At 42.5% G+C, this 71,267-nt stretch overlaps 1 protein-coding gene and 1 gene segment (V, D, J or C); both read left to right on the top strand.

Moving 5' to 3' along the window:
* Positions 1–10,746: 10,746 nt before the first annotated feature.
* LOC142217149 (uncharacterized) lies at positions 10,747–42,738 on the top strand. Its single transcript, XM_075285339.1, has 16 exons — positions 10,747–10,795; positions 13,926–14,255; positions 16,225–16,524; positions 18,863–19,147; positions 20,524–20,631; positions 23,394–23,711; positions 24,755–25,096; positions 25,718–26,023; positions 28,754–29,047; positions 30,932–31,258; positions 34,266–34,568; positions 36,070–36,420; positions 37,232–37,528; positions 39,678–40,016; positions 40,731–40,795; positions 42,627–42,738. Exons 1-15 carry the CDS (start codon positions 10,747–10,749, stop codon positions 40,751–40,753), a joined length of 3,972 nt encoding a protein of 1,323 aa, XP_075141440.1. The 3' UTR covers positions 40,754–40,795; positions 42,627–42,738.
* Positions 41,204–58,217, top strand: LOC142217148 (Ig mu chain C region secreted form-like). The segment is given in 9 exon segments: positions 41,204–41,306; positions 48,848–49,177; positions 49,703–50,002; positions 52,054–52,338; positions 53,888–53,995; positions 55,901–56,053; positions 57,027–57,368; positions 57,701–58,012; positions 58,123–58,217. Coding segments are annotated over 9 exon segments (2,028 nt in total).
* Positions 58,218–71,267: the final 13,050 nt, after the last annotated feature.

Raw genomic sequence — 71,267 nt, 5'->3', positions numbered from 1 at the left:
GGGAAACAGCTGGATATTAGGTGAAATCTAATAAATATAAATATACCTACATACATGGAAGACCTACCAGACCAAGACCAATGTTGTAAAGTATATATGCAAAAAACCGTGGTATAGTGATAAAAATGCATATTGGCAATACATATATGATCATAATACACAAGATGTAAAAAACACATCAATATTACCGTACTTTTCGGACTATAAGACGCACTTTTTTTCCCCCAAATTTCGGAGGAAAATGAGGGTGCGTCTTATAGTCTGAATGTGGGTTTGCAGCATGGCCGCGCTACTGCCAGCGCTGGTTTTCTTCAGCGGCAGTAGCGCGGCAATCCGCAGGCCCCGGCAGCTAAGACAGTCCCCAGCATCTGCTGTAATAGACCGGCGGATGCCGGGGAGTGTCTTAGCTGCCGGGGCCTGTAGATTGCCGCGCTACTGCCACCGCTGGTTTTCTTCAGCGGCAGGAGTGTGACAATACTGCAGGCCCCGGCAGCTAAGACACTCCCCGGCATCCACCGGTCTATTACAGCAGATGCCGGGGACTGTCTTAGCTGCCGAGGCCTGCGGATTGCCGCGCTACTGCCGCTGAAGAAAACCAGCGGTGGCAGTAGCACGGCCATGCTGCAAACCCACTGCTCCTCCACAGGTCCCGACAGTTAGTTAGACCCCCCCCCCCCCCCCCGGCCTCATACCTTTAGTGATGCAGGCCGGCTCCTGCACGGCGAGGCCGCAGGAGCCGGCCTGTTCCGATGACAGCCGGGAGCCTAATGAAGGCTCTGAGGCCTGTCATAGATATATATTACTATCGTGGCTGGTCTATGACCCTCCGCGATAGTAATGTATAGAATCTCCCATAGACGGCAATACACTTGTATTGCCGTCTATGGGACTTGCAATCAAATGATTGCAGGTTCAAGCCCCCTAGGCGGGGGATAATAAAATAGTAAAAAAAATAAAAAAAAAAACACTTAAAAAAAATATAATAAAAAATAAAATAAATAAAAGTTCACCTCCTTTCCCTAGAATACATATAAAAGTATAACATTACTGTGAAACATATACATTAGGTATCCCTGTGTCTGAAAATGCCCGGTCTACACCTGGCCCCACAAAAAAAAACGCCCTATACATCCCCGTACAGCTGCAGGGTCACCTGTCAATGTGGCCTTGCAGCTGTTCCAAAACTACAACTCCCATATATTAAATATTTTACCATTTTTTGCCTGAAAATTTTTTTTCCCTATTTTTCTCCTCTAAAACCTTATAGTCCGGTGCGTCTTATAGTCCGAAAAATACGGTAATATAGACATCAATGGAATAGTGAAGAAAATATAAATATAAAAGAAATGTGCGTGCAACAAAAAGTGCGCAGTGCGAGTGAAAGTGACATATATATACATATATAAATGTGTATTAAAAAAGATTTTTTTTCTTTTGTAAGTAGGTCAAATGATATACTAAGGTTAATGTCCATGTATGAATATAAGACACCAAGGGACAGAAGCAGAGCCAGCGCATTCCTAAAAAGGCAAGAACAACGAGACAGTAAAAAATACCAAAACAACAGACAAAACCATATTAACTCTATTAAAACCCTAAAATGAAAAACTGTAATAGACCAATAAAGTGGAGAGACATAACCTGATATACTACTAACAAAATTACAAAAAAGGGGCAAAACTAATATTTTCATTTAAGGTGGACAGTTTTAAGGTGGTAGATCCAACGACTTTCTTTTTGGGCTAATACCTTCTTCCAATTTCCCATTCGTGGTCCGTGAAGGACTTGTTCAATAGCCCTAATACGCAATAAAGATGCATCTGAGTTGTGAAATAATTTAAAGTGCTTTGGGATAGTGGTCAGGGAGTTTGTGTCCTGTACCTCTTTCGAATTGATAATTCCTAAGGCATGCTCTCTAACACAGCGACAGAACTCGCGGGTAGTCATGCCCACGTAAATAAAATTACATGGACATAGGGCGAAATAAACAACCCCAACTGATAAACAGTTGAGGGAAGACCGGATACGATAAATCTGATTTTTCTCCAAATCCCAAAATGTATCTGCCGTATCTACATTGGCACAAGCCACACAATGTCCGCATGGTCTGCAGCCGGGTTTGGGTCCATGTAGGCTAATCGTTTTTTGAATAGGGCCCCCCTCAAAATGACTTTTAACTAAGGAATCTCTTAAATTTCGAGAGCGTCTATGCTAAGACTAAGCCACTAAGATACGAAACAGCTAACTAAGGCCTAGTTCACATTTGTGCTGTATTTTCCATTTTTCTGATTCATCGTAAAATGAAATGTTGTTTGTATCTGTCTTCCATTAAGCTTATTGTAAAAAAAAAAAAAAAAAAAAGGAAAAAATAGTGCGACTTTAAAAAACCACTAAAATAAGCTTGTTGTCAAGAAAACTTTACAGCTGAAAAACGTGTAATAAGCTGATTAACCACCGGAAGGCTTTACCAGGCCAATTGTTTCGTTTTTGTCACAGGCACATCCAAAACGGTATTGATATTAGTTATTTATATAGCACCAACATATTTTTAGGGGTGACACAAGAGGTAAAGGTCAGACAGTTTGATGCAGGGACCCAGCCAGTATTTGTGTGTGTACAGTATATGTGGATGTGAAAAGCATTAGGTTGTAAGGAGTATAAGGGACATTGCTGAAAGGAAGGATGAGGTCCTGAGAAATAACTGTTAAAAACAACAATGTATTCCAGACGTCTGATCGCAGGTACCCATCAGATGCCGTGGGCAGAACGGGAACCTTTGACCGACTCCCGTGCTTCAAGATCATCTGGTTCAAGCCTCCTAGGTGGCGCAAGAAAAAAAAAATTTTTTTTTTTTTTTAAAAAAGAAAGTTTCTAAATATATATATATATATATATATATATATATATATATATATATATATATATATATATAAGAAATACAAAAATGTGAAAAGTCAAATCACCTTTCCCCATTTATTATAATGCATAAAAACTCAATGAAAATAAATAAAAACACATTAGGCCCGAGCTAGAAGAATATAAGCTGATTTATCTGCTCAATGGGTGCAGGCTGCCCATTCCTCCAGAGATCAGAAGAATGAGACACTAATGCTGAGTTCACACAGAGTTTTTTGATCTGGATTATGACACAGAATCCGCCTCAGAATCCAGCTTGGAGTGGAGGCCATTCACTTCTTTTTTGCAGTAGCTTTTTTCTCACTTGCGGAAAAAAGAAGCGAGCAGCCCTATCTTGCCGCGGATTCCACGATGCGACACTCCCTCCTGACTAGGCCCATTCATTTGGGCCTAATCTGCAGCAGAATGCCGCTGCACTACATCGGCATTCAATCGCGGCTAGCCGTGGGAGGCGTTTTTTGGAGACGGATTCTGAGGTGGATTCTGTGTCAAAATCCATACCAAAAAACATAATGAGAACTCTTATAAGTCCCCCTAAAGTCTCCTTGTGAATAGAGTGCCATTGTGCACTTGTGTGACTGTTGCTCCATTCATGTCTATGGAACTGTAATCTCCAGCAGCCCCCTGAGCCTCATAGAAGTGAATGTAGTGCTGATCACACAAGTGCACTGGCACTACATTCACAAGGAGGCTTTAGGGGGACTTTCGGCCTCCTGATCACTGGGGATCCTGAGGATAGGGCAATAAGGGTCCTTAAAGCACAACCACTTTAAGTCCCGCCGAGCACCCGCCATCAGAGCGGTAGCGCACAGCCCATTTAGCCAGCAGTCTATTCCATGTAGGCTTTCTTCTCTAGCCACCGGCTATGATCAATAGTGGGCAGTAGTTTGGTGATAGGACAAGCAAGGCACATCAGATAGCTTCTTGCCCACTTCACTTTAGCTTTTTTCCCCGTTTTTTTTTAAAGAAAATCAAGTTAAAAAAAATCAAAAATTGCCATAAACTTTAAAAAAAAACAAAAAACGAGATTTTAAATTTTATTTTTTGTTATCTCCCAGCTCTAGTGTGCCCTCATAATTACTAATAGCAATAACAGATTCCCCCATTTTCAGTAGTGCCAGCAGAGTGCCCCCATATTAGCAAAGAACCTACTATTAATCATTGTCCCAGCACAGTGCCCTCACTATCAGAAGTAGCAATAGACTAATGTGATTAGTAATAGTACCAGCAGAGCTCACACATAGTTATTTGCACTTGCAGAGTACTTCCTTTTATTAATTGTACCAGCAGAGTGCCCCTATAGTCCAACAAAGTGGACTATAGACGTGTGTATCTAATCCTCCAGCTTGTGGTACTGTGTGCAGCTGTACGTATCTAATCCTCCGGAGTGTAGTACTGTGTATATCTAATTCTCTGGCGTGTGATACTGTGTGCTGACCTGTGTCCTGTGGCATGAGATACTGTGTGCTGACCTGTGTATCTAATCCTCCAGCGTGTGGTACTTTGTGTAGACGTGTGCATCTAAGCCTATGGCGTGTGGAACTATGTGGAGATGCGCGTATCTAATCCTTTGGGTTGTGGAACTGTGTGCAGACATGCATATTTAATCCTCTGGCGTGTGGAACTGTGTGCAGACGTACGTGTCTAATCCTCTGGCATGTGGAACTGTGTACAGACGCGCGTATCTAATCCTTTAGCATGTGCAACTGTGTGTAGATGCGCATATCTAATACTGCGGTGTGTGTAACGATGTGCATTGGTGCGTATCCAATCCTATGGCTTGTGGTATTGTCTGCAGTGGTGTATATGTAATCCTGCGGCGTGTGGAACTGTGTGCAGACGCGTGTATCTAATCCTCTGGCGTGAGATACTGTGTGCTGATCTGTGTATCTAATCCTCCAGCGTGTGGTACTTTGTGCAGACGTGTGTATCTAAGCCTCTGGCGTGTGGAACTAAGTTAACTTACCTTCTGTATACCAGGTGATGCATTCTCTCTACTTGTTTATGATTTTGGTCAGCTTCCATCTGATACTTACCTTAACTATGCCACAGTTATCCTTACAATTATTCATAACACCTTTTCCTTGTCACGTCCATTGCTAAACATGTTTGGAACTCCAGTATTAGTACCTACTGTAGACCCTAGTTTATATCATGGCTATATTGTATTATATGTATATAATTAATCACCACCCACATGTATTGGAACATGATTTGTACTATTTTGTCACTCTTCACATGCATATATAATGATATTGTTATTTTGTGACTTTTTGTATCTCATATGTAGAGTCTGATGAAGGTCTTAGGGACCGAAAACGTTCACTTGGCTTTACAAATAAACGGTGACTGATTAAACACTTTAATAGCGTGGAGTTCATCTTTATATTCTAAGACGGGTTGGGACACTAACTCCACAGAACAACAGCTGTATCCCTCTGTACATAGAACAAAGGAAAACACGGACAGAAAAAAAGAGGGGAGGGAGGGGAGATCAGAGACCTTGCAGTGCACAATAGGTATTCCATGGGGACCAAATCAATTCGAAGGCAGCAATCGTATTTTTTAGGCTAGCTGTCAAATATTCCAGGTTCCGGACAGGAACATCCTTGACATGGGCAAGAAGCTCAGTATTGGATGAATATGTGGAACTGACAAATCTACAACCCCTGTTCCCGCTAGCATCACGGATCATCACGGTGGTCAGAGAGAGGGATCACTACTGGGAGAATATAAAAGAAGTATTAAAGTTCAGACTGAGTTTTTTGGACCGGAACCTGAAGCGGAGGCCGCCTCAGGTTCTTGTCCGAAAGACTGGCTGGCACGACTGAAAGCCGGTGCACTGCACCGGATCCAGCCGCGCGCTCCACTCCGGATTAGGCCCAATGAATAGGTCTAATCCGGAGGAGGGTGTGTCTTCAGGCCGTAAATAGCTCCTGAGCGGCTCCCATTGGTTTCAGTGGGAGCCATCTTTTTGGTCAGGATTTTGAGGAGAATACGGCCTCAAAATCCTGACCAAAAAACCCCGTGTGAACTTAGAGATCTGACCTACAAGGGAGATCTGCAAAGGGCGCCACTTATTTAAGAGAGTCTTAAGTTCACGGAACAATAGAAGCACCTGATCAAGATAGCAGTGCAGACCAGGATGGATGAAAAATGAACCAGCGCTAGAGATGAGCGAAATGAATGGAAGCGGCCGGCACGCAGACTTTGCTGGCAGCTTAACCCCCCGTGTGCTGACTACGTCCATTAATGTCTATGGGAGCGTGCTATTCGAAACGGCTCATCTCTAACCAGCGCTAGTCAAATCATATTGATGCAGATGGATTCATTTATTGATTCATTAAAACCCAATATATCACCATGTGTTCCAGAGGGCTATGCTCCATTCTGAAGTGTACAGATTTGTATGTGTGTATCTGTTTAAAATTTATGCATTTCCTGCTGTATATCCCACCCAGTGGCATAACTACCGCCATAGCAGCAGAGGCAGCTGCCACAGGGCCCGGGACATTAGGGGCCCGGTGACAGCCGCTACCGCTGCTATCATTATACTCGATCATTATACACCCCCCCCCCCCCCGAGTATAATGATCGGCGGACCGGGAGAGGTAAGAAACATAAAAGACACTGTTACTTACCTCTCCACGATCCTGCCAGGCCTGAAAAGACCCCAGAGCCCAGAGTATAATAATTGTTTATGGGTGTCCACAGTGGAACATAATACTGTGTGCAGGGACCACTATGGGGGATAATACTGTGTGCAGGAGCCACTATGGGGCATAATACTGTGTGCAGGGGCCACTATGGGGGATAATACTGTGTGCAGGGGCCACTATTGGGGATAATACTGTGTGTAGGGGACACTATTGGGGGATAATACTGTGTGAAGGGGACACTATGGGGCATAATAGGACGCTCAGGAATGCATAGGAGGGGGTCGGTCGAGGTCTTCGGTTTCTGGCGGGGAGGTGGGGGAGGGCCCATGTGAAAAGTTCGCCACGGGGCCCCACCATTCCTTGTTACGCCACTGATCCCACCAGCATATTTTGCAGAGGTGTATCTAGATTGTACTTGTGCACATTTAACCCATGTTACAACCTTGTTAATGATTACTGACAAGAGCACTTGCAACCTTTGGATTTTGCTTTTATGGGAATGCTGTTTATTTATTTACAGTGTGTACTGAAGAAGGGGGGGGTTAGGTCATACTGAGAGGAAAGAAGTCGGCTTACATGTAGTAATAAGGGTATTTTCATATGGCGGAAAATGGATTCTGCGTGTGAACAAACCACCTGGCTAGCCGCGACATAATGCCAATGCAGTGGACCAGCATCCCGTCGCGCCATTCCACTCCGGATTAAGCTGAATGAATGGGCTTAATTGGGAGGGAGTCTCGTGCCGCGGAATCCACAGGAAGAAGGGGCATGTTGCTGCTTTTTACCGCAACTGGCGGAAAAAAAGAAGCGAGCGGTTCCAATTTTGGCAGTGGATTTTGAGATGGATTCCACTTCAAAATCCACTGCCAAAAAACTCCATGTGAACTAGCCCTAAGGCTTCTGCTTTGTCAATAATATTTATTGGCGCGTCTAAAGCCACAAAGCAATAAACACAATAGTATCATAAATGATTATCAAAGCTAAGCCAGTGCCATGAGGAGCAGGGGTCAGCTGTAACATGCACCTCACACCCTGCTACTTTACTCATGAGTGGTGCTACCTCTAATCTCAGAAACTCAACCCCTCAGATACGACAGTCAATAGCAACCCTGGTATCTAAGGAATTCCCGACAATATAATTCCCTGCATTTGCTCCCATGTACTTTAATTAGAGGGCGTCAATATTTTGGCGAGGCTGCTGGGTGACGGATAAAAAAAAAGACAACAGAAAAAACACAGGTAAAGGTTAGGTTCACATCTGCATCGGAGTCGGAATCTGCTAAAAATTGCTCAGATAGGAATAGTTTGATTGTTATGGCTTCTACCATTATTTAGAATAAGACTGGGGTCACATCAGTGTTGGTGTCTCTGTATGGGATCAGTCTAAAGATCATAAAGACTGATTAGAACGAGTCGTTGATTTCAATGGGTTTATAAAACAGTCCCTCGCTTTGTGTATCCGCTCTTTTGGACAGAGGAAAAAAAAAGTCAGACTCACAGCACTTTTCCTCCTTCCAAAAAAATAGCCATATGCAATTGACAGTAAAAAAAAATTAAAAATCTGTTTTTTAATATAGATGTCTATGGAAACAGAAATAAACAGATTACCAATGGATAATAATCTGTTCATGTCCGTTTTGCAATCCGCTTTTCCATCTTCTTTTGTCTCTGCGAATGCTCAGAATGAAGATGGAGAGAAAAAAAAAAAAAACAGATCTGCAAAAGGACAGGTTTTTTTTCATTTTTTTTTAAAGACACCGACTGACAGATCCATCAAAAAAGATTATGGTATGCGATGTGTAATCATTTTTTGACGAATCCATTGTTTTGTTTTTATTAAGACACAGCATGGTGGAACGCAGCTAAAAAAAACAGCTCCTTCTTATCCTCAGCATTTTCCATTGCATTTTTTTTTTCTTTGCAATATGTGGATGGGATTAGCCAAAAATCTCACATTGCTTTAATGCATAACGCTGCATTTTTTATGCTGCATTACCACAATGTGGGGATTTTGATGGATTCGCAACAGGGGCAGATACAAGGCATAGAGGTGAACGTAGAGTAAATGAAACGTTAAACAATATTTTCCACAAAACAATCCCTAAAATGTCTACAACTGGACTGCTGAAAACAAGCTAAAAAAATAAGAACAAAATCTGTTTGTTAGAATTCACGAGGACAAAAAAAAGTCCTAGATCTATCCTGCTCTCCATGTCCTCTTCTCTGTAAAATCTCCATATAAACACGTATGTACAGTGTTGGCCAAAAGTATTGGCACCCCTGCAATTCTGTCAGATAATACTCAGTGTCTTCCAGAAAATGATTGCAAGCACAAACTCTTTGGTAATATCTTCATTTATTTTGCTTGAAATGAAAAAACACAAAAGAGAATGAAAAAAAAAAGTGAAATCATTGATCATTTTACACAAAACTCCAAAAATGGGCCAGACAAAAGTATTGGCCCCCTCAGCCTAATACTTGGTAGCACAACCTTTTGACAAAATAACTACGAACAACCGCTTCCGGTAACCAGCAATGAGTTTCTTACAAGGCTTTGCTGGAATTTTAGACCATTCTTCTTTGTAAACTGCTCCAGGTCCCACCTGAGATGTGAAGGGGGTCTTCTCCAAACTGCCATCAAGAGATCTCTCCACAGGTGTTCTATGGGATTCAGGGCTGGACTCATTGCTGCCACTTTACAAGTCTCCAGGGCTTTCTCTCAAACCATTTTCTAGTGCTGACCTGAAGTGTGTTTTGGGTCATTGTCCTGCTGGAAGACCCCTGACCTGTGAGGGAGACCCAGCTTTCTTACACTGGGCCCTACATTATGCTGCAAAATTTGTTGGTCGTCTTCAGACTTCATAATACCATGCACATGGTCAAGCAGTCCAGTGCCAGAGGCAGCAAAGCAACCCCAAACCATCAGGGACCCTCCGCCATGTTTGACTGTAAGGACCATGTTCTTTTCTTTGAAGGCCTCTTATTTTTCCCTGTAAACTCTATGTTATTATTATTATTGTTTATTTATATATCACCATTAATCCCATGGTGCTTTACATTTGGGGGTTTACATACAATACACAAAATATACAGGTAGATATAATACTAACAGTGACCGACTGGCACAGTGGGGCAGAGGACACTGCCCGCGAGGGCTTACAATCTATGGGTTGATGCCTTTTCCCAAAAAGCTCTACTTTTGTTTCATCTGAGCAGAGAACATTCTTCCAAAACATTTTTGGCTTTATCGGGTAAGTTTTGGCAAACTCCAGCCTGGCTTTTTTATGTCTCTGGGTAAGAAGTGGGGTCTTCCTGGGTCTCCTACCATACAGTCCCTTTTCATTCAGATGCCGACAGATAGTACGGGTTGACACTGTTGTGCCCTCGGACTGCAGGGCAGCTTGAACTTGTTTGGATGTTAGTCGAGGTTCTTTATCCACTATCTTCACAATCTTGCATTGAAATCTCTCGTCAATTTTTCTTCTCCGTCCACATCTAGGGAGGTTAGCCACAGTGCCATGGGCTTTAAACATCTTGATGACACTGTGCACAGTAGACACAGGAACATTCAGGTCTTTGGAGATGGACTTGTAGCCTTGAGATTGCTCATGCTTCCTCACAATTTTGCTTCTCAAGTCCTCATTTTGGTCTTCTTTCTTTTCTCCATGCTCAATGTGGTCACACAAGGACACACAGGACAGAGGTTGAGTCAACTTTAATCTATTTCAACTGGCTGCAAGTGTGATTTAGTTATTGCCACCATCTGTTAGGTGCCTCAGGTAAGTAACAGGTGCTGTTAATTACACAAATTAGAGAAGCATCACATGATTTTTCAAACAGTGCCAATACTTTTGTCCACCCCTTTTTTATGTTTGGTGTTGAATTATATCCAATTTGGGTTTTTGACAATTCTTTTTGTGGTTTTCCATTGAAGACAAATTAAATGAAGATAATAATACCAAAGAATTTGTGATTGAAATCATTTTCTGGAAGAAAATGATAATTATATGACAGAATTTCAGGGGTGCCAATACTTTTGGCCAACACAGTACATACAGGCAGATTTGATGTGGATTTTCCAAGTTTCCACTGGAGACCACAACATGTGATTTCCAAAGAGACCTTCAGACTCTCATATGAAAGTGAAAGTATGAGATGAGAGCAGATGAAAATGGAGGCTGCACACGTTGTTGTTCTCCTGCTTCTCCTCTTACAGACAGGTAAGTTTTACTTCCCTGTTTTATTTGCAGAGACAAATAATTGAGGAAATATACAAAGATGAGGTGAATGTGGTAGAGCTTCTGTAGTACAGGCAGCAGCACAGTGCTCAAGATAACACGAGACTGAATGTGACCCGTGTACTATACACATACTGTATGCTACATGGATGTAGTCTTAGTGATGAGAAGTACGATATGACACGAGAAGGTATCATGTGTTTAGGGCAGAGAACGCAGGATCTAGCTGTGCTTTTGTAGCTTTCATGCATGAAGATGACCATTAATAGTCTCCCTGTATTAACCCTGTGTGCAAACTGAAAGTGTGAGGCTTTTCTACAATACAAGAGGCAACCTCTGAAAAACAATTTTTTCTGTTTCTGATTATACAGTCTCCATCAATGTCTCTAACACTTGGAGATTGATATAGGCGGCAGGAGCTCTGAAATAAACTAACACAGCAAACTAATAGTGTGAACAAGGTGCAGAACAGAGCTAAAAGAAACCTCTGACATATCAGGCCACAAGGATGCCCTGGGACACCATGTATACCCATCCCGTATATAAGGAGAGATCTCAGTCTATTTAAGGCTTAGGCCCTACATCATGAAACACAGCTAAAAAAAAATGCACCGAAAAGGCGCTGCATTTTTTTTTCTCTGGCATTTTTCATTGAGTTTTTGCTGCATTTTTCTTCGCGTTTTCTTCCCCTATTAAACATATAGAGAAAATTCTGCAGCTAAAACTAACATACTACATTTTTCACAAAACATATCTGCCTTTCCTCAGCTCTTTTTTCCCCACAATGTGTGGGTGAGATTAAACAAACTCTCATTCACTTTATTGGTAATGTACAACACTGTGGGTTTTTTTCCACTGCTTTTCAACAGCAGCAAAAACATTGCTTTAGACAACTAAAATGGTTCTTCCAGGCATACTCAGGGTGACTGGGTTGGGGGAGGGGGACAAAAAAGAAGGGAGTAGTGACCTATAGCCAGTCCTCGGTTCTGCGGTTGGTCCCCTGTTCCATCCAGTGTCAGCGCTGGTCAGACTTGAAGCTCAGGTGACCGCTGCAGTCTATCGCTGGCCCCAGGAGTCAAATGCTAATACGTTACCGGTATCAAACATGTGACCACTGAGCATTTAGTGATCTGCTTTACAGCATAGTCATGACCATAGGCAGCAACAGTGTGGAGCTGACTGAATGAGGTCTGAGGGGGAGTTTTCTATATATGCTGTGTCCAGGGCGAGGACGAGATAGGCTGTGATATCTATTGTCAGTAAATGATGTGACTGCTGCAAAGAAAATCGCTACAGAATTGGCAAGTGTCAATCTATTATTAGGCTTAAGGGTGGAAAGTGTAACAATTGATAAAGGACTTACTTTACAATATAGATATGGACGTGGAAAATTAAAACTAAAAATCATCAAAAATTGTTAAAAAAAATGTTTCACGTAAAAGCGGTTTATATAGGCCATTTTGGAGAAACATTTGCTTTAAATACTTTAGGGATAGAGATTTCAGATGTTACAGACTGTACATTATGTTACTTGTGCTACAATACTTGTTTCTGTAGTGTTTTAAAGCAAAACTATCACTGCCCCCAACTACTTTAAGCCCCATGGATGCGTAGAAAAAGCACTTTTATTCTTAATTCAAAAGAGGATCTTGGAGCACAGGGGGAGTTTTCTCCTATTACTGAGCACTGCTGCATCATCACTAAACATGCCCATCCTGCATTTAGCTCCTCCCCCTGGGCAGTGGGAGGATCAACTCACACTGGATCATCACTGCTTAGGGGGAGGAGCTGAGTGCAGGATGGGCGTGTTTAGTGATGATGCAGCAGTGCTTCTTCTTTTGAATGAAAAATAAAAGTGCATTTACTACACATCCCTGGGGCTCTGAAACTTATGAAAGGTATCATTTTTATTCTGCTAACAACATCTACAGCATTATGAGAGCAGTTTCAAGTAGTAGGGGCAGTGATCAAAATTCTTTTAAAAGTGAATGATTTAGAGCAGAGCACTATATAAATAGTGGGGCACATTTATGAAAAGTGGTTTTCATTCACACCAGTCTTCATAGCCTTGGAGCCAGCGCCAGGCGAGCCTCATATATGACGTGATGCATTCCTCCTCATAAATGAGGCATGCCCTCTGCCGGGCTGTGTGCCTAAGGGGAAAAAAAAAAAATGTACAAAAGCCCTCAGGGAAAAGCATACCAGCCCCTACACCAGCTGGTATACATCATCTCCCCCCCCCCCCCCCCATCATTTACACCAGATTTTGGGCATATTGATGATCATTCTGACGGTTCTAATGCCCCACCGCCTTCACGCCATGATCACGTCCTCTTGTCAGGAAATTTTTAGTTGCACTTTTTAGCTCAAACATCCCAACTTTATATACCTTGTAATTCAGGAATGAAAAAGAACAGAAGTGAAGCCGGGAATGGATCTGTTAGGGCAGGTTCACACCTGCGCCTGGTCTCCACTTTGCAGGTTTCCGTTTTCTGCCCGAGAAACTGGACAGGAGACGGAAATCAGCAGTCACTTTTCAAACCCAGTCATTTGAATAATTCTTTTAAATCTGTTTGCAAAGTGACCTCCCGTGAGCACCTTCTGGTCTCCACGGTGGAACCTTTTTTTTTAACCGGACACAAAGCTGAACATGCGGGACTTTGTGTCTGGTTAAAAAAACAAACAAAAAAAAAAAAAAACGGTTTCGCCGCGGAGACCAGAAAACGCTCACGAGCGGACACTTACTGCTGGTTTTGTCAGGGTTTCTCAGGCAGAAGACGGAAACCCACAAAGCAGAGACCGGGCACAGGTGTGAACCCGCCCTTACATGACCCCTTACATGACTGACTTATAATGGAGTCTATGGAGTTTCCCTCAGGGTAGATCCTTCCAATGCAGATGTAAACAGCCTTTTCTCCCTTCCCAGTGTTAAGGACTGCATTGCATGTAAGATAGAAGGAAATGTTACATACATTGAAGTTAATAGCTGAGAGACTCTAGTAAGCTACACAAATCTCTGGATTGCATTGAATATAGCTATACAAATTATCATAAATATTTTGATAGATTGTATGTTTGGCCATTACCTGCGTGCTCTTTTTTCTGTCTCTAGTTTCAGCTTTGAAGTTGTTTGTCCCACCAAGTCATAAAGCCGTTTTGGGAAAAAATGTGCAGATCCCGTGCTCATTCTCAGTGGACAAACCTCCAGTCCAACGTTCACTACTTGAAATTATTTGGTATTTCCAAGGACAACAAGTCTTAAGAGTTGACGACAAATCAGAGAAAATCCCAAACCCCAGATTGTCCTATGTAGACAAAGCCTGGGATAGGGGCGCTGATCTGATTATTTCAAACACAATACTGTCTGATGGCGGCCTGTACAAGTGTGCTGTAATATACGGCTCACAGAGGAAGGAGGGGGAGGTCAGGCTGGACATACAAGGTAAGGATTTACAGATTTTCTGACAAATGCTGTAAATATATTTTTGAAGGTTACCTGTCACGGTTGTGCCTATGTCCAAACAAGGGGATACTGAATACAGTGTGCACCTCTAAGGGAATGGGGTAGGAGACTTTCCCTGACGCTACGGTGGCTGACTAGGCCCTGCCTGCGGGTGTTAGTCAGCTGTTCCCAGGCTAGTCCTGGCCCCAACAACTCCAGGCTCTCTAAACAAGCAGACCTAATGGATAGGTAGGGGAAGAGCTACAAGAGGTTAGGGACTGGGAAGCGAAAGGTGGTCACCCCTGCTGAAACAAAGGTGCAAAACAAAACTAGGATGGGATGTGCTGGGAACAAACAAGAAGCACAACAAAAACACACAACAGGAGAATAAGGAGAGGATCAGTGAGGAAAGGGTTAACAGGACAGGGGCAACATAAACCTGAACCCTAAACGAAACCTCACTAATACACAGACAGTGTCAGGCAACCAGACTATGTAGGACAGGGAAAGTGTAGAGGGGAAAACAGACTCTCACACAAGGTAACACTCTCACCACTTCCAAGTCAGTTCCTTAACTGCGCAACTTCCAAGTAACTCCTTCTAACTGGGCCACAAATTCTGGTTGGTAACAAGAAAAACCGGCAGAATGAAGTCAGCCCTCAGCCTTATACAGGCCCGGAACAATCCAATAGGTTGATGAGTATTACAAATACCTGAGGCTCAAATCAAAGAAACCTCAAGTGTACACTAAAGGCAGATACTCAACACCGAAACAAATAGCTCAGTGGCAAGAAAACCACCAGAGAGCCACAGAACACTGGCCCAAATCTCCAGCCACAGACCACCAGAAAACACACAAATTTTAAAGTACTCGGGTCATGACATTACCATCCCTTTTTGTACACAGAGATGATCTTGGCATTACAGATGATGGATCCTCGTACATCATCAGATGTACCAACTACATAACTGTTCTGACTACTTCAAAGCAAAAGCCTCTGTCTGACACTTTTCTTTGAGTAGCTGGCTAATTGCAATGACATTCATAAGCCGGAACAAAGCATATTGATATTTTATAAGCTTTATTTGCGTGATCTAAATTGATGATTTATCCATTAATATCTCAGATCATAAAGAAGTGGTAGGTCCCATGAAGCAGGCCCCGCTTCATATGCTCGATTAGTGCCAGAGGGGGAAAGTCAGCGTAGCTCCATCCGTGGACCAGAATGAAGATTTACTGTATAAGGGCTAGTTCACATGGGGGGCGGTAGGGTGGATTTTGGCACCAAGAGTGACGTGGGGAGCTGTGCACTCTCTGGTCAAAACCTGCCTGTCACCACTGTCGCGGTCACGGCTTCCCCCTCTGGAGTCGGCTCAAATGAATGGGCCGACTCTGGAGATTGCTGCCGCCAGACGGACACCGCGGCTTGACGAGCCGTGGAATCTGCCTGAAGAAAGGGCAGCTCGCTTCTTTTTTTCCGCTAGCGGCATTATGACGGATTATGACCTGGATTACGTTCCATATTCCACCCCCTGTGTGCTCGTGTGAACGGGCCCTAAAACGCCATACGTTCCTCAGATGGCCATTCACTTAAATGGATCCCGTGTAATTCTACATTTCTCAGGTAGACCAGAGGAGATTGACCTGCAGGTCTTCACAAAGTTGACCTCTTTACAAGACTTGTTTAATTCTTGCTTTCTCAACCTTTTCTGTGAACACTGATGGGTTAGCGTTTTCCCCATAAAGTGTTCTTATTTGTAACATTTGCAGAATGTATTGATATTGAAGAATTAAAACCTTGAAAGAAATTCCTTTATATGCCCTTTAATGTGTATGTCTGGTAAATCTCTGATATGTCATAGTCATGTCAGAAATCTTCATTGGAGGCATGAGCTCTAAAACTGGATTAGTTGGACAAATTTGTTATTTTCTTTACATGTAACACTTTAAAATATTTCTTAAATTCAGCTCCTCCGCAGGCGACCATCACAGATAAGACAGTTTTAATGAATACGACGAGTGTCCTGCGCTGCTCCATCACTGGATTCTACCCTGTGGACATTGATGTGAAATGGTTCAGGGGCGCAGAGAGACTGAATGATGTGACTGTGGAGACTCCTAGGAGAAACCAAGATGGATTATATAATGTGAACAGCTCAGTGATGATCATACCCAGTGAGGAGGACAGAGAACAGAACTTCTCGTGTACAGTCCAACATGAATCTCTACAGCAACCGCTCCAGGAGATGTTTCAGCTTTCTTATGGAGGTAAATAAAGAGGATAAAAAGGCTACACTGGAGATGAGACAAGTTTAATACTGTTCAACGCAGGGGTCTCAAACACACAACTCACAGGCTGCATGTGGCTGAAATCTGCAGCCCACGGCCTTCTCTCCAGTTCCACGGAGAACCCCCAACTTTTAATATAATTCTCAAAACAACCTAGGAGCCTAGAAATCATTCTGGGCATTGCCAAACCTCCCCAAAATGGCAATGCGCAGTAAAAATGGCACCTCGGTTAGCAGAGGCCCGGCTATGGAAACCGGTGAGCTCCATATTATCCGACATCCACCGTAAAAATATGGCAGATGGAGTCCAGCACCAAAATTTCTTTATTAGTTAAAAATGTACTTTTAATTCTAAATCCCTAAAATACATACTTGGAGTGAATAGTAGATTACATTGCTTATGCGTTTCGGCGGTTTAGTACCTCTTACTCATAGCATGAATAGCTAAAAACGCCATAAAAACCATATCCATCAATAATTAGTAATGACATCAAATGCACAAAGAAAGCGAAGGAAAGAGAGAACACATCAATAACAACAAATAGAGCAGTATCAATATACTATTCACCAATGTGAATCTACTCCTAAAAAGACACATCAGGAACATATTACATATTAGTATATACAGTCCTATGAAAAAGTTTGGGCACCCCTATTAATCTTAATCATTTTTAGTTCTAAATATTTTGGTATTTGCAACAGCCATTTCAGTTTGATATATCTAATAACTGATGGACACAGTAATATTTCAGGATTGAAATGAGGTTTATTGTACTAACAGAAAATGCGCAATATGCATTAAACCAAAATTTGACCGGTGCAAAAATATGGGCACCTCAACAGAAAAGTGACATTAATATTTAGTACATCCTCCTTTTGCAAAGATAACAGCCTCTAGTCGCTTCCTGTAGCTTTTAATCAGTTCCTGGATCCTGGATGAAGGTATTTTGGACCATTTCTTTCTACAAAACAATTCAAGTTCAGTTAAGTTTGATGGTCGCCGAACATGGACAGCCCGCTCTCAAATGATCTGAAAACAAAGATTGTTCAACATAGTTGTTCAGGGGAAGGATACAAAACGTTGTCTCAGAGATTTAACCTGTCAGTTTCCACTGTGAGGAACATAGTAAGGAAATGGAAGACCACAGGGACAGTTCTTGTTAAGCCCAGAAGTGGCAGGCCAAGAAAAATATCAGAAAGGCAGAGAAGAAGAATGGTGAGAACAGTCAAGGACAATCCACAGACCACCTCCAAAGAGCTGCAGCATCATCTTGCTGCAGATGGTGTCACTGTGCATCGGTCAACTATACAGCGCACTTTGCACAAATAGAAGCTGTATGGGAGAGTGATGAGAAAGAAGCCGTTTCTGCACGTACGCCACAAATAGAGTTGCCTGAGGTATGAAAAAGCACATTTGGACAAGGCAGCTTCATTTTGGAAACAAAAATTGAGTTGTTTGGTTATAAAAAAAGGCGTTATGCATGGTGTCCAAAAAGAAACAGCATTCCAAGAAAAACACATGCTACCCACTGTAAAATTTGGTGGAGGTTCCATCATGCTTTGGGGCTGTGTGGCCAATGCCGGCATCGGGAATCTTGTTAAAGTTGAGAGTCGCATGGATTCCACTCAGTATCAACAGATTCTTGAGAATAATGTTCAAGAATCAGTGACGAAGTTGAAGTTACGCCGGGGATGGATATTTCAGCAAGACAATGATCCAAAACACCGCTCCAAATCCTCAGGCATTCATGCAGAGGAACAATTACAATGTTCTGGAATGGCCATCCCAGTCCCCAGACCTGAATATCATTGAACATCTGTGGGATGATTTGAAGCGGGCTGTCCATGCTCGGCGACCATCTAACTTAACTGAACTTGAATTGTTTGTCCAAAATACCTTTATCCAGGATCCAGGAACTGATTAAAAGCTACAGGAAGCGACTAGAGGCTGTTATCTTTGCAAAAGGAGGATCTACTAAATATTAATGTCACTTTTCTGTTGAGGTGCCCATACTTTTGCACCGGTCAAATTTTGGTTTAATGCATATTGCACATTTTCTGTTAGTACAATAAACCTCATTTCAATCCTGAAATAGTACTGTGTCCATCAGTTATTAGATATATCAAACTGAAATGGCTGTTGCAAATACCAAAATATTTAGAACTAAAAATGATTAAGATTAATAGGGGTGCCCAAACTTTTTCATAGGACTGTACATATACTATACAGGGGGTAGAAGTTACATCTTCTAAAAATGTCTTGTTCTTGAAATGCTATATCAGATTGAGAAATCATTTCTTTTCTATTTTATTTACAGCCGTCCCAACTATTCACATCCTTCCTCACACATTTATAAAGAATGTAGAACAGATATTGGTTTGCCAGGTATCGGGGTTTTACCCAGAATCCATTGTGGTGAACTGGTTTATGAACGGGATACCTATGGAGAAGACTGCAATGAAAAGAATTAACAGCTCAGCCTTGGAAGCCGTCCTTCACTTTATGCCAACCGAAGAGAACTGGGGCATGGAGGTCTCGTGTGTGGTGGAACATGAAACCCTGCTCCGTCCACAGGTTAAGAGCCTGGAAGTACTGGGAAAAGGTGAATATATGATAAAAATGTGCACAGTATGACATAACTAAACCAGAACTGAACAACTTGCGGGAATGGAATGGAACAGGTCACATTACTTATCAGAATTATTACCTCGTGAGAAAAATGCAGCAATTCTGGCAGATTGTAGTGCTCGAAAACATCTTATGGAGAAATCTGCCTTTAAGATTATAGGAAATGAATTACTTTAAGGGCTAGTTCACACGTGAACTGCCCGCGCGGGTTTTGACACCGAGAGAGACGTGGCGAGCTGCGTCTCTCTCTGGTCAAAACCCGCCTGCCGCGACCATCGCGGTCGTGGCTTTCCCCTCCGCTGTCGGCTTTGGACATGGTGCACACCTGCAGAGGAGTCTCTGTTAGAGACTGTGTCACAAGGTCTTCCTGAAAAAGTTGGGAGATGAAAAAGTTCTGCACAGAGAATTTTTTCTTCCGTCACTTCAAGTTTTAAAATGACAGACATCCATTACAGTCAATGGGGTTTGCTGTACTCCGTGTGTAACCGCTATTACAGCCGCCTATTGGTTTTTCTGGACCTCCGACTGATCAGAACAACAGAAAGGCGACGCTAGTGTGAGGTAAAAATCTGGACCAAAACCACGCTAGTGTGAACCTAGTGTCAATGAATAAATTACAGTTCTAAGCCTGTGTTCACACTACTGTTGGATATCCACTTTGATAATGTCCGTTAAAAAATAAAAAGGAAACCGATCATAACTGACATTAAGGGACACTAACTGATTTTAATGTGTCGGTTTAATGGACACATTAGCATCAGTTACTGTCTGTTTTTGTTTTTTTTTTTGCTATTTTTCTGTTTCTGCTTTCTGAGGGTCAGTGCACACAGAATTTTTTGGCGCTGATTTTGACGCGGAATCCGCCTCAAAATCAGCCTCCAAAAAAAGCTTCCCAAAGTTTCCCTGAGACTGCACAGAAAAAAAAAAGGACAGAAATAAAACAGTATAGCAGATGCCTGTCTGTTACTGTCCATTACCCATAGACACAAATGTTAAAAAGTAACAGATTCTTGATATCTGTTATGACCCCATTATTTATTGCAGACACAAAAGTCCTGCACCCCAGATTTTTCTGTCTGCAAAAAATAACGGACATGTGATGAGTTTGGTGCAAACGGACACCGGTAACAGACAAAATCCTATAAAATCAATGGGATTTTTAATGAATTTGTGATGGGTCTGCTGGCGTCCGTGGTTAAAATCTTGTAACAGACACTAACAGCAGACACTACTGACTGTCACCAATGGTAGTGTGAGCGCTTCATTACAGAACAGTTATTAGAACATTTGTTTGAATTTTATCACATTATGAACAATCTCTTCTTATTTGTTTTTTTCCCTTTGATTCAGATCTGAAGGCAAAACATAAACATTTAGTTCTAATGGTTTCCGTATTACTGTCTGTGATATTCGGAGCTGGGACTATTTCCTTTTACGTGTTCAGATACATGCGGAAACGTAAGTCATTAATGTTACTTCCTAATATAAAGGAATTTGGATTCTCTGTATATCTGACCATGCCTAACTGGTGCTAGGAAACAGGATTTCGGTCTGCGTTTGCATACATAGTTCGGCCTAGCAGAGCTCATTGGTATCAAACAGCTAATTAAATGTGGTCTTTGATTTCCAAAAAATGTTGAGAATCATTTACAAGATAATGTCATCTCATGTTCTGTTATGGACTACAAATATCCACCAAACAACTTCCATACATTATCACAACATGATGGAAAAATTCTTTAAGTGAGACACTTCACATCATAATCACTGGGAAGACACATAAATATACATAGCACATACAACTATTGACAGAATATCACAAAATCATGTTATTTTTCAAAGCTAGTCATCATGTGCCGCACATCTCAGGATACATTGAGCTGCTTTATCCATTGCCACACAGGTTGCACAAATGGCATGTGAATAATGAATGCACCGGCCTGTGATAATATAGGAGATTATTTCAGTCATATGACTACTTCATAGCCATTTTAATGCATGAGATTAGTTTTTTTTATTACATGAAAAGTTGCCAGGTATCTATAAATCCTGTAAGGAAGCAGAAGATTTGTTTCTTTACTGCCACAAGAACATTAAAGAGGGCCTTTCATAGTTTGGGGCACAGGCAGTTCTATATACTGCTGGAAAGACGACAGTGCGCTGAATTCAACGCACTATCGGCTTTCCCAATCTGTGCCCCGGGTAAAGAGCTAGCGGTCCCAGTACCGTAGCGCTTTACAGCCAGAAGGGCGTTGCTGACAGTCTGTCAGGTATGTCCTTCTCCACAGCAGCACCAATAGCGCTGTATAGTGTGAGCGGGAGGAACGCCCCCTCCCTCTGCTGACAGTGCTTGTCCATAGACGAGTATTATCAGGAGGGGAGGGGGCGTTCCTCCCCGCTCACACTGTACAGCGCGACAGGCGCTGCTGTGGAGAAGGACGTTCCTGATTGTCAGGAACGCCCTTCTGACTATAAAAAGCTACAATACCAGGACCACTAGCTCTTCACCCAGGGCACAGATCGGGAAAGCTGACAGTGCACTGAATTCACTTTCCAGCAGTATATAGAACTGCCTGCGTCCCATGAAAGGTCCACTTTAAAAGCCATAAAGAAATACAAGTAAGACAATTCCCTGTAAAGCAGCGCCCTCTTTATAAGGCAAAATAAGACTGGCCCGATATTGATGACTGATACTTAGAATAACTCTACGACAAGTCAGACATTCAGGACCTGAATCAGAGATAAATAAGTAGAAGCTAAAATCGGATTTAGTCTTGAAAATGTTTGATACTCCCTTGTCATACCCCTTCTGTGCATCCTAATACAGATTCTAAGCACCACAAATAATTCTTGATATTACTCATAACATGCTGTTTCTATTCTTTACTACCAAAATGTCTCTCTCTTGTTATGTGAGTGATGATTAATACGTCTATATTGGGGATTTGTCCATAATACACTTCCATAAGATGTTGGGCCTCAGACGTTATTTCTGATTCCATATCCAATAGGTCAGTGATGGCGAACCTTTTAGAGACCGAGTGCCCAAACTGCAACCCAAAACCCACAAAATTTTCGCAGAGTGCCAACACGACAATATAGACTTAATACTATGCGGATCCACAATTGCGGACAGTTACTGACCAAAAATTACAGTCATGTGGGGCTTTACAGAGCTTTCAATAATACAAACAACGCTGTACTGAAATGTAAAGGTCTCGGCATTTGGTACTTTGAACAATTAATTTTCACTATTTACATCGCACAGGATCTGTTTTATAGTTACCATGTAATATTCTTACATCCTGTACTAATATCACGTCTGCTATAAAACAGATACTGTGTGATATAAATAGTGAGGGGACCCCAGACAGTATTATATGCTCTGCAGTGGGCCCACCACACAATATTATATTCTCCACAGTACCACAGTAGCCCCCCAGTGTTATATGCTCCGCAGTAGGTGTCCCCCCCCCACAGAATTATATGCTCCACAGTGGCATCCACACACAGTATTGTGTGCTTATAAATAGGCCCCCCCCAGTATTATATGCTCTTTAGTACACCCCCCAGTATTATAAGCCACCCCAGTATTATAAGCCCCCCCAGTATTATACACTCCCCCCAGTATTATAAGCCCCCTCAGTATTATACACTCCCCTCAGTATTATACACTCCCCCCAGTATTATAAGCCCCCTCAGTATTATACACTCCCCCCAGTATTATACACCCCACCCAGTATTATAAGCCCCCCCAGTATTATACACTCCCCCCCAGTATTATAAGCGCTCCCCCCAACATCATATACACAGTGAGCCACTCTCATACTCACCCCTGAAGAGCCGCCGGCATCCACCTTCTTGTCACTGGCGGCGCTGATGACGTCATCGCGCCCGCGTCGGGGCAGAGGTTAAACTCTGCAGCCAGTGTAGGCCGCGGTTGCGCGATCCGCGGCCTACCCTGACAGCTTTCAGCTGTATGTGCATTTGCACATACAACTGAAGGCAGTGATCGCTCATCAACGGGGAATCCTGTACCGGATTCCCTGTTGGTGAGCGATCCGGGCGACCGCACGCGTGCCAGCATGGAGGGCTCTGCGTGCCCTCTCTGGCACGCGTGCCATAGGTTCGCCATCACTGCAATAGGTTATAAAAATTTCTCCACACATTTACTACCCTGTATAGTAAAAATAGAAATGTGACTGTTGCTGTTATTTTAGGTCATCCAAAGTTAAGAAATATCACACACACCACAGATGGCTGCTTCAGTCTGAACGTAGATCATTTCTACCCTAAAGAAATCTCAGTAACTTGGCAAGTCTTTCAACCTCCTTCAAGTAAAAATCCACAGGTCCTGCAACCTACATATCTCATGCAAGAAAACCAGGACGGCACCTATAATGTGACCAGCACCACTGAAAGCCTCAGAGACAAAGTCAATGAAAGTGAGGAATATCTCCTGCGGGCTACGGTAACACACCAAAAACTGAAACCTCCGGCCTACAGAGAGTGGACTAACCGGAACACAGACAACAAATGTACGTACCACGTGACCGCCTAATCTAACAGCATTTGCTATGTGAAGCAGAAGTCAGAATATAAACAGTATCTAAAGTCACATTGTGGATCTCATAGGTTTTCATAGTCAGTCTATTTATTTAGCTTACTTATACAGGTAGTCCTCGACTTACGACGTTGATCCGTTCTTGCGCGGCGGCGTAAACCGAATTTCGACGTAAGTCGGAAACCTACCATACCGACGCCACGTAGGAACGGATCAACGTGATTTAGTGTGCAGCGGCTCGGAACTACCTCCCCCCCCCCTTTAAAATAAAACCCTGAAACAGAATGTGAAACATATCGATCGGTGCAGGGTGGGCGGGCATTCAGGCCTCCTCTTCCTCCGATGTTCCGTCCTCCTTCTCCGGCGCTCGCGAACTGATAATGGCCTGGGCGCATGCGCAGTAGCCATAGTAGCCGCATTATGATACTGCGCATGCACCCAGGCCATTATCAGTTCGCGAGCGCCGGAGGAAGTGGTCAGGACATCGGAGGAAGAGGAGGCCTGAATGCCCGCCCGCCCACCCTGCACCGTTCAGTAAGTTTCACATTCTGTTTCAGGGTTTTATTTTACAAGCTCACTTGTAACAGCAAGCTGCCAGCTCTCTTGCGATGAGCAAGGACGAGCCTGCTGCAGAACCAGCATTGATTTGCTGCAGGCTAGTCCTTGCTAGCTGGGAGTGCTGGCAGTTTTCTGTTACAAGGGAGCTCTCATCTCTAGTCGTAACCACGAAACGTCGTAACCCGAGACCGTCGTAACCCGAGGACTACCTGTATAGCGCCATCATATTCCGCAGCACTGCACAGACATGGTCAGTCACTGTCCCATACCACTATGTCTGTGGAGTGTGGGAAGAAACCTAAACATGGGGAGAACATACAAACCGCTTGCAGATGTTTCCTTGGCAAGATGCGAACCCAAGACTCCAGCGCTGCAAGGCTGCAGTGCTAACCACTGAGCAACCATGCTTGCCCAATATGACTTATAATTCTCTTTTTTCTTTGTTTAAACTCCTTGTAGATCTTATGTCTTCTCCAGAATTGGGTGAAATCCTTACGCCGAATCTAATGCTGAACAGCCAGGCACAGCTCCAGTGCACAATCTCACATTATTACCCCGATAATCTGACTGTGAATTGGATAAGGAAAGTGATGGGCAATGAGGAAATCATTGAGACATCTGAGAAATACAAGATCACACCCCGCAGATCCCAGCACCAGCGTGATAAGACATTTACCTGTACGACAGGTCTAGTGCTGACCCCATCACTGGAGGACCAAGGATCAGAGATCATCTGCAGAGTGACACATCCCAGCCTGGAGCAGCCGGTGGAGCGGAGTACAGGACAGATACAAGTGTGGGGTAAGTTCAGACAACTAAAGCTTGGAGTGGGTTTAAGGGATTTTTCAGTATGAAGCTTTCCTTCTGGGTACATGCACTATATAGTTTGGATGACATAGATAAAAGATAACAGCTGAATGGTGGGGACCTCCACTAATGATAGGTGATAAATATCAAAAATCCACCCATTCAGATCCAGAAGATACCTTTAATATTGACAACCTATCCTATATATCGGATATCTTTAGGATATGTCATTTATATCAGATATTTTGGAGGACGACATCTGGCACCCTCAACAATTTAGAAAATGGGAGCAGCCCTGCAGTACGTACTGCAGGTCCCCTAAGCAAATTCAACATCAGTGTTATCCAAGCCATAAGATGTAGTAACCCGTCTGCACCAATTGGCAATCATTATGATTTTCTATCACTGTTACTCTCTAGTATAGTATATCTGTATTGCACATTGTATAACAGTAAGACAATCTGGTACATCGAAAAACAAACATTACATATTATACAAAGGATCCAAATACAGATTCTGCATCTACTAATGGCTATGACAATTACTGAATTATATAAGTCACATGTATGTACATTATGTATTACTGAAACTATATATTATATGCCTCTATTTCAGTAAAGCCTACAACTGATCAATCCATCCAGCTTTCCATCAATGACTCTGGAGGTGTGACAGCAAGTCTATTACTTCTAAACTTTTATCCCAAAGACATAAAGGTTACATGGACCCATGGACAATCCCAGGTAAAGAAGCCATCAGAGGAAACCACCACTGAAAATCCTGATGGGACCTTCTCCATTAATACAAAGTGTAAAATCCCTGGACATCTCTTTGAAGAAAAAGGTTTTATAATAAAAGTGACCTGGAAACATGAAACAATGGATAAAGAAGAATGTAGAGAGATGTCAGTAGGACATCCAGGTGAGACCAATGTAATAGACTGCACATACATGTTCCTTATCTCACAAAGACAACCGCATGTTACATACAAGTCTACTGACTGTCTCTTGCTGTTACGCTGGGTTCACACTAGCATTCATCTCTCCATTGTCCAGGTCCTGAAAGACCTAGAGCCCATCCAGCAAAAAAGCAGTTACTCATAGACTATAATGGGGTCTGCAAGGGGGTCCGTCGGGTTTCTCTTCTTCCATAGAGAACTTTTCTCCCTGCCAATTTTATATGGAATCTGTAGCATAGTCTCCTATGGAGACTTCAATGTAGATGTGAACCTAGCCAGAGATAAAACTTTGCTGCATCTGTGTAATTTAGATGACCATGTAATATTATAGCTTATATACCTATACAGAGATCAAAAATACATTCAGAAATGTGAACCATAAACAAGAAAAAAAACTAAGGTTTAGATAAACTGCAGTTATAAAGTATAAACCCAAGAATACGATCCCAAACTCCTTGTATAGCGCTTGTTCTCAAACAATGCTTGTTATTAATTATTAAATTACTCCTCTGATTCTGCAAGCTAACAAACAAACCACAGTCACCTGCAAAATTTCACAGTTTTTCCCAAATAACTTGACAGTGACTTGGTATGAGAAGGCTGGGACATCTATAAGACAATGTATGGCTGGAATATACAATATGTCGTGTACACTAGAGAGAGCAGCCGATAACTCCTACTCCTGCTCGGCTTCACTATCGTTCACTGCTCAGTCACCGTCTGATGACCTGGAATATATCTGTAATGTGTCACATCCCAGTCTAAAGCATCCAATAGAGCGGAGTACAGGGAAAGCCATGAAGAGAGGTGAGCAAAATATATCATATAAAATATATAACTCAGTACTACAATATCAATGTGTATAATGTTGTGCAATTGTCTCCATGAGTCTATTAACCCTTGTTTTGTATAGACATTGGCAGTGGCCATTTTCTGAATAACCCGGACACCTGAAGTATTTATCTGTGTTACAGGAGTTTTCTCTAAGTCTTTTTTATAGCAAATATCCAGAATATAAGTAGATTAGGGCAGCACGGTGGCTCAGTGGTTAGCACTGCAGCCTTGCAGCGTTGGAGTTCTAGGTTGAAATCCTACCATGGACAACATCTGCAAGGAGTTTGTATATTCTCCCTGTGTTTGCGTGGGTTTCCTCCCACACACCAAGGACATACTGACAGGGAATGTAGATAGTGAGCCCTATATGGGACAGTGACTGACAATATCTGTAAAGCGCTGCGGAATATGATGGCGCTATATAAGTAAGCATAATAAATAAAATAATAAATAGATATAAAGAATAACCAATACCTAAATAAATACCAAAAATAAACAACTAAACTAATCCATAAGCATTGGATTACAGTGGGTCCCTACTCTACTAGGTGTGGTGCTGCACAGCGACCACCGCAACACGTAGCCCACAGGGGTAGCGACCCAGTGGTCTGGCAACACCCCTGCCACCAAACCAAGCCCCCAGGCTCTGGGCCCCACCACCACACAGAAGCAGCAGACATCATGCAGCACTGCACCATGTGAACAGATCTCAAAAATTCACCTTACCATATTGCCCCAGTCAGAGAACTGAGAGCTAGTAGGTGGGTCCCATTTTGCAGTCTCCTGCTAATTAAAAACACCTGGGCCAAATGGGGGGAGTGCTGGTACCAAGGCAAAACAAAAAAATTGAGGGGACAGACTTACCATATGTATCCAAAAAAAGAAAAAGACACGTACCACACATCCCAATCTTATACATTGATCTAGTGCCCGTGGGGTGGTGCGACCCAGAGCCTGGGGGCTTGGTCTGGTGGCAGGGGTGTTGCTGGACCACTGGGTCGCTCCCGTTGCGGTTGTGGCGGTCGCTGTGCAGCACTGCACCCAATAGAGTAGGGATCAACTATAGAGAGGTCGCCATGAAGTGGCTAGTGGGCTTATACACCTTGATCAATATGTATACTAAGAACCTCATGTTCAGTATTGTAGAATTTGCTGACAAGCACTAGATCAATGTATAAGACTGGGATGTGTGGGCCATGTCTTTTTTTGAATTTATATAGTTTTATATCAAGCACGGCTTATTTTCTGGACCCATAGTCCATGTGTAAATTAACCAGTAGTTTAGTATAGTAGAGGACTGTAAACTACTGGTGTTATCTCTAGATAGGCTCCCTGCTGAGCAGAACAAACATTCAGGAAGTAGATGATGGTGGGGGCTGGCAGGGGAGCAAGTTCTGCTCGCACAGTGTGAATGAGAAGAAAGTTTCACTTTACCATCATCACTGTAAAGGGTTAAATTTTGTAGATAAAAGTGATGATAAAAGTCCTAAAAGCTTCTCTTATCACAGTGTAACTCCCGGATAGTAAGTTCAGCATAGAGATGCCGCACTTATCCCTCCTACAGGAGCAGCTATAACTCACAGGTGTGCGACTTTAATTAAAGTGAGTGCAGTGCAGGACATCAAATAAGGTCTACTTCTAGGGGTTAATGCATATTATACAAAATACTTGATGATGATGATGATGATGATGATGATGGGTTTCGGATGTAATTATGATGTAAGGTTACCGTGTACAAAACTGCTCCAGATTGTTTCTTAAATTGCTTTGAAAAGTTTTTAGTGATTTGCAGTGGTATCAAATTTAGCAAACATAGCTTTGTCCGAATATTATAATAAGACTTTCACTTTTATATACAGTGACTCCACAGATGGAAAAGACAGTGACGTTAACACTCAGTGACGCAAATAATGTGAAATGTTCGATGAGTTTAATCAAGTTTTACCCATCAAATATTAAAGTGACTTGGACTCATAAAGAAGATAATAAATTAATATCATCAACCAGAAAACTTATCCAGACAGATGATGAACAGACATTTGCTGCTACAAGTGAATGTACAATTCCCTGGAAATATTTCACCTCTGAAGTGCGAGTGACTTGGGAACACGAATCACTGACATCTCCTCAGTATCGAGATCTCCATGTAACAGGTACAGCACTGGGAAGTAGCCATAAGACACAGCACAATAATGGCCTATATACACAGGAGTACACTAATGGTCTATATACACAGGAGTAAACTAATGGTCTATATACACAGGAGTACACTAATGGTCTATATACTGTACACAGGAGTATACGAATGGTCTATATACACAGGAGTACACTAATGGTCTATATACAGTACATAGGAGTACTCTAATGGTCTATGTACACAGGAGTACACTAATGGTCTATGCACACAGGAGTACACTAATGGTCTATATACAGTACATAGGAGTATACTAATGGTCTATATACAGTACATAGGAGTACACTAATGGTCTATGTACACAGGAGTACACTAATGATTTATGTACACAGGAGTACACTAATGGTCTATATACAGTACATAGGAGTACACTAATGGTCTATGTACACAGGAGTACACTAATGATTTATGTACACAGGAGTACACTAATGGTCTATGCACACAGGAGTACACTAATGGTCTATATACAGTACATAGGAGTATACTAATGGTCTATATACAGTACATAGGAGTACACTAATGGTCTATGTACACAGGAGTACACTAATGATTTATGTACACAGGAGTACACTAATGGTCTATGCACACAGGAGTACACTAATGGTCTATGCACACAGGAGTACACTAATGGTCTATATACAGTACATAGGAGTATACTAATGGTCTATATACAGTACATAGGAGTACACTAATGGTCTATGTACACAGGAGTACACTAATGATTTATGTACACAGGAGTACACTAATGGTCTATATACAGTACATAGGAGTACACTAATGGTCTATGTACACAGGAGTACACTAATGATTTATGTACACAGGAGTACACTAATGGTCTATGCACACAGGAGTACACTAATGGTCTATATACACAGGAGTACACTAATGGTCTATATACAGTACAGAGGAGTATACTAATGGTCTATATACAGTACATAGGAGTACACTAATGGTCTATGTACACAGGAGTACACTAATGATTTATATACACAGGAGTACACTAATGGTCTATGCACACAGGAGTACACTAATGGTCTATATACACAGGAGTACACTAATGGTCTATATACAGTACATAGGAGTATACTAATGGTCTATATACAGTACATAGGAGTATACTAATGGTCTATATACTGTAAACAGGAGTATACTAATGGTCTATATACAGTACATAGGAGTGCACTACTGGCTGATGTACACAAGAATATTGTGAAATACCTGTCATGAGAGACTATAAAAAGTACAAAGTACTTTTGGAAGTAGGGAATATAAAAACAACACTGAACATTGGCCACTGTGCAGAGGGGTTAAAAAGTATCAACTACTTAAATTTTTATTTTTCCTATCTTCTGGCGGAATGGTACAAATATGTGTTTTATTTCTTCAGGATTAGGGAGCGTTCACACTATCGTTGGTGTCCGACAGGTAGTGTCCGCTCAAAATCTGTCACGGACATTAGGAGCGGACACTAGCTGTGTCCGTGACACCTGTCATTTATTTCAATGGGCATCGGGTGTGTTCTTTTGCACTCCGTGCCCGTCCTTCCCTGATCGCAAGTGAAGATGTCCGACTTCTCAAGCGGACAGAAAAACCCTGCATGCAGGGTTCTTCTGTCTGCTTGAGAAGTCGGACATCTTCACTTGCAGACAGGGAAGGATGGGCACGGAGTGCAAAAGAACGCACCCGATGCCCATTGAAATAAATGACAGGTGTCACGGACACAGCTAGTGTCCGCTCCTAATGTCCGTGACAGATTTTGAGCGGACACTACCTGTCGGACACCAACGGTAGTGTGAACGCCCCCTTATTAACCATCAGTCCTTGTTCTGTGATTTATCTCTAGACTTTCCCTGGCATCCAGTCATTGAAATAGACCAACAAGCTTTCTATGTGAACACAGAAGCCACATTACAGTGCAGAATCTCTCAGTACTTTCCAAGTGATCTCACTGTGACCTGGTGCATGAAGAGTAAGACAGGAAATGTGTATGTAACTGACAATACCACACCCATAGCACAGAGACAGCCGGACAATATGTACAGCTGTACCGCCTGCCTGACATTCACCCCATCAGTAAGAGAACATGATGGAGCAGAGATCATCTGCAGAGTGCAGCATCCCACCCTGAGGAAATACATAGAGAAATCTACAGGACCAATACAGGTCTATGGTGAGTCCTTCTCTAGTGATTGTCAATGATCAACTAGAAAAAGTATCTCAGAAAATCTCTGAGAAAAGGAGAAATAGCAGAAAGATTGTTTCTTGTTTTCCATAATGAATTCAGGGACAAAAGCATAATTATTTGTCGCCAGACCTAAAACTAAGAAACTGACTCAAAACAGTTTTACTGTGGTGAATGGCTATTGCTTTTTCCTCTACAGGATCAACCCCTGTTTACATGACCGACCTATCAGGGGTGTAACTAGGAAAGCCTGGGCCCCATAGCAAACTATTGACTGTGCCCAACCCTCTAATTTTCTAGCTGGTGGGAAGGGGGACTGAGGGTAACCATGGATTTATAGGGGTTGTCCAGGAATTAGGAATAAATATCTGCTTCTCTCCTCCACAAAAAAGAAATCTATGAAGAAGCCCCTCCACACACAGACTATAAAGTACTGCCCTCTCCCCTATATATACAGTAGACCAGGGGTCCTCAAACTTTTTAAACAGTGGGGCGGAGGCAGAGCAGGTCGCACAGACATCGGGAGCGGTGCCCTCCAATAGGTAAAGTGAAGTGCGCTCCATGGCCTGGCCCGAGCTTCATTATAAATGCACGCCTGCCGGCGTTGTCGGCGGGGCCAGACAGAAGTGCTTGGCGGGACGCATGTGGCCCTCGGGCCGCAGTTTGAGGACCCCTGCAGTAGACTATACAGAAATGCCCCCTCCCCCCACACAGCTTATACAGTCATGACCCTTCCCTGACAAAGCCTATACAGTAATGCCACCCACATACATCCTATACACTAATATCCCTTTGCCTATATATAGCCTATACAGTAATAAGCCTCCCCCTACACATGGCTTATACAGTAATGCCCCTCCACACACATTCTATACACTAACACCCCTTCACCTTTGTATAGCCTGTACAGTAATACACCCCCCAAACATCCTATATAGTATTTTATTTTAAATTAGATTTTTATTGAAGAGACAAAAGAAAGTTTTACAATATATAAAACAGTAATAACAATAAAACCAATAGAATACTGTACAGTAAAAATTTGTATACAAGGTTAATGCTCCATGCAAAAGTCCAGGTACGGAAGCAACTACATAAGAAAAACCAAAAATATATCCGTGTATACGAAGACCAGAAAGCCAAACATACATAGGTTTCCCAGACATCAGTTACTACGGTATAACAGAACAAATGGGGTCAGGGACAAGGGGGAAGAAAGAGAAGGGAAACACAAAAAGGGAAGGGACAAGAAAGGGAGGGGATAAGGGTAACGAGATAGAAACGAAAGAAAAGAAGAAAGCAAAACACAATCAAAAACAATATACCTGAGTACAATGCTGGTGTCACAGAGAGTACAGCAAATACAAAAATGGAGCCACCCGTTATCAAGAAGCAATTAAGGGGTCACGGCGGGGCCAACCTGAGACTGCAAAGGAAGAGATGCTTTCCTAGTTTCCATATAAGAGAGCCAGAGGGACCATTTGAAGCGAAAGCTGGTATAAGTATGATTTTTATTGGCCAGCATACGCTCCAAAGTGAATGCTAAGTCAACATGATGGATTAACTCAGCTACGGTTAGACAAAGAGCAGATTTCCACAGACGAGCGATCATAGCCCGAGCTGCCACCACTATCTGCCCTAGAACAACCTGTGTCCCCGAGGGGAAAAGACCAGTATCCAAAAAACAAACAGCAAGACCGGGGGAGGGAGTATAATGAGACCGGCTATGGTGGACATAAATTGAAACACTGCCGTCCAAAAGGCTAAGATCGGAGGGCACTCCCACCATAAATGTATGAAAGACCCTATGTGACCGCATCCCTGCCAGCAAAGTTTCGAACAGGAGGGATCCATATGCGCCAGTTGACTAGGAGTCCTGTACCAGCCTAACATTACTTTCAAAGCCGTTTCCCAGTGAACAGCACCCCTAGAAGCACGTTTGACAAACCCAGTTGCGTCATACCAGTCCGACAAAGAAATGGTTCTGGCAAAATCCGATTCCCAACGAAGCAGATGAAGAGTCTTGACCTGCTCAGTGGGGACAGAAAGAAAATTATAAAACGTGGACAACCCACCCTTAGCAAGCGAGGATCGATTTGACAACTTCAAAGCTAATTTAGGAAAGGTTAGCCTCGAAAGGTCATGGGTTTGAAAAAGGTGACGCAATTGTAAATATTTTAAAAAAGTCAGTTTTGCGGAGGTGAAACTCATCCTGTAACATAGAGAATGATTTAAGTCCCCCAAACATCGTATATAGTAATGCACCAGCCACACATTCTATACAGTAGAGCCCCCTCCTGCACATCCTATACCATAATGTCCCCTCCCCACATACACAACCTATACAGTAATGTCCCCACCCCCAGGTCCTATACAGTAATACCCCTCCCAACCCACAGCCTACACAGTAATGTCCCTCTCCATACACACAGCATATACATTAATGTCCCCTCCCCCACACACAGCCTGTACAATAATACCCCCCACAAACACATAGCCTATATACTAATATCCCATCCCCACCTTCTCCTACCAGACTGCTGTGGTCTGTATAGCAGTCTTCAATGTGCCGGTGGCAGGGAGCAGGAGAAATGTGCGCTCCTCAAGCTCTTCCCTTTCGGTCATTTCCCCTTCCTCCCTGGTTGCTGGGTACGTGAGAACAGTCAGTCACTCAGTGGAGGAAGGTCTCTCCTCTGCAGAACAAACATTGGAACCTAAAGTGTTCAGAGGAGGGACAACGCAGCCGATCGGGCCCTCAGACCAGTTGTGCAGGGGGAGTGCCTCAGCTTAAAGGACACAGTGATGGTGCGCCCCCTATTGTAGTGGTGCTGTAGCTGCACTACTAGCCGTCAATGAGTATTGATAAAGAAAGCGGGGACCCAATGTACTTTGTAATGTTTCTTTATGTCTATACTTGAACCCTACAATTTGTAAAGTGCCGCGGAATATGTTGGCGCTATATATATGTATTATTATTATGTTTTCTCTTGTCCAGCTCCTCCCAGCATGCAGGGCCCCATACAATGGTCTCTCTCTGAGACAGGAGATGTTCTCTGTACTCTCAGATTGCAGAGTTTTTACCCTAAGCCTATGGAAATCAGTTGGAGGTCCACTTCACACAGATCTTTAACATCCAGAGAAATCTATGAAGACAATCCTGACTCGACATCTAATGTGACAAGTGTCTGTACAGTCACTCAGGAGAATATAAATGACTCTGACTATGGGATCGTAGTAACCTGGAAACACAACTCAATGCTGAAACCAGGGAAGAGCAAGATGTACATAAGGGATGCAGGTAATAATTTGTAGCAATTCCAAAAACATTTCTTTACCTATCATCTCCTTCTCTCTTTTATACGACATAGTTAACCCCTTTCTGCCGCGGGCATTTTTCAATTTTTGTTTTTGACTCTTCACCTTCCAAACCCCAATAACTTTTTTTATTCTTCCATTGACAGAGCCTTGAGTGTTTAATGTATGTGGGAGAAAATGTTCTTCATATTGGCGCCATGTATTATTCCGTACAATGTACCGAATAGTTTTATTTACAACCCCTTCTTAGAAATTTGTAGACGAGGCGTTTTCGGACACAGGGATATCTAATATATATGTATTTAACAGTAATTTTCTAGTTTTATGTGTATTCTAGTTGGGGGGGGGGGTTTAATTCAATTTTTTTTTTATTCAGGGGGGTCTGACCACTAATGCATTGCAAATTACCAGCACTTCTATCACAGGCTGCATAGAGCTTCCAACTGTCGTAACAACAGATCAATGGCAACCCGTCTTGCTCTGGGAGTCGTGATCCTTTCGAAAATGACTACCCTAGTTGTCGAGGGCCTTAAAGGGGTTGTCTGGCCAAAAAATTATATTTTAAATAGGCCAGGGGAGGTGAAAAAAAATCTGAAAAATCATACTCGCCTGAGGCCAAGCAGCGGCTTCAACAAAAGGGATCCGACACATCACAGTTGGCGAGAAGTTTCAATTCTAGAAGACACCGGAGAAGCAGGACTGGACTGCGCTAGGAGGACACCACAACATCGGGGACAGGTAAGTATGTTTTATTTGTTTTTTCACCTCCCCAGCCTATTTTAAAAACTTTTTTTGTTTTTTGCCTGGACAACCTAATGCAAACACCAAGCAGCTATGGCAGCCAATCAGCTCCTGAGCAGCCACCATATTTAAATACCTACATTCGGTGTAATAGTACAGCGGATGTCAGGAAGGGGTTAATGAAATGTTCAGCTTTGTATTCCTAAAGCAGAAGCTACAATCAGACATCCTTAGTAATACATACAATCATACATTATTACAGTATATGGAAGCTGTCATACGTACAGGCAGGTGGTTGTGTAACCTGTATTATCTGCTATATATACACAGCTTTATAACCTCTATAACACCCCACATTAACCCTACGTTTGCATGATGTAGGGCGTGTGACAGTAGATTTTTTAACGGCTGAATTAAATTCACTGTATAAGAATGGGAACTATTCACATGACCAATTTATCGGTGGACCGTTTTAATGTGACCGATATTGAATTTAATGCTGTTGTGTGAGGTCTGTTAAAATATATATATATATATATATATATATATATATATATATATCTATATCAGGCCAACAGAGAAGACTTTTACTCATGTTCTGTCAATTGTTATTAGCTCTGCTTGTCTCCCTGTATTTCTTTACTTCTGTAGTATCAGACCTGTTGCAATTATCACTGTGATATAATTATCAGCTATGGCACAGGCATAAAATTATGTATATGAGATTTTCTTTATATTTTTAGGTCTCCCGTGGTATCCAACAGTAAGTGAAATAGTCACACCGGATATGTTGCTAAATAAAGATGTAAATCTACATTGTGACATCAGTGGATTCTTCCCAAATAAACTGAACGTGATCTGGTTTATAAAGGAGAGAGGAAGCCAAAATTATACAACCGTAGATCAGTGCAAGTCTAGATACAAGGCTGAGCTCACGAATCTGCAATACTTTAATAATGGATACCAGTCTACCGCCTCATTACAATTCCGCCCATTACTCCAACACCACCATGGGATTTGGGTTATGTGCAGAGTACAACACCCCAGTCTGCAGCTCCATATAGAGAGAACCGCAGGACCTCTCTTCATATCATGTAAGTCTGAGGTCTTCATATTATTTACTGTAGTATATATAATGATATTAATAACTATGTGGCCTGGTATAGGCTAGCAATATATAATCACTGAGTTCTGACCCCATAAAGCCATGGTGGTGAACCTATGGAATCCGTGTCAGATGGGGCACACAGAGCCCTCCTGGTGGGCACGTGCGCCCTCTCCCTAGCCAAGCTCCTGGATCACTCACTAAAGGGGAATCCGGGAAAGCTATCCCAGTTCTCATGGTGAGCGCTTCTTTCAGATGTATGTGGAAATGCATATACACCTATAATGAGAAGAATATACAAATTTGTCTCCCATGGTGTTAGTATAGGGAGACAGTGCCTCAGTCATGCAGCCCAATAGAGGGAAGATCCAACAGATCGAAACAGCTGTCCTTGGCTGAGAGACTAACTTGCTAATAATCCCACATCATTGCAGCAAAGGCCTCTGGGAAGGTCGGGCATGATGTTAAAGGGAGCGCCCTCTGTTGGGCTGCATGACTGAGGCACTTTCTCCCTATATTAACACCATGGGAGACAGATTTGCATATTCTTCCCATGATCCCTCACTGTGGAGCGCCAATGGCTTAATAAGTCTCCATACACCTATAAGGTGGTCTCTCCCTAAGGAATGACAATATCCCCTTAACCTACCTATAAAGATACAGAGATCTATTTTTCTTTCACCTCACTTTTTATTAATTCAGCTCCATTGTGGAGGGTCAGAGAACTTTAATACTTATATTTATATACATATTATGTTTTCCTGCATATAACATATATTTCTTCTACATTTCATTTTCAGTGACTCCGCAGTTGATACAGCGAGAGATAATATTAACTCCTTATAGCAGAGATGAGGTTGTGTGCTCTGTGAATCTAAAAAAATTCTTTCCTAAAAACCTAAAAATAACTTGGAAAAATGGAGGACACGATGTAATGGCAACAAAAACAATCCTTCAGGTGAATGGAGAAGAAGAGGAAACATTTGATGCCATTAGTGAATGTAAGATTCCTTGGACACAGCTAAGTGCTCCTGTGCAGGTGACATGGGGCCATGTTTCTATGGAAAATCCTGAATGCTTAAAACTACAACACGCAGGTATGAACACCCAGCAAAAAACAAAAATAATTCTGCTTCAGGAAAGCAAATTACTCTCTTAGCATGAAATCCAGTAAGCCATAGCCATGTGGACATGTAGGAGTCATTCACACAGAGGAAATAGAAGAAGAGCACTTCCCCTTCATTTCCTGGCTGATGGCTCCCCATGGCGGTATGTCATTGCAGAGACATTAGTATTCTGTCATGGTTTTCCGCTGCTGACTAGGCCCAGATGATTCAACCTTATCATGGGGAAGTCTCGAACCACAAACTCCATGGCTAAAACAGCCGTAGCACGATTCAGCAGAACACATTTTTAAGCATCCTGCTGCGATCTCTGCTTCCCATTATTTTTGGTGGGAATCTAGGCAGAATTAGTCCCCAAATCAGCGCCAAATTCCTATGTGTGAACACCCCCTAAAAGGAGATGTCCCACCAAAGCACTTTAACTATCCACAGGTTGATAGGTTGTAGGTCAGTGGGGTCTGACTGCTGGGAGATTGTGAGAACGTTTTTTTTGTTCCCTTCTAATGATTTGACTACCTCCAAACAAAAGGAGTGGGGGAGCGCCTTTCCAACAACTACTCTATTCAGATAGGGGGAGCAAAACAATACTATTTTTGTAAATGAGTCATTGGTGGAATGTAACACGCCTGGGGGGACTCTGTCATCACATGTATGCTGCTTTATCTGAGGACAACATACAGAACAAAAAAAAATAGTGATTACAATGGAGTCACTGGTTAGAAAAACGCAGCAGAAAAAAATGCTATGCGTTTACAACTCATTTTGTTCCACAGCATTTTTTTTGTTGCGCTTCGCTACATGGGGCATTAGCCTGATTGTAGACTCTTTGTATTTTGTGGTCCGCAAACTAGTAATCTGCGTTCCTTTTATTGCGGACAGTGTGTCTTCAGCACCAGTGCCGTATGTCCGCAAAAACAGACAGTGTGTCATCAGTGTGTGATCCTAGTTTGTGAATCTGCAAAAAAAAAAACAACCCACAAGAGATATCTAATGATGTCCGTAGCTTGTCCGCAAATACAGATACCACACTGAGTACATCAGTCTGCCATACATGAGTCCCTGCCGTAGACACTGACACTGAACAGAATAGGACTTGCTCTATATTTTGTGGCGGGGACTGACAGCCCAGACACTGATTCGTGGAAATCACAGTCGTGGGCATGAACCCATAGAAATGCATGGGTCAGTGTGTTATACAAGAAAAACAGGGATAGCACACCGATCTTGACCACAGTCATCTGCAAGGTGAAGGCACCTCTCAGCATTGTCTAGATTAATGTACAAGGTAAAACAGCAGGTAGGCAGAGTAACTCCACAATACTTGAGGCTCACACAGCACTCCCAGCACTCGGCCTCTGCTGCATCTGGTAAACTGTGATTTTATAGAAAATACTGTGTCTTAATAGGAAGGTAAACACCTGTGTAATCAGAGTGTCTGTCACTACATTATGCTGCCTACAGATAGGACAGCACAATTCTGGTGACACATTGATGTGTTGATCTACAATTTCTTCCTCCGCTTGGGAGACAGCCAACAGTCTTCTGCCAGTGATGCCAGTTCAGACCCGGCCAACACTCTCCCCTGCTCTGCCGGCGCTGACACAGGACCTGCAGCCTGAGCTTTGTCGGCACAAGCAGCCTCATCCAGCTGCCTCCGCTGCGTCCCTGCCTCCCTCCAATGCCGGCACTGCTTTGGCGAGGGATACTACTCTCCCATGGGAGACTCCTCTGTCCTCTCCGACTGTGCCTCATGGATGGTGGGTATGTGGCCATGTCACACACGCCGAACTACCAGACGCCTGCAGACTCCGTCTTAAACTTGAAATTAAAATTAATCTAAAATTACGGTAGTCTTTAATTGAAATAAAATAAAAATTGTCAGATCCAGCAGCATGGTCATGTGATGAGTGACTCAGCAATCACAATCTCTGAGTGATGTAACATGTATGCAAGATCTTGTACAATATTGTTTCTGCCATTTCTTGGTTGCATCTGCAGCTAATGTTTTAGAGTGTCGTATAAACAGGAAAAATCTGTAAAAGCACTACAGAATATAATGGCACTATGTGAGTAATAATAACAATGTACTGTTGCTGAACACTACTGTGGTCACATTTTGCAGCATCTTTTTGGCGTCCAACATTACATGACATTGAAAAGCCTGTTCTGACTGAAATGAATGAAGCTAAGCTACGATGTAGAATCTCTGGATATTTCCCTGATAATGTGACTGTGAGCTGGTATAAGAAGGAGGGAGCCCTGGAACCTGTACAGGACAAGGATAAGTATAAGACATCAGTCACTGAGTCCCAGAGACAGCCGGACTCCACATACTCCTGTACAGCCAGTCTGAGGTTCACCTCATCACTGAGAGACCAGGGATCAGAACTCATCTGCAGAGTGGAACATCCCAGCCTGGAGAGACCAATAGAGAGAAGCAGCGGACCATTACAAGTACAAAGTGAGTACGGCACAGCTTATGGACATCACCATTTGTAAAGTTATCAGTAGAAAAAGTTTTAAAACTTATCTTTTTCTTCTATTGACCAGACAGTGGTACACATGGCAACATCAGCACTCAGTGTCAGTCTTATATAGCAGCAAATTTCTTAATTTTGTGATATGACGTGATATATATGATATGATTTATAAATGTCACAGATTTTTTGCACGTTATATCAGAGGATGTGCGGCTCTTTTGGTTTAACTTGATGGTTTACACATTATACTTGTTTCTGTCTGAAACTGGACAGGAGCCAGAAACCTGCAGTCATTTTTCAAACCCATCCATGTCAATGGGTTTGGAAAGTGTCCGGCCGTGAGCGCCGTTGAGCATTTTTTGCTCTCCGCGGCAAAACCGCTTTTTTTTTAAACTCTGGTTTTAAAAAAAATGGTTTCGCCACAGAGAGCAAAAAATGCTCAACGGCGCTCACAGCCGGACACTGAATGCTGGGTTTCCGTCTTTTGTCAGCAGAAGACCGAAACCTGGAAATGGAGTTCTGGTGTGAACCCGCCCTCACAAAGGTAAAACACTGTCTGATTTTTTACTTTTGTGTTTATTTTGACCTCTTTAAAGCGTACTAGCCTTGAAAACAAGTTTTGATTTTCTGTCTGTACTTGTTATTTTAATAAATATTAAAACGATTTTTTCTCCTTTTTTTGAAATCATATGCAGAAACCCGTAGAATACAGGCGTAGAATACAGAAGGGACAGAACTGTCACACCAAGCCTAAATATAAGTAAGTATATCACAATATCTATTAATGTCAGAAATCCTTCCAGAAAATCCAAAGTAGTTTGAAAGTTTAGGTACTCTTACCAAGTGCCAGATTCTGTTAATAGTACATAGTACTAGGCATTATGGATAATAAATATTTAGTAATTATTCCACATATCGTCCCTGTCGACCATTCGTTGAAGAAATAGACACATCTAATCTAACTCTAGACAGCGCTCAGCCTGAGCTACTGTGCAGAATCTCCAGGTATTTCCCTGATAATGTGAATGTGACCTGGTATAAGAAGGAGAAGGGAGTCCTGGAACCTGTACAGGACAGTGATAAGTATAAGACATCAGTCACTGAGTCCCAGAGACAGCCGGACTCCACATACTCCTGTACAGCCAAGCTAGTATTCACTACACACCCAATGGAAGATGAAGACTCAGAATTCACCTGCAAAGTGGAACATCCAATCCTGGAGGAACCGATAGAGAAAAGTACAGGACCTCTAAAGATAAAGGAACCTACTGGTGAGTATTATTCAGCAACTGCCTTGAAGTAGAAACTGTTTAAAGGGACCCTATCATTGGATACCCTTTTTTCTAACTAACACGTAGAAATAGCCTTAACAAAGGCTATTCTTCTTCTACCTTTAGAAGTCTTCTCCACGCCGCCGTTTGGTAGATATTCCGTTTTCCATCTTTATGCAAATTAGTTCTCTCGCAGCACTGGGGGTGGTCCCCAGTGCTCAAACAGCACTGAGGGCATCCCAGTGCTGCAAGAGAACTCTCCAGCGCCGCCTCCATCTTATTCAGCAACCGGCCTCTGTTTGAGCGCTGAAGCCCGCCCCCAGTATTGCGAGAGAACTCATTTGCGTAAAGACGGAAAATGGAATATCTACCGAAAGGCGGCGCGGAGAAGACATCTAAAGGTAGGAGAAGAATAGCCTTTCTTAAGGCTATTCCTACGTGTTAGTTAGAAAAAAAGGGATTCTAATGAAAGGATCCCTTTAAAATATTACTAATGCTGATGTAGAAAAAGAAGAAATATCCACTTTTAGGCCAGGGCCCTATGTGGCGTTTTACAGTCCCTGCAAAGTGATAGAGAATCCCATCCAAATATTGCATATCATGACGCAGATTCCACACCAAATTCAGCACCATTTTCCTCCGTGTGAATACACCCTAAGGCCGGGGCTCCATGGGCCGGAAACTCTGCAATTTGAAAAATTGAGGTGTTTTACAGTACTTGTCAAAGTGGATGGGATTGTTGTGAATCCCATCCCCACTTTGTGGAAAAAAATTGCAGCGTGGACATGCTGCGACTTCCAAAACCGTTGCATTTTTGAAAATCGCAGCATGTCAATTATATCTATGGAGACGCCAGCAGCTTCCCCGTAGATATAATTGTAACAGGACAACTTCGTGAACTCTGTTCAAAGCGCTGCGGGAAGAACCGTGATGTGGTCACGCTGCAATTGTTCCCACAGTGCTTTAGCGCTGCGTTTCCGGCCCGTGGAGCCTTGGGGCGCCTTCACACTATGTAACGCTCTTATTTTGTCCATTTTACACGTGTAAAATATAGTAAGCCATTGAGTTCAATGGCTTACGCGCGTATTTCTGCCCGCGTAATTTTGCAGACGTAAAATTACGCGCTCAAAAATACTCGTGTAAACCATTGAACTCAATGGCTTACTACATTTTACACGTGTATTTTTACACATGTAAAATGGACATAATGAGCAGAGCGTTACATTGTGTGAAGGCACCCTTAGCCTAACAGTATTTCTTTTGGTTTAATATGGAGATTTCCTAATAATATTTACTGTGTTTTTATTCTCCTCTTCACAGATAAACCACATTCAGGGTGTCAATCATATGAAGCTCCTCATACATCGGGAACCAATGTTTCAAACACTAGAAGAAGTGGCCTACATTCCAAATAAAAGGAGCACAGGACGTTCATTATGGGCAAATTTTTATGGAAATTAAAATATTAAAATTTATGGAAGTCAGTTTTGCTGGAGTTGCCTTGGTGTGAATTGTACCACATATATCTAATGTCACAAGATGTTTGATAAATTTGTCGCATCTATAAGATTAAGGGTAAGTTCAGACAGGGTTTTTTGGATCCGATCTGGTTGGATCTCTTTAGCACAGTGTAGGGAAAACTGACAGACTCACACAGACATTCAGTGTCCATTATGAGTATTAGATCTCAATCATTTGTCCACATCTGTGTAGTCAACATTATTGGCATTCCTGATTATTAAAGGGATTATGGCAAGAAAAGTGTTTATCCTCCATCCATAAAATAGAGCATAACTAGCTGATCAGTGGGCGTCTGACTGGCGTGAGACTAGCACCAATCCTTAGAATGAATGGTTCCCATTATCAAACTGCTGCTAGCCTGAATGGAGGTGTTCCCGTGCAGGATGGGATTCATCCATGCTCCTATTTCCTTCAATTGGGAGCACTGGAGTTAACTGAAGTACAGCTCTACATCCCCTCCTGGTCTGACTATGGTCATGTTGAATTCATAATGGAGGAGGGGAAACAATCCTCATTCTCAGGATTGGTGTCTCAGTGGTCAGAGGATAACTACTTCTTGTGGCAGAGCCCCATTAACTGTCTTTCGTAAATTATCCCCTTAAAAAAGGGTTTATTGAAACTGTTTGGATATATAATCTCTCATGTTTTAATTTCTGTACTTTGCTTGTCTTTGTTTATTTTTATGGACAATTAGGGCCTCTTCACACGGTGTAAGTGCACCAAAACAGAGTCCATTGATTTCAATGGGAAGCGTGCGTATATGCCGATATTTCCCATTAAAATTGATGGGCTCTGTTTTGAAGCGCCGCACTCGGACACGTGTATACGTGTCTAAATGAGCGGCGCGCTTACGCCGTGTGAAGGGGCCCTTAGACTTTGGTGTGATACATCAGAATAAGTGACAAAAGGATTTGCATCCACTTTTTTTTTATGGATTGATGTCTGAATAAATACATTGAAATAAATGGTTACGTATGGTGTCTGTGAAAATGTGGATGCCACGCATATGTGATATGTGGACCTATAAATAAGACTTTACAGCCACAAAACCTGAATCTTCTGGGGTCTCCCGAGCTGGATTTAGCTCAATACTGTTGTCTATTTCATTTCGATCAGGTGCAAAGTAAAACAATGCAAGTGACTTAGATTAGGAGCCACAATAGGAACTGATGTAAGAGTTTATTACTCAGGCCTCGTTCACATCTGCGTTGGTATTCCGTCCGGGGGAGTCCGCATGGGGACCCTCGCCCGAACGGAATACCAAACGCAACTGCAAGCGGTGTGCATTGACAGCACATGGACCTCACAGACTATAATGGGGTCTGTGTGCTTGCCACCAGATCTCTGCATGAGTCATGTGGACAGGGAAGCACTTCACAATCTACTTTTCTGTCCGCATAAATTCGTGTGGGCAACGCGCAGCAAGCGCACGGACTCCAATTATAGTCTATGGGGTCCGTGTGCCTTTAATGCACAGCGCTTGTAATTGTGTTTGGTAGTACGTTTGGGGGGTCCCCATGAGGACTCCCCGGACGGAATACCATCGCAGATGTGAACAAGTATTAAAAGATTATGACTTTTTTATTTTATGAAAACATTATAATAAAAAAAAAGTACATTGCTTTAATATCTATACAATATCCATCCAATATTAATCCATCTTGTTATTTGTGGGGAAGAAAAAAGCTTCGCCAAAATGCTACAACAATATTTTTTTGTCATTTGCAGAGGAGTTCTGCTCTATTATGTTGCCACACAGTTAAAATTTTTAGCATGTGGGGAAGGAATAGACTTGAACTTCTTTTTTGAGGTGTAACAATATATACAAGTTATGCCACTATTACATAACAGTATTTTGGTCAGTATTTATAAGTACGGGCAGCACGGTGGCCTTGCAGCGCTGGAGTCCTAGGTTCAAATCCTGCTAAGGACAACATCTGCAAGGAGTTTGTATGTTCTCCCCGTGTTTGCGTGGGTTTCCTCCGGGTACTCCAGTTTCTTCCCACACACCAAAGCCATACTGATAGGGAATGTAGATTGTGAGCCCTATATGGGACAGTGACTGACAATATCTGTAAAGCACTGCGGAATATGATGGCGCTATATAAGTAAGCATAATAAATAATAAATAAATAAGCGAAAAAGCAGCAGTGGGTCCAAAATACATGATCACAGGAATCTACGCTGCTAGAAGTTCAGATCATTCACCACCTCCAACTCTTTGCACCTTCAATAGATGTTGCTCAGCTGATTCTGGCACAGTTGGAATTTTTTCCTCCAGACCGTTCCTGAGCAAACAGTGCTGTTAGTTTTAGCGCCCAATATGCTAATCAGGCCCTCTAGCACAGGACCGCCCACTTGTCAGTAGAGAGGTTTATTAGCATATTGAGTGATAAAACTAACAAAAAGGATTGCTTAGAAATGCTGGAAACTGGAGGAAAATCTTATCTGTGCTGGAATCAATGGTGAAGGTGAAAGGATACAGAGAGCTGGAGGTGGTGAAAGGATGGAGGTGGAGTCTATTGATGGAGGCAATGGGTTGGAGTTGGTGGGGTGACGATAGGTCCCCTTTAAGTGCAGATCTGATACATCAACTATGCATTGTATCAAATTAAAGCAAAATTGAAAGGAAGTAATGCAGCTTATTAACAAGGCATATGATTATGTATGGAAATTAAATCCACTAATTTGTAAAGTGGGACTTAGATACAGAAGAAAAGTCTTTGGAAACAATGGTGATGGTCTGTTCACATCACACTTACTGGATCTGTTTAAAGATACAAAAATGGCTGCAAATGGAAGGCAAATCTTTCTTTTACCACACTATATACCACATTATTGACTTTGACAAAAACAGACAGAAATAGAATTGCTTTTCCATGTATTGCAAACCTTTGTGGTCAGAGTTGTGCTCCTGTGTTCTTAGTGTCAATGAATCTATAAACTAAAATATTCCATTCATTAACAAGGGTATTGATATTTTGAAGATTAATATTCTGCTATTTTCTTTACACTAAATGTTTCTTTCTTTGAAAAAATAAAATTAAATAAAATATATAGTGGAAAGAGTGTTTTGCTTTAAGATGCCGTCATTTTATATTTTTTCCATTCATAAACATAAAACATATATACATATACTGCAGCTTTAAGGCTGAGGCCATGTGTTGCAGAAAGCAGCTTGTTATGACTGGACCTTACTTGCCTGTATCATTACTGTATTATATTTACTATGTGTATATGTAGTGTTTGGGTCAGCCATGAATCAGATTATTAATCTTGCTGTGATCACAGGATCAGATCCCCTGCAGTTTTATTTAAGAGGACCTTTCACCTCCTGGATCACATGCGGTATAATACACCGCTAGAAAGCCAACAGTGCGCTGAATTCAGTCGGCTTTCACGATCTGTGCCCCGGGTGAAGAGCTAGCGGTGCCGGTACCGTAGCTCTTCACAGTCAGAAGGGCGTTTCTAACAGTCTGTCAGGAACGCCTTTCCTCACAGAAGTGTCTATTGCGCTGTACAGCCTTTGTGTTAATCAAGGTTACAAACTATCTATGTGCAAAATTTCATCCAAATCCGTTCAGTTGTTTTAGTGTGATCGAGTAATAAACACCCAAACATACAAACTTTCACATTGATATTATTAGTAGGATAGGCCAATAGTTTTCTGATGTGTACATTCTAAACATTAGATTACACGCACTTCAAAATAATCTCTAAAACATCTACAAATTACCCTGCAAAAAAAAGCAAGATATCTTAACAAAATGAGAGAGCCCAGGGTGAGGAGAACAAAAAGAGAAATGTGATTTCAACTCTGCACCGCACTCCATGCTGCTCTAGTTGCAAATTGCACATTGCAAAAATGCCAAGGTTTGGTCGTGGTGTTTTATAGTATTCTGGCTGATCCCATTCACACATTGCAGAAAAATATCCACAGAGGACATGCTGAGATTTCAGAAACTGTTTCGTTTTTGTAAATCGCAGGACGGCAATTAGACCTAAGGAAATGCAGGCGGTTTCCCTACAGGTATAATAAAAGCAGACAATCCACTGAGGAAAACTATGCAGACTTTCTGTGAAAACTACTGTGGGAAAAAAGCACAATGAGATTCCGCTGTGGTCTTTTGCGCAGCGGATTTTGGCCGTGGCCCGCTACGTGGGGTCCTGTATGGTAAAATCTAAAAACAAACACGTATGATATTATAATACGTTCAGATGTGTTGGGGATTTTCCAATTTTCTCCTGAAGATTTTGTCTGCCTAGCCAGATCTGAAAGTGAAACTAAAGGGGACAAAGAAAAAACAGTCTGTAGAAATCAGCTGAACATGAATGCCGCACCCTTGGTTCTCCATCTCCTACAGACAGGTTTGTGTTTTATTTTACTGGCAGAGATAAGATATAGCATCAAGAATAAAACTACAAAAATGAGATGAATCTGGTAGGGCTAGGCTAGGCAGCTGCAGAGTATACAGTATATACACAAGGGCTTCCTTAGCAGATTGCACAAAATGACGTGCAAATTACTCATGTATATAAAGTATACAGTTCTATATGCTGAATAGATGTAGATATATATGCTGGAGAGTATATTATATAATGTAGAAATGTTATGTCCTTGGAGCGCAGAGCAGCAGGATATTGCCTTGTTTTTGTGCATGCACGTCACCGCCATCATCTTTTCTCTGTATTAACCCTTTGGGTAACTTGAAAGAATTGAGCTTTGCTACAATACTAGGCACAGCCTATGAACTACAGTGCTTTCTGAACATAAAAAGATCCTATTTTACCTCATTTCAAACATATTAGAGGATAAGCATAATAAGGGCGGGTTCACACCTGCGCCCGGTCTCCACTTTGAGGGTTTCCGTCTTCTGCTGACAGGAGATGGAAACCCGGCAGTCAGTGTCCGCCCGTGAGCATCTTCTGGTCTCCGCGGCTATACCATTTTTATTTAACCGGACACAAAGTCCTGCATTTCCGACTTTGTGTCCGGTCAAGAAAAAACGGTTTCGCTTCAGAGACCAGAAGACGCTCGCGGGCGGACACTTTGCAGACCCATTCATATGAATCGATTTGAAAACTGACTGCCGGATTCCGTCTCCTGTCCAGTTTCTCGGGCAGAAGACGGAAACCTGAAAGCGGAGACCCGGGCGCAGGTGTGAACCCATCCTCACTTGACGCAGGTAGAAATTCTGACAGGACCACCATTATGCATCGGTGGGATGGCATCCTTTTTTAAAGGCCGTCATACAGACTTTTTAAGGCTAAGGCCCCATGCAACAAAAACGCAGCAATAAAATGCTGCAGGAAAAAAACACATCACAGCTTCTTCCAAAGGGCCAGAAATGAAAAATGCTATTATACTTATATAGAAAACGCCAGTGTTTCCGCAGGTATAAATGACATGCTGTGTTTTTCAAAGCACAGCATTTCCGCTGCAGATTTTTTTTCTACAATCCAGAGGATCAAAACCAGTCCATGGTCATGTGATTTCCAGTCCATGGTCATGTGATTTCCAGTCCATGGCCATGTGATGAGCACACAGGTGCATGACTCGTTACCAGTCAGATATCTGATTACTGTGTTGTTACTAATGAGCTTTGCACCTCTGTGTGCGCAAATTATCAAGACCAGCATTTTCCATATTGGTATTGATAATTCCTGATCTTTTGCAGATTGTGACTAAAAGAACAGGCATAAATGATCATAAATCTTATGGAGCCACTGGCCTTGAAGAAAGTGTAGTGCAGGGGTGGGGTGAGGGGATGCAATTTATGCACAAAAGCTTTCACTCTTGTGACCCCTTTTCATGGTTTATATGCCAGTTTTTGGCACACAAGCCGTGATAAATCAACCCCAGTATGTTGCATATTAAATAGCTGAGTGATGTTAGTGTTTTTAGATTTCACTGAAAATATTTTTGGATTGCATTGAATATTTCTATACTAACTATCATAAATATATCAATGAATTGTCTGTCTGGCCATTACCCGTGTGTCCTTTTTCTTGGTTTACAGTTTCAGCTGTGAAGTTGTTTGTCCCACCATCTTATAAAGCCTGGTTGGGGACCAATGTGCAGATCCCGTGCTCATTCACAGTGGATAGAGCTCCAGTCCAACGTTCACTACTTGAAATTATTTGGTATTTCCAAGGACAACAAGTCTTAAGAGTTGACGACAAATCAGAGAAAATCCCAAACCCCAGATTGTCCTATGTAGACAGAGCCTGGGATGGGGGCGCCGATCTGTTTATTTCAAATCCAATACTGTCTGATGGCGGCCTGTACAAGTGTGCTGTAATATACGGCTCAAAGAGGAAGGAGGGGGAGGTCAGGCTGGACATACAAGGTAAGGATTTACTGATTTTCTTCCTAGATAATTACATAGTGTTGGTGTTGCAGCTGCCGGACCCCTGATGATCAGCTGTTGGGATATGTATTATAAGGGTCCAGTCACACGGAGGAAAATGGCGCTTTATTTGGTGCTGAATTTTCAGCGCTGAAAAAAAAATCCTCCCAGTGTCCTCACTTGTATTTTATTTGATGTGAGTTAGTACCTGAGTATCTGCAAACACTCATCCATCATGCAACAATCTCATAAATCTAAGGCCACATTCAGACATTGTAAAATGAAGAGAGCATTTTAGAAGCAGACATCTGCCTTGGATTCCTCTTCATTGTCCACCCCCACCCCGGCTCACCATCGCTACTTTCCATCTGTGATTAATGGGCTAAATCAGGCAGAATCAGGGTGGAATCTGTCACTGATTTTGGGTCAGAATTCAACTCAAAAGCAGTGGCAGATCCCGCTTGTTTAATTGGAGAAATATGTTAATTTCTTTACATGTAATGCTGTAATATTTCCTAAATTCAGCTCCTCCACAGGTGACCATCACAGGTAAGACAGTTGTAATGAATACGACGAGTGTCCTGCGCTGCTCCATCACTGGATTCTTCCCTGTGGACATTGATGTGAAATGGTTCAGGGGCGCAGAGAGACTGAATGATGTGACTGTGGAGACTCCTAGGAGAAACCAAGATGGATTATATAATGTGAACAGCTCAGTGATGATCATACCCAGTGAGGAGGACAGAGAACAGAACTTCTCATGTACAGTCCAACATGAATCTCTACAGCAACTGCACCAGGAGATATTCCAGCTTTCTTATGGAGGTAACTAAAGAGGATAAAAAGGCTGCACTTATCAACTGAATACTAAAGTACTAAAAAAGGGCCACCTAGCATCACATACAACAATCTTTCCTAAAACTTCTACATATGAAATAATTAACATGCACACACTCGGTTACAGAATGCAAAATTGTGTTTAAAACGTAACTAAACTTTTGGATAACGTTTGACCTCTGGCAGTATACGAGTCATTAATACATTTTGCAATTTACTTTATCAAATTCAAATTAAATATAAAATTTTGTATAAATGCTATCTTTTAGTTTATTGCTATCTAAATTAATAAACTATCGTATATACTCGAGTATAAGCCGACCCGAATATAAGCCGAGGCCCCTAATTTTGCCACAGAAAACTGGGAAAACTTATTGACTCGAGTATAAGCCTAGGGGTGGAAATGCAGCAGCTACTGGAAAATTTCAAAAATGAAAATGGTCGGAGTTTTTGGGTGCAGTAGTTGCTGGGGAAGGGGAGGGGGCGTTTTGGTTGTCTGTGTGCCCCTTCCCTGAGCTTGAGGACTGAGGTTTTCTTTCTCCCCCACTCGGAATTCAGCCTGGCTGAATACAGGGTATCTGCAGTGCTCCTATTAACCCCTTCCCGACAGGAGCACTGCAGATCCCGTATATTCAGTAGACCGGGCCCTTTCAGACACAGAGATACCTAATGTGTATGTGTTTCACAGTCATTTTCTACTTTTATATGTAGTCTAGGGAAAGGAGGGATTTACAACTTTTATTTACTTTATTTCATTATTATATATTTTTTTAAAGCTACTTTTCTATTTTCACGATTTTATGGGAGATTCTATACATTACTATTGTGACTGGTCATGGACCCTCCGCCCCCCCCCCCCCCCAATAAAAATAAAAAAACTGTGCTGAAAAATTCGGCTTATACTCAAGTATATACGGTAATTATTTCCAAAGATATGACTGGTTGAAAACAGCCAGGATTGGAATTTTTATATCATCTATATTTTACAGCTGCATATAAATATCCTAATCCTGACTGTGTTTTCATCCAGTGATATCTCTGGAAATAGTTTTCATAGCACTACAGACAGAAGAGAATTTCCTCTTTCATATGACACAAAAAGCAAGTTTGTATGTTTTATATCAGGGGTAGGGAACGTACGGCTCTCCAGCTGTTGCAAAACTACAACTCCCAGCATGCATACTGGCTCTGCTGTTCTGGGAACTCCCATGGAAGTGAATGGAGCATGCTGGGAGTTGTAGTTTCACAGCAGCTGGAGAGCCAAAGGTTCCCTACCCCTGTTTTATATTGTCTGAGACTGTTAGAAGTGACACATCCCCTCATTTTCCCTGCCTGTATACCCGTACACCGTTACATTCAGTGAGAACCAGAGAACAGCTCTCAATACAGAAACAAAGAAATAGTGAAAAAAAAATATGCAGGATTTCACAGAAAGGAGCCAAAATATATTAATAAAGTAAGTTACAAAATATATTAATGGCTCAAATACTGCCAGAAAATCAAAAGTTGCTTGAAAGTTGAGTTACGCTTTAACCCTTTCCCACTACAGGCATTTTTAGTTTTTTTGCGGGGCCTGGTATACTTTTAAATTATACCATTTTGGATAATGTCGGATGCTTTCATAGCTTTTTATTACAATTTTTATGGAAGGCGAAAACACATGAAAACAACATTTTGGCTCTCTTGATTATTTTCATGGGAAAAATATTTCTACATATATTTGTAGATCGAGTGTTTTTGGACACGGGGATGCATAATTTTTAGCTTTTTGTTTTTGATCCTTATTTTAAATCTAGCGAAAGTGTGGTGATTTGAATTTTTAGTTTTTTCTTGATTTTTTTTTTATATCTTTGAATTTTTTTTTTTAACTATCCTATTAGCCTTAGGTGGCTTGAACCTGCAATTTTATGATTGCAAGTCTCATAGACAGAAATACAACTGTATTACAGTTTATGGGACATTCAGTACATTACTATTGAGGCTGGTCATAGACCAATAACTATATTAGATTAATAACTTATATTCTACTTTATGTGCAGCTGTTCCAACGATTCACATCCTTCCTCACACATTTATAAAGAATGTAGAACAGATATTGGTTTGCCACATCACTGGGTTTTACCCAGAATCCATTGTGGTGAATTGGTTTTTGAATGGGACATGTGTGATGGAAACTGAAACAAAGAGAATTAACAGCTCAGCCCTGGACCTTGTCTTTAATTTCATGCCAACGGAGGAGAACTGGGGCATGGAGGTGTCCTGTGTGGTAGAACATGAAAGCCTGCTGCGTCCACAGGTTAAGAGCCTGACTGTACTGGGAAAAGGTGGGTAATAATCTGATAATAATGTGCACAAAATTCACTGACCACACCAGATTGTAACACCTTCCTAGAACCAAACTGTAGAGGTCTAGTTAGAGTACATTTATATAATGGACATTAACCAACACATATTACTTTTGGAGTTTTTCTTTCCAGTCCTTGACAGGTTTGGGGTCTTGCTTTATTGTTCCCTGAGCTCTGGTATTTCTGTTCCACACTGGAGAGAAACTACATGTACAATATATGTGAATACACCCTGACACTCCTGACTTACTACCACCAGGGCCGGCGTCAGCGCACGGCATAGTCGGGCAAGTGCCAGGGCCCACAGAGCCTCTGGGGGCCCCCCGGCACTTGCCCGCCCCAGCACTTGCTTGTCCCAATATCAGCTCATCGGCGTCGGACGGACGCCGATGAGCTGAATTAAATACATAGGCGATTAAAGCAGGAGCTGTGTGTGAGCTCAGCTCCTGCTTTAAAGCTGTGGCCCGGCGTGCGTGTGTAGGCGCATCGCGCCTACAGACGCAAGTAGAGCCGCAGCTTTAAAGCTGGAACTGATCTCACACACAGCTCCTGCTTTAATCGCTTATGTGAATGGAGTAAGAGAGGAGCGGCGGGGGAGCGATGGAAGGTGAGTGTAAGTGTGAGTGTAAGTGTTTTTTTTTTTTATTAATTATTAAGGTGGAACATAATGAAGGGGGCCAATGAAACTGGGGGAGGGGGGGAATGGCATGACACTGGGGAAGATGAAGGGGGTGGGGAGAGAACGGCATGAAACTGGGGACAGAGATGGAGGGGGCCCAATGAAACTGGGGGGCAAATGAAGGGGAGGGGGGGGGGGACGGCATGACACTGGGGAAGATGAAGGGGGTGGGGAGAGAATGGCATGAAACTGGGGACAGAGGGGGGGGGACGGCATGACACTGGGGCAGATGGCGGGGGGGTGGAACAGCATGACACTGGGGCAGAGACGGGGGACATGAAACTGGGGCAGATGAAGGGGGAGAACGTGATGAAACTGGGGACAGAGATGGAGGGGGGACATGAAACTGGGGGCAGAGGAAGGGTGTATATGAAACTGGGGGATAGATGGAGGGGGGGCATATAATTTACGGGTGACTGTAGGAGGATTATACTGTGTGGGAGCACATGATAAATTAATGAGAATGGGCAGAGTCAACATAAGTGGGTGGAGCCAAATTTGCCGCGGCGCCCCATTTTGCCCCTCTTCCTGCTCTTTAAAAATTGGGAGGTATGGCGTTGGAGATGCCACACTCCTGTGTGACGTCACTCGCTTCATCTGCAACACACAGTGTCTCGACTCCCCCACCTCCTTTACAAGGGGGCCCACTGAGGCTCTGTCGCCCAAGGGCCCATAAAAACCTGGAGCCGGCCCTGACTACCACCACTTAGTAATTCTAATACTAAGAAACATGTTATATAAGGAAACTGCATTACAATGCTATGAAATGACAGTGACCATATTGCTATAGAACTATTTAGTAATCATTTGATTACATATTTTCTGATTAAGTTGCTTCTTTTTATTCAGATCTGAAAGCAAACCACAAACGTCTAGTAGTAATGGCTGCCATATTACTGTCTGTGATATTTGGAGCTGGCACAATCTTCTTTTATATGTATACATACAAGCAGAAACGTAAGTTGTTTACTTATACCCAATTGTCAGGGTCTGGGGTTGCTAGGTGGGGTGGCATAGACACACAAGTCCAGTTTCTTTTAGTCCAAAACAAAGGTAGAGTTTATTTTCACTCAAAAAAGATAGTGCAGCAACAAAATGAAACAATACAAAAATAAATCCCTGCCCGGCTAGGCTCTAACTAAACATAAAATAGGTTACCTCACCTAGAATAACAGAAATCCAAAAGCTAGTAGAATCATTCAGGACACAGCTCCAACAATATGACCTCTCTGTCAGCTCTCCGGCCAAGCTCTGCTAAAGTGTTGCTGCTGGAGCTGACTTCTTAAGCCTCCTTGACAAAGAGACTCTCTGCACCTGAGTCGCTGCCGGAACATCCCCAAAGTGTGGACTGGAGAGGGGTGGAATGACAGGTCCCACTACCAACCTACCTGCCATTCCTAAAAATCCAGCCCAGTAACCGGAACTTTGAAATAACCCTCAGCAGACCAAAGTTATCTGCTTAGAAACACTCTTTCTGGAGTTTTCTCATCTCACCCACCTTAGTAGTCTGGGTGAGACGTACACCCCCTCCATTACCTGACCAGCCATAGGCTTACACAATATAAGGGTATTAGAAGCTCTGCATGTCTGACCATACCAAACTAGTGCTGGGAACAGGATATTTTCTACGAGTTGTTTTGCATCCATAACTCGAAAGAAAGCCCTTTGGTTTCAAACAAGTTATTTTATGTGAGGTGACAGTTTTGTAAACCCGCTCCATTAAGGCTCAGGCCCCATGTGGTGTAAACACCGAGGAAAAACTGCAGCATTTTACAGTCCCTGCAAAGTAGATGGGATTCTAGCGAAACCCATCCCCACAGTGCAGGAAAATATGAGCTCTGGACACGCCGTGATTTCCAAAGCTGTCATGGATTACGAAATCGCAGCATGTCAATTATACCTATGGAAATGCTGGTGGTTTCCCTCTAGGTATAAGTGAAGCAGTCTTCTGTGAAAAGCGCTGCCCTTTTTTCCCACAGCCCCTAATGTGGAGCCTTTTCCTAAGGGTGCATGCACACTACGTAACTTCGGGCGTGTATGAGAGCCATACACGCCGGCATTACAGCAGACTGCCGAACACTTCCCATTCACTTCAATGGGAGCGCTCGTAACAGCGGCGTTTACGAGCGCTCCCATTGAAGTGAATGGGAAGTGTTCGGCAGCCCTGCTGTAACGCCGGCGTGTACGGCTCTCATACACGCCCGGCGTTACGTAGTGTGCATGCACCCTAAAGGTGTTTTCCTGGATAGGTTTTGATAATGCTGACATCTAGTAGTAATATCATCTCATATGTGAAAAGTAATAGAAATAAGAAAATGTCATTATCTTAGCTTTGTGTATGCTGGCAGCAGATGGGATTAGGGAGCAGGGTACAGATGTGAAAACTAAATATGCAACATTTTCATGCCGTGTATTCCAGGAGATATTGCCCTCATTATTTGGTTCTGTACAACAGCAAACACTGAATGCCAAAATGCCCTCCTGTAAAGCTCCTGTGACTGGTGCCTAGGATAGCTTTAGGGGTATACAGAACATCCAGGACTTGAGTCAGAATCTGTTGCGGCATTCCACTCCAGATTAGGCCCAAATGAATGGGCCTAGTCAGAAGGGAGTGTTCAGGCCGCGGACTCTGCGTCGGATTCCGTTGCGGAATCCGCAGCAAGAAAGGTCAGGTCGCTTCTTTTTTCCGCAAGCAGCACAAAACCACTAACAGAAAAAAGAAGTGAACGGGTCCCACTGAAGTCAATGGGAAGCGTTTTTTGGAGCCAGATTCTGACGCAGATTCCATGTCAAAATCGGGCCAAAAAAACCCGTGTGAACCCAGCTTAAGTCTTTCAAGCTACTTAAAGTGAAAATTCTCAGATTCTGCAATCTACAATTCTCATACAAGAAAATCAGGACGGCACCTTTATGTGACCAGCACCATTGAAAGTATCAGAGACAAAGTCAGTAAAAGTGAGGAATATCTCCTGCGGGCTACGGTAGCACACCAAAAACTGAAACCTCCGGCCTACAGTGAGTGGACTAACCGGAACAAAGACTAAACATGTATGTATTATTGCAGATTCACAGAAACCATTACATTGACAACAACGGGGTTTTCCGGGTGTCTGGGCGAGTTCACACGGAGTTAAAGCGTGCGCATTCTGGCACGTATATACGTGTCAGAGTTTGAGTGTTCAAAACAGATCCCATTCATTTAAATGTATCGTTACAGGCGTATAACGCACGTAATTTTGTGGCTGTGCAGAACGGCAGTGCAGAGAAGCCTTCTATAGGTAGGAGAAGAATAGCCTTTCTTAAGGCTATTCTTACATGTTAGGGAGAAAAAATGAGATTCAAATGATTGAATCCCTTTAAAGACCCAGCATCTGCCGTACTATTAAGACAGATGTTGGAAAAGGGTTAAATAGGTCTGAGCTGCATTGAATGTGAAGTCATATGGCCAAGAAGTAGAAATGCTGCTACGGCTTCAAACATCTGGTCCATGGGATTCCTGGGTGTTGGACACCCACCGATCTTCAATTGATCACCTCTCCAAAGGATGGCATTGAAATCTCTTGTTTGAGAAACCTCTACATAGGCACAGCCATCTTTTCCTCCCCTTCCCTTTTATGGCTTTCCCATCTTCCCCTTTCTGCTCAAGTCTAACTTTGGATGTCACTGACCATTTTTCTCACATTTTTTTTTTACCCCAACCTATATAATAGCCCTGGGCCCTGGGCCTCATAGTTATACATGTCAACAACTTCATTTTTTGGGCATTTTTTTTTCCTTTGCAATGTTACACTACCTTGTATTAAAATATAGTAAAAACTATTGTTGAAATTAAGGCTACCCTCGCTGCCGCACTATATGCAATTCTGCATTATTATAGCTACATGGTGACCAGAAGTTGTACGTTCTCAGGTCACTAACAAACTTGTGCACGAACATGAAATGAAAGGGTCAGGAAAGTAACTTTCTTCTTTGTTCAAATGTCTTGTAGATCTTATGTCTTCTCCAGAACTGGGGGAAATCCTTACCCCGACTCTAATGCTGAACAGCCAGGCACAGCTCCAGTGCACAATCTCACATTATTACCCTAATAGTCTGACTGTGAATTGGATAAGGAAAGTGATGGGCAATGAGGAAATCATTGGGACATCTGAGAAATACAAGATCACACCCCGCAGATCCCAGCACCAGCGTGATAAGACATTTACTTGTACAGCAGGTCTAGTGCTGACCCCATCACGGGAGGACCAAGGATCAGAGATCATCTGTAGAGTGACACATCCCAGCCTGGAGCAGCCGGTGGAGCGGAGTACAGGACAGATACAAGTGTGGGGTAAGTTCAGACGACTAAAGTTTGGAGTGGATGTAATGCTTCTGTTCTCCTGAGCATAAGCCACTCCAGTGTCATCCACATCCAAACCATTTAGGGCCAGGGTGTCTATTCACTGCACACAATGAAAGATTTACGTAGTAAGAATAAGCGGTGTTCACTAAATGTCAAAAACTATGACTTTATTGCTCTGGATTTTCATTTAGTGTCAATGAATTTCCGATTGCGCATCAGCATGACATCAAAAATAAATATTATATATCATATAAGGCCCTACATACTGGGCATGTCAGGAGTCTGTATTACTGAAAATGTACGCTATTTCTTTCTTTCAGTAAAGCCTACCATTGATTGTCCCATCCAGCTTTCCATCAATAACTCAGGAGATGTGACAGCAAGTCTATCACTTGTGAACTTTTATCCCAAAGACATAATGATCACATGGACCTACGGACAATCCCAGGAGAAGAAGCCATCAGAGGAAAGCTCCACTGAAAATCCTGATGGGACCTTCTCCATTGATACAAAATGTGTTACAAAAATTCCTGAGCAGCTCTTTATAGAAAAATGTTTTTACGTAAAAGTGACCTGGAAACATGAAACAATGGACAAAGCAGAATGTAGAGAGATGTTTGTTGGACATCCAGGTGAGACAATAAACCAATGTAACCAATAATATCGAGGCGAACGATTGTCACAAGTCCCTTTTTTGTCCAAAAATTGTGCTTCAAACCCTAATCCGCACCTCGACTCCCAGATTCTGCAAATTTTCCTGGCATTAACCAGATCCTACCAGATACAGATTTCCATTCTGGTACCAGGAAGTCCATCAGATGTATGAAGAGTCTGTAGCCTGGTTACAAATCTCTTGGTCCCTGTACCAGTCAGAACGTTTATTACAATATGTCAGTCTTAATAAATTTGCCCCAGTATGTGTCTGTAGAGAAAGGCAGCGACAAACTCCTTGTGTAACACTGAAAAGGAAAATCTCAAGCAGCTTTTGCTCATTCTATATTACTGCATTGTTTTGCCACACTTAAATGTGATGTTTTTCTATTTTATTTATTTATTTTTAATTTTCCAGATTTTCCCTGGTGCCCAAGAATTGTATCCTTGTCTCCTCTGATAGTGCAAATAGGCATAGAAACTACACTGACCTGCAAAGTCTCAAAGTTTTTCCCAAATAACTTGACAGTGACTTGGCATGAGAAGACTAGGACATCTATAAGACAATGTATGGCTGGAATATACAATATGTCGTGTACACTAGAGAGAGCAGCCGATAACTCCTACTCCTGCTCGGCTTCACTATCATTCACTGCTCAGTCACAGTCTGATGACCTTGAATATATCTGTAATGTGTCACATCCCAGTCTAAAGAATCCAATAGAGCGGAGTACAGGGAAAGCCAAGAGGAGAGGTGAGTGTAATGATTTACACATATTATACATTAATAGGGGATATTTTCACAATCGGGGATATTTACGAAGGTAAAAGTACAAGAATTCTGGCTTTACTTAGGCCAAGTACATGGCATACAATCTTTGTGCCATTTGGTATAAATCCCGGTTTTTGTCGGTATGCAAATGAGTTCTCTCGCAGTACTGGGGGTGGGCCCCAGCACTCAAACAGCACTGGGGGCGTCCCCAATGTTGCGAGAGAACTCTCCAGCGCCGCCTCCATCTTCTTCTGGAATGCTCTCTCCCTGCGTCTTCTTCCGTCCTGGGTTTCAATCTTCTAGGCATGCGCACGGAGGCGGTGCTGGAGATTTCTCATTTGCATTCCGAAGAAAACCGGCATTTCTACCGAACAGCGGCGTGGAGAAGACCTCTAAAGGTAGGAAAAGAATTGCCTTTCTTAAGGCTATTCCTATGTGTTAGTCAGAAAAAAAGGGTATCAAATGACAGGATCCCTTTAAAGCTAACCTTGTCTTGCTTATGTAATGTTTGTATAGAACTATTTAGCTGGCAACAAAGAAGTGAACTGCAAATTAGCTACAAGGGAGACACCTAGTGGCAGGAACTTTAGATAGGTTTTTCAGGCAGAAAGCTGCAACATTTTTAATTAAAGTGCATGAGGTTTGGGTTCAGAAACACATGCTCTATGACATGAAACTAAGTTGTCTGAAAAGTTAAGATACCACTTCACTATTACAGTCTGACCATGTGGGGTCTTGTTAAGAGTCAATGTATACAGATATGAGTATAACAGATGTAAAATATTATACAAATTAAGAGAAAAAAAAAACACTCCTTCAAACTGTTTCCAAGTTTACCCAATGTTATACGTTTTATGTATGTGGGTTTTCACAATGCTACATCCGAATATACTGATGTCAGAGTGAGAAGTGCACATGGCCATATGTGTAGTCAGCGTATTCAGAGCGCTGCATCCAGAGCTCGCACAATTCCCTGCTGTCAGCATTCTCACTATTCTATGCAGAAATAAATGTCGATACGCTGGTATTTTTTTGCATATTATCTTATGTTTTCAACTTTCATTCACAGTGATTCCAGAAACAGAAAGACAAGTGAAGTTAACACTCAGTGACTTGGATAAAGTGAAGTGCTCCATTATGTTAACAAACTTTTACCCATCAAATATTACATTTACTTGGACTAATAAAGAAAATAAACCAATATCATCAAAAAGAAAACTTATCCAGACAGATGATGAACAGACATTTGATGCTACAAGTGAATGTACAGTTCCCTGGAAATATTTCACCTCTGGAGTGCGAGTGACTTGGGAACACGAATCACTGACATCTCCTCAGTATCGAGATCTCCATGTAACAGGTACAGAACTTGGAAGTAGCTGTAAGACACAGCACAATAATGGTCTATATACTATGAGACACTTGGCTGGTCAGGTAATGGAGGGGGGTGTACATCTCACCCAGACTACTAAAGTGGGTGAGACGAGAAAACTCCAGAAAGAACATTTCTCAGCAGATAACTATTGTCTGCTGAGGGTTATTTCAAAGTTCCAGTTACTGGGCTGGATTTTTAGGAATGGCAGGTAGGTTGGTAGTGGGACCTGTCATTTCCCCTCCCCCCCCCCTCCAGTCCACACTTGAATGTTCCTGCAGCGACTCAGCTGCAGAGAGTCTCCTCATCAAGGAGGCTTAAGAAGTCAGCTCCAGCAGCAACAATTTGGCAGAGCTTGGCTGGAGAGCGAAAGAGAGAGGTCATATTTTTGGAGCTGTGTCCTGAGTGATTGAACTGGCTTTTGATTTCTGTTATTCTAGCTGAGGTAACCTATTCTATGTTTAATTAGAGCCTAGCCGGGCAGGGATTTCTTTTTGTATTGTTTCCTTTGTTGCTGCACTACCTTTTGTGAGTGAAAATAAAACTCTGCTTTTGTTTTGGACTAAACAAACTGGATTTGTGTGTCTATGCCACCCCACCTAGCAACCCCAGACCCTGACAATACACAGGAGTACACTAATGGCCTATGTACACAGGAGTATACTAATGGTCTATATACACAGGAGTACACTAATGGTCTATGTCTATGAATTCATGTTTGGGACATCAAGTGTCACCACAATAATTGGATAGTTGTTGTTACTGATAGTTTCTGGATACTCAAAGGGATTTACCAACTTTAGCTACTAAAAGTTCTTCACTCTTAGTTTTATTATCTTGTTAAGGTGGTACAAATATATATTTTATTTTTTCAGCAGTATTAACCACCAGTCCTTGTTCTGTGACTTATCTCTAGACTTTCCCTGGCATCCAGTCATTGGTGAAATAGACCGACCAGCTTTCTATGTGAGCACAGAAGCCACATTACAGTGCAAAATCTCTCAGTACTTTCCAAGTGATCTCACTGTGACCTGGTACATGAAGAGGAAGACCGGAAATGTGGATGTAACTGACAATACCACATCCATAGCACAGAGACAGCCGGACAACACGTACAGCTGTACCGCCTGCCTGACATTCACCCCATCAGTAAGAGAACATGATGGAGCAGAGATCATCTGCAGAGTGCAGCATCCCACCCTGAGGAAATACATAGAGAAATCTACAGGACCAATACAGGTCTATGGTAAGTCCTTCTCTAGTGATTATGAATGATCAACTAGAAAAAGTATCTCAGAAAATCTCTGAGAAAAGGAGAAACAGCAGAAAGATTGTTTCTTGTTTTCAATAAAGAATTCAGGGACAAAAGCAGGGACAACAGCATAATTATTTTTGACAGTTTGCTGAATTCGGTGCACTGTCAGCTTTCTAGCGGTATAATACTGCCAATGCCAGAGGATGTGAAAGGCCGTCTTAGACCAAATTGCTGCCCTCTGCTACATCCAGGTGAATTTTCAGCCTGTTCTCTACAAGCGGTAGGGCAGAGCCCCCAATAGCGTTTTACTAGTACATTCAGCTGTGGCTCTATGACATGCGACCAAAGTGATGGAGACAACAACTCTCCAGGCTTATCACCCATATACTCATAATATATTCATTTGATCAAGTGACTTATCTGCTTTAGAGCTCCACTTTGGAAAGTCAAGTTTTAGATACTCAAGGGTCCTGGCTGGGCTTCTTGGTACTTTTTGGCATGCCTTGCACCTTAACGTTTCCCACCAATACAGATGTGAACATCAGAGCTGGAATCTACTGTCACAGATTCCTGACATTTGCTCTGCTTTAGAATTGCTCCAGTATGTTCAGATGTACAAGGTTCTGAAAGTTAGAAGGCAGAGCAGGAACCACAATACATATCGCTGGTCACACACATCAGTGATTTCTTTCTGGCAAACAATTATAATCTGAATAAAACCAACTAACCTCATAACTTTCATTGTGACCAGTAGCAGAGATTAAAGGGAAGCATGTTTATATCCACTTAAGGGGGCATTCACACTACTGTCTGTGTCCGACAGGTAGTGTCCGCTCCTAGTGTCCGTTCAAAATCTGGCACGGACATTAGGAGCGGACACTAGCTGTGTCCGTGACACCTGTCATTTATTTAAATGGCGATCGGGTGCGTTCTTTTGCACTCCGTGCCCTTCCTTCACTGTCCGCACGTAAAGATGTCCGACTTTTCAAACGGACAGAAAAACCAGACATGTAGGGCCCATCTCCTGGCACATGTAAAGTGCACCTCACTTCTTCTCACGTGTCTCTCAATCATGTCACTGTGTAACATGTATTTTCTTGTTCAGCTTCTCCCAGGATGCAGGACAACATACAATGGTCTCTAATAACCATAGGAAAAGGTCTCTGTAGTCTCAAGTTGCAGACTTTTTACCCTAAGCCTATAGAAATCAATTGGAGCTGTAGTTCCAGCAGTTGTGTAAAATCCTGTGAAACCTATGAAGACAATCCTGACTCAACAGTTAACGTGAGAAGTGATTGTACAGTCACTCAGGAGAATTTCACTGACCCCATCTATAGGATCATAGTAACCTGGAGACACCAATCGCTGACTGAACCACAGAAGAGAGAAATTTACATAAGGGATTCAGGTAAAAGCCATTTCTAGTAATGCAGAAATACAATCATGTGACCATCATGGCATTCTCTATTATATAGGATGGTTTTTAACCCCTTAAATAGCTGACCTGATCGCTATCAGTCATTGCATTCTTAGGGCTAGTTCACACGTGTTAGGGTGGTCAAGGAATTTGGTCAGGAAAAAATCCGCTTCGGAATTAGGAAGCTTTTTTTTGGAGTGTTTTTTGACATGAGGCGATTTTTGGAGCGTTTTTTGAGGTTTCAGGTTTTTTCCTCCAGCACAGTGAATGGACCTTGAAATAACAACATTTTTTGAGGAGTTTCTGCCAAAAAACACACCAAAAACGCTAGCGGTTTTTGCGCCTCCCATTGACTTGTATTGATTTCCTGATGCGGAATCCGCCTGAAGAAAGGTCATGTCGCTTCTTTTTTCCGCTAGCGGTCTACATAATCCTTTATTGTGAGGGGGCGGATAAAATTTAGTTCACTTTGTTGAGATTATAAAATGTTGCACATATATTTTCCTTTATAATTGTGGTTCTTCTATATATTTATAGGTCCACCTTGTTGTTTCAGAATAAGAGAAATAATCACACCCGTTCTATTACTGACTGAAGAAGTCAATCTGCATTGTGATATCAGCGGATACTTCCCAGATAAACTGACCATGACCTGGCTCGTAAGAGAGCGAGGATGGCAAAATTATATCCCTGCAGATCAATTAAAGAAACACTACCAGATCAAGACCATAAAAAAGCCAAACTCTGATACTGGATCCCAGTCTACCACCTCATTACGGTTCCGACCATCACAGTTTAAGCATCATGGCAGTAAGGTTATGTGTATGGTACAGCACCCCATTCTGGAGCTTCCTATACAGAGAACCTCAGGACTTCTACTAATGCCATGTGAGTACTCCACATTTACTATGAACACAACATACAATTCAGGTAGAGTCATGTATAGACGCAGCAGGTTAGTTAGGCCTTATTCACACAACAGTGCAGTTTTTTAACTGCTGTGACAGTCCTATTCAGGGCTTATTCACATGACGGCCGAAATACGGCCACTTTAAAACTACTGTATACTAGCATTACCCGCAACTTCGTTCGCGGCCCCCTCACCCTCTGCGCGACCCACCTGCAGCGCAGCCCCTCCCCTTGCGGGCGCAGTGGGCCCCTCCAACACCATTGCGCCCATGGTCCCCCAGCCCCCCACCTTGTGTCCCACTCCCTCCCTTTACCGCCGCTCCCCCCTGGCCCCCCGTTTCCTCCCTACCCGTGGCCCCTGATTCTGAATTCCCCCACATTGCGGGACGACGGGCACCCTTCTTCTTCCCCCCCAATCTGTGCCCCCACCCCCCTTACCCGGGCCCCCTTTTTCTCCCACTACCGGGGACCTCAACCCCCCCGAAATCCTCCTCTCACTCTGGCCGTGTGAGGTGTAAGGGCTGCTGGACACTGCGTGAACATCACTGCAGGGACCGCTGCGCACGTAGCTTGACGGCAGAGGCAAGCCAGCTGTCGGGGATGAGAACAGGATGTCGCGGCCTGCGGAGACTGTGTGTGGCAAGCGCTGGAGTGGACACATGGTGTGGACGCTCCGGAGGCTTGAGTAGGCGCCCTGCTCTCCAGTGTGCCCTCCGTTTGTAGCTCCGCCCAAGCAATCCCATGGGGTTAGGGGGATAAGGGGGCACGTTCCTGGGGATAAAGGGGCATGGGGTAGGAGGAAGGAGTGACCACATGGGGAAGCGGGTAAGGAGAAAGGGGGGTGGCCGGCGCCAGGAGGGAGAGGAGGTAAACAGTTCAAGCGGGCTGCAGGGTGGGCCCCGAGGGTCCATGGACCCACAGGTGTAGGAAGGGCCCGCTGCGGACACAAGGCAAAGGAACAAGACTGCGCACCACTCCAGGTGGGTCCCGCAGGGGGTCGCGGGTAAAAGCTAGTTTATAATATTAGTAGGATCTATTGGTCAGTTCACATGGATCTGTCTGTGTAAAACAGACAGAGAGCATGTAAGTGTTTTGATGGCTGTGAAAAATGGTCCATAAAGGAAAAAAAACAGATATGTGAATAGACCCAAAACTCATGGTTTAAAAAATGTTGTCACTGAATAAGGCCTTCGAGGACTTTTGTCGCTGTACTTTTCACTAGAAGAAAATACAATAAATGCAAGAAAAATAGATGACAAAAGAGTTTTCGGGTCTGAAATAAAGTGGTAGAAACTACAATTCAGCTCCCTTCCCACGGAGTAACACGTCACGCATTCAGACGCGTATACACGTGTCAGAGTGTGAGCGCTCAAAACAGATCCCATTCACTTCAATGTGTGCTGGCTTACGCACGCTACACATTGAAATCAATGGGTTAAAAAGCCTCCCATTGATTTCAATGCGTAGTGCCCGTAGTGAATGGGCGGAAAAAAAAAGCGTGGTTTTCGCCTCCCATTCACTTCTATTGCTTTCTTTAGGCGGAAAACGCCTGAAGAAAGGTCATTTCGCTTCTTTTTCTCTGCTAGCAGAAAAAAAAAAAGCTAGCAGTCTACATAGACTAACATTGTATGGAGGAGGATTATGACGTGGATTCCGCTGTCAAAATCCTCCCCCATGTCCTCGTGAGAAGGCACTGAATATGGCGCTATATAAGTAAGCAAAATAAACATGAATATTTTTTTTGCACCAAATAGAAGTGATGTACAGCTATAGTAGAGATCCCATGCACTTCTATGGGAGACGTATTACAACTCTGGGTGAAGTAATTCAGTAATACAGCAATGTGTACGGCCAAACAGGTTCCTCCAAGCTGAAAATGCTTCTATGGCTGTTTACAATGTTGAATTTGTGTATGTAGATTTCAGGTGAGATGTTCAGATTGACATTTATGTATTTAATCTAAGAGCTGCATGTAGACATAGTGTCAGAATTCCCACCATCCTTTGCAGGACAATTTGCATGACTTCCCAAGATAAACACAATTGTATTCTTTATCTGTATATTATAATTTACAGTGAATCCAGAAGTGAAAAAGCCGATATCACTAACACTCAGCAATTCAGAAAATGTAAACTGCAGCATTTATTTAGACAAGTTTTACCCATCGAATATCAAGATTAATTGGACTAATAAAGAAGATAATGAGCCAATATCAACCAGAAATCTTATCACGACAGATTATGAGCATACATTTCACGCTACAAGTGAATGTACAGTTCCCTGGAAATATTTCACCTCTGGAGTGAGAGTGACTTGGGAACACGAATCACTGACATCTCCTCAGTATCAAGATCTCCATGTAACAGGTACAGCACTGGGAAGTAACCACACACAGCACAATAATGGCCTGTGTACACAAAACTACATCAGCGGACAATGTACTCAAGAATACACTAATGGTCTATGTACACGGGAGTACACTAATGGTCTATATACAGTACACAGGAGTACACTAATGGTCTATGTACACAGGAGTACACTAATGGTCTATGTACACAGGAGTACACTAATGGTCTATGTACACAGGAGTATACTAATGGCCTATATACAGTACACAGGAGTACACTAATGGTCTATGTACACAGGAGTACACTAATGGCCTATGTACACAGTAGTATACTAATGGTCTATATACACAGGAGTACACTAATGGTCTATGTACACAGGAGTACACTAATGGTCTATATATACACTGGAGTACACTAATGTCCTATGCACACAGGAGTACACTAATGGTCTATATACACAGGAGTATACTAATGGTCTATATATACACAAGAGTATATTAATGGTCTATATACACAGGAGTGCACTAATGGTCTATATATACACAGGAGTACACTAATGGTCTATGTACACAGGAGTACACTAATGGTCTATATATACACAGGAGTACACTAATGGTCTATATACACAGGAGTACACTAATGGTCTATATACACAGGAGTATACTAATGGTCTATATATACACAAAAGTATACTAATGGTCTATATACACAGGAGTACACTAATGGTCTATATATACACAGGAGTACACTAATGGCCTATGTACAAAGGATTGAGGGGATATCGTCACTCCATAAGGAGAGAACCACCATTTAGGTGTGTGGAGTCTTATTAAGCCATGAGCGCTCCACTGTGCAAAGGTACATGGGAAGAATATGCAAATCTGACTTCCATGATGTAATTAGGATGCCATTGCCTCAAGTATGCACACCAATAGAGGGCGCTGACTGAGAATGTGCAAGTCTATCTTCCATGATGTAATTAATTACATCATGGAAGATAGACTTGCACATTCTCAGTCAGCCCCCTCTATTGGTGTGCATACTTGAGGCAATGGCATCCTAATTACATTATGGAAGTCAGATTTGCATATTCTTCATATGTACACAGGAGTTATACTGCTGGGGTAATGGTGTATATATCTGTAGGTGTATATAAGCTGTGTAATAAGCCAGTTTCCAGCAATATTAATAATTAGTCTCTGTTTTTAGATTTTCCCTGGCGTCCAGTCATTGAAGAAATGGACATACCAGATTTCCATGAAACCACAGAAGCCACATTGCAGTGTAACATCTCCAGATATTTTCCAAATGATCTCACTGTGACCTGGTACATTAAAAAGAAATGGGACACAACATGTCAGATTGATAATCCTGCACCCATAGCTCAGAGACAGCCGAACAACACATACAGCTGTACCGCCTGCCTGACATTCACCCCATCAGTAAGAGAACATGATGGAGCAGAGATCATCTGCAGAGTGCAGCATCCCACCCTGGGGAAATACATAGAGAAAACTACAGGACCAATCAAATTCAATGTAAGTCCATCTCTGGTAATAATAGCATTATTCTATATAATATAAATAGTATTTTATCTAATTTACACAATGCACAATTCTGATTATTTCTATAGGTATCTATATCATGTTGAGGGAATTCTGGTGGATTCAATCCAGTTATTTAAGTTTAATCAGTTTTTAATGAAAATTTTTCAGTATAAGAGGAAAAGCGGAACAGTATAACATATATCACACAGAGGCACGTAGGCCTCAGGGGTAAGAACAAAATAACATAGTAAGCAAACAATGTAAACACCATTAGACCAAAATGGGCTAGAGGCGACTAGAAAAACAGAGTTGGAAAAGAAAACAGGACGCGGGGACCGGAGATAGGCATAGCACAGTAATGAGATCAGAGGTCCACATGTGGCTGAGACCATAGAAGAAAACCAACAGAAGCAGTTATTTATTGTATAGATAGCCTACCATAATAGGGGTTGTCCTGTTTAAAGAAAGTCATCTACTGAAGCTTACATGTGAATCAGAATGTCTATGGAATATCCACAGATGTAGATAATGTACTGGTTATATAAGAGTATCTGTAACCCCTCACAGGAGTTACCAATGGTTATTTGGCCATAGAAGTGCCTTACATGTTATGATAGTTTGTATATGTTGCCATGTTCATTCTGTGTTCATTTGTGTAATGTTGTTAAGCTATTGTTCTCTGGTTTCACTTGTACTAGTGAGCTGTGGTCTGCATAGCAACACACACTATAATGAATGGATCTGTAGCTGGAACAGGAAATAGTCATAGCAGGGAGAGGAAGTAGTATTCTGTAAGCAGCCAGGGAAGGAGAAGCAAGGAGAAGTGTGGCAGTGGCCATCTTGTGTTTAAGACACTGGGTGCTGTGAGGATTGCCACAGCAGCAGCAGGGCAGAGAAGCTGTGACAGCGCCCCCATCACTATCAGTAAGAGGACAGGATTATATCAGGCTAAGCAGAGCTATAACCCTGGCAGCCTGCACCTACCTCTACAAGGTAACAGAACCCCTGCAGTAAACCAGAATCTGGACCTGCAGACATCTTAGAGACTCTGCTAATACATGGGAAGGTGTCAGCCAGCTACAAGCCACTGTGCCACAGCTCACTGCTACAGGACAAGTGACCAGCAGATGCCTGTTACAATAAAGCAGTGAGCACTTCTACTGATCCTGGCCTGGACATTACCCTCCTTGCAGCTAAGCCCTGGGCAAATGCTCTTTGTTGGAGTAGAGCACTGGCACCCACATCACCATCTCCAGCCCAGGGACCAGCGGGTGTCTCAACACTCCAACTGGCGTCACATCTAACTCTGCCTATTACCCTGTGCACCTCTCCTGGGAGTTCTGGTGCCTATAAGATCACCGTGACAGTCCAGCCTCCTGCACGTTTCTCCAGGGGTGGTCGCATATCTCATATTGCCGAGGGACATCTCAGTGAGCAAGGAGAAGCCAGGAAGTTATTTCTGTCAGAAGTGCTCATACACTGCACAAGAGCGGGTCCCATGTAGTGCTGGCCTAAAGCTGAGATGTGACTGTGATACTGGCAAAACTCTCAGGTCAATGCAATTTGCAAATGTGTTAATGGTGAAGTGACTATATAGACCTATAAAGTGGCAGATCCTCACTCCTGTGATAAAGCACAATAACTGCTTAGTGACCTGACATCGAGATCTTTTGCTCTCTGGTCTGATGTCATATCTAGTATTTGTCCATCTCTAAAGTATCTTTCTTGCTGAGAGAGTTCCTTTTCTTTGTGCTAGATGAAACTTTACAGAAAAAAATTTGCATTGGAAATGCTCCTATTTCAAAAACACTCACATTTTTCTAATTCGCAGCATGCCAAGTATACCTATGGAAATGCTGGTGTTTTCTGTATACTGTATACTGAATGTATAATAGAAGCAGAAAGTCCCCAGAGGAAAACTTTGTGGACTTTCCCTGAAAAGCACTGTAGGAAAACCCACAATACATTTCTGCTGCGGCTTTTACTGCAGTGCTTTTTAGCTACGGCTCGATACATGGATTTAAATGGACCAGGCAATTTTTTTGCCAGTAGATCACCTCTACTGTGTCTCTACGCTTGCGCAGTAGAGGTGACGGTGGAAAAGGAGCATGTGCACAGTACAAGCCATGGAGGGTAAGTATGTAATATGGGTCAGAGGTTGGACTGACTAGGTAGTGCTGGACGTATAGGATAGCTAGGATAGGAAGGATAGACAGGGAGGGGGTGTATAGAAGAGGGGGTGAGGAGGAAGGGGGAGAGATGTGAGAGGGGTTAGGAAGTTACAGAGCAAGAAGAAGAAGGTTGTAAACAAAAGCAGGAGACACTATAGCCCCCCCCCCCCAAGAAATCACTCTAACACACTAAAAAGTATATAGGTACCTTTATTAACTCATTAATATCAAATAGACTTTTAAAAACAAAACAAAAAAAACAAACAATTTTTTTTGCCCGGAAAACCTCTTTAATTCATAATAAAACAGTCTGTATTATTTTTTATTTTTTTTTTAAACACTTTTTAACATGTATATTGCTGTAAAAGTTATTTCTTCTGATTCAATATTGAGATATACTAACAATTGTGTTTTTATATTTCTCACAGAAAATGGAAAAAACAACTGCATGAAGGTAATAAGTAAACCTACAATTCTAGAAGACAAAGGTTACAGCCCCAGAAAATTCGATTAATCGATTTATTACTCTATACCAGTGATGGTGAATCTTTTAGAGGCCAAATGCCCAAACTGCAACCCAAAACTCACTAACTTATTACAAAATGCCAACACAGCAATTTAACCTTCATGCTCTGCGGATCCACAATGGTGGACAGTTACGGACCCGCAAAATATAGTCGTTTGAATAGGACTTTATAGAGCTTATAATGATACAAAAGAATTTTGTACTGAAAGGTAATAGTTCGCATTTGGTATACTTTAGAAAAATTACTGTTCACTATTTACATTGCACAGGATCTGTTTTATAGTGACTGTGCAATGTTATTTGAGCCTGTAACAATATCACAATGTCTGCTATACAACAGATACTGTTAAATAGTGAATGGTCCCCATGCTCCACAGTGGCCACCCACACAGTATTATATGCTCCACAGTGGCCCCCGCACGGTATTATATGCTCCACAGCGTCCACCCACACAATATTATATGCTCCACAGTGGCCCCCGCACAGTATTATATGCTCCACAGTTGCTCCCGCACAGTATTATATGCGCCACAGTGGCCCCCGCACAATAATATATGCTCCACAGTGGTCCTCACACAGTATTATATGCTCCACAGTGGCTCCCGCACAGTATTATATGCTCTACAGTGGCTCCTGCACAGTATTATATGCTCTACAGTGGCTCCTGCACAGCATTATATGCTCCACAGTGGCTCCTGCACAGTATTATATGCTCCACAGTGGTCCTCACACAGTATTATATGCTCCACAGTGGCTTTGGCACAGTATTATATGCTCTACAGTGGCTCCCGCACTGTATTATATACTCCACAGTGGCTCCAGCACAGTATTATATGTTCCACAGTGGCCCCCGCACAGTATTATATGGTCCACAGTGGCCCCCGCACAGTATTATATGGTCCACAGTGGCCCCCGCACA

The sequence above is a fragment of the Leptodactylus fuscus genome, chromosome 8 (assembly GCF_031893055.1).
Source record: "Leptodactylus fuscus isolate aLepFus1 chromosome 8, aLepFus1.hap2, whole genome shotgun sequence".
Classification (NCBI taxonomy): Eukaryota; Metazoa; Chordata; class Amphibia; order Anura; family Leptodactylidae; genus Leptodactylus; species Leptodactylus fuscus.
The sequence above is the reverse complement of the archived record's forward strand: the minus strand, read 5'-3'. Positions and strand labels throughout refer to the sequence as shown.

Coding starts and splice junctions, on each gene's coding strand:
- LOC142217149 (XM_075285339.1), top strand. CDS start 10,747: ATGGAGGCTGCACACGTTGTTGTTCTCCTGCTTCTCCTCTTACAGACA. Junction 19,148..20,523: donor CCTGGAAGTACTGGGAAAAG/GTGAATATATGA, acceptor CCTTTGATTCAG/ATCTGAAGGCAAAACATAAA. Junction 34,569..36,069: donor GATGTACATAAGGGATGCAG/GTAATAATTTGT, acceptor TTATATTTTTAG/GTCTCCCGTGGTATCCAACA.